We start from the raw sequence: 71449 nt of genomic DNA, 5'->3' as shown, positions 1-71449 counted from the left end.
CATGGAGTGTTCCCTCTCATGTGCAGCACACGTGCTGAATAATAGTTAGCCCATAGATAATTGATACATATATACAGGTTAAAATGTTAGAGGATTGTGACAGAGAGAGGGAAGCATTGCAGCAGAGCAGGTTGCATATATCCTAAAAACATCCAATTCAACCAATACAACATCGCATGACGTAATATTGCAGCCACATGCTGGCATTTTCAACATTTTATCATACTGTATTCTGCCGATAACTTGCCAGGTCACAAGAAAAGGGCTACATGATAGAAAATGGTTCATGTCAGTGATTGCCACAACGACAGATATCAATATGCACAATGTAACGATCCAGGATCTCATCCAACATGGCTAGTTGAAAGTTATTATTTGGGTTCCTTGATCCTGTATAAGTACCCAAGATCTACTCAGCGAATAACCGATGTGGGACTAAACACACGCTCGCACAGATCCTCACACATAATATACTCGTGAATTCATATGTACTCTCTCATTGTATCCGTCTGACATATTGCATACTATACAACACAATCAGTACATTCCATAACCTAAATCCTTGATTTAATTTTACATTGATCGACTAAAAGGGTAAACCATAATTTTCTAACCATGTTTTAGAAGGTTGGTTTTGGAAACATGTTTCAACATAATATAAGCCCTCCATTTCATTTTGTTTCATGTTTTTGACCAAAGCGAATAAAAAATTTATAGTACATAAGCAATCATTGAAAAGAAATTATAATCAGAAGAGATGTAAGGCACATGAAAAGCCATAGAACTTAATTTTGTATGTTCGAGACCTAAAAAAGCAGCGTCTTGTGAAACCATGACTTTCGAGAAAAAAAATATCCAACAAATTTCAGTGGTAGTATCCAGCCAGGCCACTTAAACGGTAGCTGGCAAGAGAGCACAACGATGAAACCTCAAGATTTCAGCATAAAATGTAAGTGTTGGGGGGAATAAGATTTTTTCCCAAAATGACATAAATACCCCTAAGAAGCCGTATAACTTCCGACCCCGGACGGCCGAAGTCGGCGTCCGACTTCGGAACGCCCGACCTCGAGACCTCCGACCTAAGAAAAACCCCGATGTTCGAGGTCTACTCTTGTCAGCCGCCTACTACGGCCGTGCGCCTCAGAGGTCCGGCCGAGGACCGTACCCTGACATTTATTGCGCATGGTCGCTGTAACCCTCCGACTTACTCCACAATAAATGCGGATCTCCGGCTTACTCCACAATAAATGCGGATCTCCGGCTTACTCCACAATAAATGCGGATCTCCGGCTTACTCCACAATAAATGCGGATCTCCGGCTTACTCCATAATAAATGCGGATCTCCGGCTTACTCCACCATAAATGCGCATGGCTCCTGTCATCTACGGACTCTCAGCTCTCCACGGCAAATCAGCCCAGCAGAGTCTAGTCAACTATGATAAGTCTCCGATCTCGGCCATACCTCCGACACCAATGCAATAATTCGTCTGACAGCGTGCTAGTTCTGGTTATACGACGCCCTCACCGCCGACATCAGAGCAATGATTCGCCTGACCATGCGCCGACCTGAACAACATGCCGAGCCGTACTACGGCCTCGCCCTGTTACATCGCAGGTAAACCGACCCCCGCCTATAAAAGGGAGCCGTGGCCTCTCAGGAGGGGGTTGGAAGATTGATACACTCTACAGACATTATTTATCTCCCTTTCTACACTATTTGCCCCCTCCCTGACTTGAGCGTCGGAGGGCCGGCGCCGGAAAACCCGGCCACCGGTTTGTGTGCAGGCACCCGGACGGAGGACGCCGCCAACTGACGGATCGCCGCTTCGCCAGGAGGACCTGCCGCCCCTTCTCTCCGACTGCTCCAGACGGAGGACGCCGCTCGCCGACGGACCGCCGCCCCACCGTGAGAACTCATCGCCGCTCCCTCTCCTCGACCGAAGACTGCCCCCGGGTCCAATTTCCAGCAACAGTTGGCGCTAGAGGAAGGGCCCGAGTAGCAGTCATGAAGTTGAGAAGTAAGGGAGCCTCTAACATCTCCCGGCGTCCCCCGCAAAGCCCTGGACACTCTGTCCAGAATTCTCCAACTCCGGCTGACCCAGTTCCTCTGGTCCAGCCGGAACAGTTCGACGCCTTGGTACAGCAAGTCCAGGCCCTGGCCGCCGCCGTTCAGAGTTTGCGGCGCGAGGAAGCTTTGCCTACGCTCCCCCCACGGGCTCAGGCCCCGCCGGAGTGTCTCCCCAACGGCCCGGTTTTCCCAAGCCAAAACTTGCATGGCTCTTCTAGAGCCAATAACGGAGAACGAGCTTCTCCCCAGAGGGAATTACCGGGAGAAGGTTTCGATCGGAGGCCCCAGCTTTCTGAGGCAGAGTCAGCCCCAGATCACCGTGAGCCGGCGCAAACCACAGCGACAATCCCACGGATGGGGGAGCTCGACCGGAAAGTTGAGCATCTGGAGCGTCAGATTGCAGCGCTCCACAGCAAGAAGGCAAGACAAGAGGGAGACTTTGAGTTCACCACCAAGTCCCCCTTCTCCCGCCAGATCGAGGATGGGCCAGTTCCCGCGAGGTTCAAAATGCCTCAGGTGGAACCCTACAACGGGACGACCGACCCACTCGACCACCTGGAGAGCTATCGGGCCCTCATGGCCCTACAAGGGTCCTCGGAGGCCATGCTCTGCAAGGCCTTCCCAGCGACCCTCCGAGGGACCGCTCGGCTTTGGTTTTCTGGGCTGAAGCCGAATACGGTGTCCTCTTTTGAGCAGCTCGGCAGGCAGTTCGCCACCAACTTTGCTGCCAGCAGGCGCCAGCGACGAACGTCAGACTCCCTCCTCGACATCAAACAGAAAGAGGGGAAGCCCCTCAAGGAGTACCTGGACCGCTTCACCGCCGCCACATGGGAGGTTCGCGAGCTGGACCAGTCGATGGCTATGTCGGCTCTGAAGACTGGGGTTCGCTCCTACCGATTCCTCTTCTCCATCGAGAAGAGCTTCCCGGCCGACTTCACTGAAATGTTGGCCCGAGCCCGGAAGTATGCCAAGGCCGAGGAGGCAGTTGCATCCAGGCGGGGGGCAATTGAGCCCGCCTCCAAGAAGCAGAAGAAACGCCGCGAGGAGCGCGGCCGACAAAGGAGCCGATCCCCCCGCCGAGAGAAGAACCTCCCCAGACTGAGAAGTCCGCCCTGACAGCAGAGGCGATCTCAGCAAAGGACCCCTCCTCGGCCGAGGTCCCCACCACGGCCTCGGACGTACCCGGGAAAGTACGAGAACTACACACCCGTCAACGCTCCCCGGGCCGAAATCCTGATGGAAATCGAGGGACGGGACTTCTTCCGACCCCCGCCCCCTATGCGAGACACGGGATTCCCCCGGAATCCCAGGAAGTATTGCCGCTTCCACCGAGATCGTGGGCACGACACGGAGGACTGCTACCAACTCCGGGATGAGATAGAAGCGCTCATCCGACGGGGAGTACTCAACCGGTTCGTGAGGAACCAACCTGAGGAAAGGAGGCCGGCGGAGAATGTCGCACCAACCGAAAATCCGCGCGACAACAGGCCCATCGCCGGCACCATCAACATGATCGGGCGGGCCTCGGCAGGGACGGCCGCCCTGGAAGCACCCCCGAAGCGCCCGCGTACTGGTGAAGTTATCTCGTTCTCGGATGAGGATTTAGAAGGGATTGAAACCCCCCATGATGACGCTGTGGTCATCTCTATGATTGTAAATAGGTTTGATGTAAAGCGTGTCCTAGTTGACAATGGAAGCTCAGCCAACATTTTGTATTATCATGCCTACCAAAAAATGGGATTGACAGAAGGGCATCTCCGAAGAGTCAATGCCCCGTTGGTTGGGTTTACCGGAGATGCAGTCCCGGTTGAAGGTGAGGCTAGCTTCCTTGTCACAGTCGGCCTCGCCCCCCGGGAGAGCACAGTGAGGATGGACCTCCTGGTGGTCCGTCTGCCCTCGGTCTACAACGCCATCCTTGGGCGCCCAGGGCTAAATGCCCTTCGAGCCGTGGTTTCAACTCGCCATTTGCTCATACGGTTCCCCACCGACCAAGGAGTAGGCGAGGTCCGCGGAGACCAGCTGGTCGCCAAGCAATGCTACATGGCGGCCCACACAGTAAAGCAACCAGCCGAGGCGCCGGACCACCCGATGGGCCCTTCGCTGCCCATAGAAACCCTCGATGCGAGGGACACCCTCTGGAAGAAGCAGGTAGAGCCCGGTGAGCTCCTTATTCAAATCCCACTACAAGAAAATTTTTTCGAGCTAACTGTGCAGGTCGGCTCCGGCCTCGGCGCCCGCGAAAGGGATCGCTTCGTCAGCTTCCTGCGGGACAATGCTGACGTCTTCGCCTGGTCGCCCGCGGACGTGCCAGGAATTGACCCTCAGGTCATGGTCCACCGACTCCAGGTGAGACCGACCAGCAGGCCTGTAAAGCAGAAGAAAAGAGGCTCCGCCCCGGAACGACAACGAGCTGCGGCTGAGGAGGTGGACAAACTCCTCGGGGCCGGCTTCATCCGAGAGGTCTCCTACCCGGACTGGCTCGCCAACGTAGTCCTCGTAAAGAAGGCCAATGGGAAGTGGCGTATGTGCGTGGACTATACCGACCTGAACAAGGCCTGCCCGAAAGACAGCTTCCCCCTCCCGAGCATCGACCAACTCGTCGACTCCACTTCAGGACACCAGCTGCTAACCTTTATGGACGCCTTTTCAGGGTACAATCAAATCCGAATGGCGCCAGAAGACGAGGAGAAGACGGCCTTCATCACCGACAAGGGCACCTACTGCTACAAGGTGATGCCCTTTGGCCTGAAAAACGCTGGGGCCACATATCAGAGACTGGTCAGCCAAATTTTTAAAGACCAGATCGGTCGGAACATGGAAGTCTATGTGGACGACATGCTGGTAAAGAGCCGAGCGGCGGAACACCACATAGCCGATCTCAACGAGACATTCGCCAAGCTCAGAAGATATCAAATGAAACTCAACCCGGCGAAGTGCGCGTTCGGGGTCACCTCGGGCAAGTTCCTGGGTTTCATAGTGACCCAGCGCGGAATTGAAGCCAACCCAGAGAAAATCCGGGCACTGCAAGAGATGTCGCCTCCAAAGACTGTTAAGGAGGTGCAACGGCTCGCGGGGCGGGTTGCCGCCCTGGGAAGGTTCGTCTCTCGGTCAGCCGAGCGATGCCTCCCCTTCTTCAAGAGCCTTAAACGGCCGAAAGACTTCCGGTGGACAGAAGAATGCCAGCAGGCCTTTGAAGAGCTTCGGAGCCTTCTGGCCTCTCCCCCGCTGCTCACCAAGCCCCAGAAAGGCGAGGTCCTTTACTTATATCTGGCTGTCTCCCCAGCTGCAGTAAGCTCAGTCCTCGTCCGGGAAGAGGACAAGCTCCAAAAGCCGGTCTATTACACCAGCCGGGTTCTCAGGGATCCTGAGACCCGATATTCTAAACTTGAGAAGACCATCTTCGCTCTCATCATCTCGGCTTGGAGACTCAGGCCTTACTTCCAAGCCCACACGATAGCTGTATTGACCGACCAGCCTATGAAGCAAATACTGCAGAGGTCGGATCGTGCGGGGAGGATCGCCAAATGGGCGGTCGAGCTCGAAGAATTCGACCTCGAATATCGGCCCAGGCCGGCTATCAAAGCTCAGATACTCGCCGACTTCATCGTGGAGTGCACCCTTCCGGACGACCCCAAGAGGCCACCCGAATTCTTAGAGGAGGCCCCGAGGCAGCCATGGGTCCTGCACTCGGACGGGTCTTCGACCTCGGAGGGTAGCGGGGCCGGACTCATCCTCGCCAGCCCAGACGGAGTGGTGGCAGAGCAAGCTTTGCGCCTCGAATTCTCGGCCTCGAACAATGAGGCCGAGTATGAGGCTCTCATCGCCGGGCTCAAGCTGGCAAAGGAACTAAAAGTGGAAGACCTGACGGCCTTCAGCGACTCCCAGCTGGTAGTGAACCAGGTCCAAGGAGACTTCGAAGCTAAAGAGCCATCCATGCAAAAGTATCTCCAAAAGGTGCGGAAACTCGTATCTGCCCTGAATTCTTTCAATATTCAATACATCCCAGAGCGGAAAACCTCAGAGCAGACCAGCTATCCAAATTGGCAACCTCCCGCATGAGCGAGCTTCCCAAGGGAACAGCGCTCGAGTATCTTCGGATCCCCAGCACGGAGGAACCCGAGCCCACCATGTGCATCGACTCCGAGCCAAGCTGGATCGATGGGCTCGTCTGCTACCTTCAGGACGGAACCCTACCTCACGACGAGACGGAAGCTCGCCGAATCAAGCGCCAGGCCCCCTGGTATGTCTTATACGAGAATAGACTCTACCGGCGATCATTTACTTCTCCCCTCCTCAGATGCCTCCGCCCCTCCGAGGCGGACTATGCCCTCCGAGAGGTCCATGAAGGGATCTGCGGAAATCACCTGGGGGGTCGGGCATTAGCCCATAAGGTCCTGCGACAAGGATATTATTGGCCCACACTCCAGAAGGATGCAGCGGATTTCGTCCGGAAGTGCGATCGGTGCCAGCGAAACGCCAATGTCCAGCGCCGACCTTCAGCTCTGCTGACCTCCATCATCGCCCCCTGGCCGTTTGCCCAATGGGGGATCGACATCCTGGGGCCCTTTCCCCTGGCCACCGGACAGAGAAAGTTCCTGGTCGTCTCCATCGACTACTTCACCAAATGGGTCGAGGCCGAACCCGTCGCCCGGATCACCGAGCAAAAGATGCGAGACTTCGTGTGGAAGTCCATAATCTGCAGATTCGGACTACCCCGTATCCTTATATCTGACAATGGTCGACAATTTGACAATGTTCATTTCAGGGAATTTTGCTCTGAGCTCGGCATTGATCACCGTTTCACCTCAGTCGCTCACCCCCAGACAAACGGGGAAACTGAGGTAACTAACCGCACTATTTTGCAGGGGCTCAAGGCTAGGCTTGATCGATCCAAAGGACAGTGGGTCGAGGACTTGTACAATGTCCTTTGGGCGTACCGGACCACGTTCCGACTGCCCACGGGAGAGACCCCCTTCAACCTAGCATACGGCACTGAGGCCGTCATCCCGTTGGAGATCGGCCTGCCTTCTTCAAGGGTGGAGCATTACGACCCCGACACCAATTCTTCCCAGCTCAGGAGCAACTTGGACCTCGTCGAAGAGACAAGAGAGGTTGCCCGGGTCCGCATGGCGAGATACCAATAGCGAACGGCCCAATACTACAACTCTAGAGTCAAGCCCAAGCTCTTCAAAGTGGGGGACCTCGTCCTCAGGAGAGCCGAGGCTTCTCAACCAACTGAGCAAGGAAAGCTCGCCCCAAATTGGGAGGGGCCGTATCAGATCGCCCGGGTACAACGACCAGGGGCGTATAAATTAAAGTTCCTAGAGGGGACCCTGATCCCGCGAAGCTGGAACTCCGAGAATTTGCGAATGTACTACCAGTAAAACCCCTAGGGGTTCAAGACAATCAGGACAATGGACTCAGCTTCCTTTTCGCAAACAATTCTCTTATCTTGATGGCTGTAATTCTCTTCTAATATTGGGTCGTCTGTGATCCTCAGATTCCCCGGCCAAAATCGGGATGCCTCGAGGCTCGACCGTAGAGTCCCAAACTCCCTCGACCTCGGAAAGAATCGCAGGACGACGAAATATCGACTTGGCGCGAAATTCCCTCGACTAAGGTCAGAATGCCCCGGTTCGTCGGGATGCCGCGGCTATAGGGATACTCGAGACGTCAAGATATGAGCACGGTCCTCTCTGACCAGACGAGCTCGGCTCGTTCTCCATCAACTTCCATCTATGAGTACGGTCCTCTCTGACCAGACGAGCTCGGCTCGTTCTCCATCAACTTCCATCTATGAGCACGGTCCTCTCTGACCAGACGAGCTCGGCTCGTTCTCCATCAACTTCCATCTATGAGCACGGTCCTCTCTGACCAGACGAGCTCGGCTCGTTCTCCATCAACTTCCATCTATGAGCACGGACCTCTCTGACCAGACGAGCTCGGCTCGTTCTCCATCAACTTCCATCTATGAGCACGGTCCTCTCTGACCAGACGAGCTCGGCTTGTTCTCCATCAACTTCCATCTATGAGCACGATCCTCTCTGACCAGACGAGCTCGGCTCGTTCTCCATCAACTTCCATCTATGAGCACGGTCCTCTCTGACCAGACGAGCTCGGCTCGTTCTCCTACCTCGACTAAGGTCGGGATGCCCCGAGGGTCGACCGTAGAGAACCAGACTCCCTCGACCTCGGGAAGGCGCCGTGAGGGGTGGAAAGGGTGGCTCCACCCGGGGCGCCACGAAGTGGACCCCCGAGAGCGGTCGACGATCCCCGATCCCCGAAGCGAGCGATCCCTCGACTAAGGTCGGGATGCCCCGAGGGTCGACCGTAGAGAACCAGACTCCCTCGACCTCGGGAAACGTCGCAGGTCGGTAGAGCGTGCCCAGACCCGCCGACTTGACGAACGATCCTTCGACTAAGGTCGGGATGCCCCGAGGGTCGACCGTAGAGAACCAGACTCCCTCGACCTCGGGAAGAAGCCGTAAGGGGTGGAAAGGGTGGCTCCACCCGGGGCGCCACGAAGTGGACCCCCGGGAGTGGTTGACGATCCCCGATCCCCGAAGTGAGCTATTCCCCGACTAAAGTCGGGATGCCCCGAGGGTCGACCGTAGAGAACCAGACTCCCTCGACCTCGGAAAGCGTCGCAGGTCGGTAGAGCATGCCCAGACCCGCCGGCCTGACGAACGATCCCTCGACTAAGGTCGGGATGCCCCGAGGATCGACCATAGAGTTCCAAACTCCCTCAATCACGGGAGGCACCACAGGTCAGCAAAGCGTCCACGGACTCGCCGACCCGACGCAAGATCCCTCGACCAAGGTTGAGGCGCCCGAGGTCCTACCATGGGGTCTGAAACTCCCTCGACCTCGCAGAGAGCTACAATTCAATAAAGCCTCGCCAAATTCTCTCAACCTCGGTGGGCGCTGTTGGGTCCGTAAGAAACCCGAGCCCCCCTTCAAGTCAAAATGACTCCGGAGGTCAACGAGGAAAGGAGGCAACCTGCTCCACCATGCGAAGCGTGACTCGGAGAATGCAAGAGGTACATCCGGCTAGACGCCCTCCTTGTTAAATTTTATCTACATATTGCTGAGCGGAATCCCAACGTTGGAGTCTTATCTCGCCCCAAAGTCGGGCCTCTCCAATGGGTCGGCTTAAGATCGACCCCCTAACTACATTATACAGGCTCCGTTCGTCAAGTCTCCGCAATCTGTACGAAGGCTTCATAAATTAGGGCCCAACTCGGCTCTTCTACGTAAACTCCGACATCTAGCTGAGAAAGTGGTCCCGACCACGAGTGTATCAGCCAAACATCGATACCAAGGCAATTTTTGGAAATCCCAGCCTTGTTCACCGAGACCTCGGCAGAGTCCGAGAACGATAACTACGAAAACCTTCGACGATGACTTACTTATTAGCCCGCGCTCCCTACGAGGGGTTCGGAGTTAAGTTCGGAAACCCGACTGAAATCTCCGAATAGCAGCAGGCATAGACCTAGTCCGGTCTTACTTGAAGGGCTAAGGCCCGACCTCGATGCCTTGGGATTTTCCTAAAGACTAAACGTGATGACTTCCACGATCCTTAGATCCGAGCTATGGGACTTGGAGGAATTTTCTAAAAAACCTAAGACTTGGAGCTCCTTTTGGTCGGAATGACTAGAACCCGAGAAGGCTAAGACATAGCCCGGGAAAAGGGAACAACTTCGTTAAGCAAACCGAAAACTAAGATGTGAAGTTAGAGGTCGTCGAGGCAGTTAGCTAAGGCTCTAGCCTCGTTCGCAACAAAAAAGAAAGGCAAACACATGATGATGAAAGTGTTTTCGATTAACAGAAGGCCGAAGGCCGATTACAAAATTGGAGGTCGACCATTTAAGAATTGACCTCGGATACAATGAAAAAGAAAGGAAAAATACGCTAAGTCCTAAGCGGCGGGAGCAACGTCCGGGGGGTCGTCCGGCACATTGATGATCTCGAGGTTTTCAGCCGGCACAGGCTCGGGGTCGGGGGCAGGGGCCTCGAGTACCGCCTCCGGGACGGCGTCCGTCTCGGCCGCCGGAGCCGCCTCTATGGTGCCAATCGCCTCGGCCGCCCCCGTCGAAGGCTCAGCGGGGTCTTCTTCGTATATCCTCGCCTTGAATGTCAAAATGGTGGGGAGGGCTTCCACGTCGGACCCCAGGCCCAGGTCCTCCCTCGGACGGACCGTCGAGAGGTCGTACTGAGGGCAGTACCGGCGCATCTGAGCCCGGAAGTTCTCGAAACCTCGGAGGAACCCGTCCACTGTCTCCTCCTCCAACATGTCGCGGAACTCTTGCGACTCCTTGAAGAGCTCCACGGCATGTTCGGCTCGCTCGAGTGCCCTCCTCTCCCGGGCCTCAAGTTGCTCGATTCGGAGGCGGGAGACCCCGTCCTCATGCCTGAGGGCCGCGACCTCGGCCTGGACCTCCCCTAAGCGTGCCTCCGTGCCGCGCAAGGCCGACCTGGTTAGGGCATGGGCGGCCTTCTCCTCACCGAGCCCCTCCGCCATGGCGAGGCGCTCAGCCTCGGTGGCCGCCCACCGAGCCTCGGCCGCGGCCAACGCCGCCTCCAGCTCGGCGACTCTTTTCTTGGCCGGCTCTAGCTGTCGGCCGAGCTGTCGGACCTCTTCCCGACACCCGTGTGCGATGAACGCCAAGGTGTCGAGCTCTAGAATATGCTGAAAAGGAAGAGACGAGGGTATTGTGAGTTGAAAAGCACACAAGTACACTAGTGACTCAAGAAAATTAATAAGAAAGCTTACCCGGGCAGTGTTGCAGTAAGCGCTGCCAACGACCTCCTCCAGCGAAACATTCCGGAACACGGCCCGGTCCGCTGGAAGTACCGCACGCCGCAACATGGAGCGCGCGACCTCGGCATCCTGAAAGGCCGAGCTCCCCTCGGGAATAGGGGAGTCCGGCTCAACCGACTCTTCTCGAAAAGCCCGGGAAGAGTTCGGCACGACCGGGCCCGAGGTCCCGGAGCCGCTCGCTTCGGGGCCTCGAGCAAGCCCGGGTTCTAGCCGCTGCGGGGCCATGGACGACTCCCCCCGCTGGGCAAGGGGGGCAGGGCAAGGAGGGGCCGACGGGCCCGCATCACTAACGACCCGCTCCCGCCTCGGGTCGGCTGCAGGGGCCCCCGCCTCGGGGCCACTCGTGCCGGCTGAACTGGAGGCGCCGTCCGACCTCGCCCTCTTTCGGGGCTGGGGCCTAGCTCCCCCGACCTCGGCCTCTCGCCTCCTCAGGCGAGAGAAAAGTGATGTGTTGCTGGTCGGCAGGCGGGAAATATCTGAAATCAAAATTTCGTTAAGTATCAGGCCAGTGACAGTAAAAGCAAAGAACGAAGAAAAAATAAAATAATGTAACCACCCTTACCCTCGGGGCGCGCCGAGCTCAGACCTACGCTCGCCAGGGCGTCCTCCCGCAGGAGCTCGGTCAGGTCGTTGCCCCTCCCGAGGGCTCGCACGGAATCCAGAGTCCTCAGCTCCCTCCTCGAGGGCTCGGAGAGCTTATTGAGGGTCTTCAACCGAGGGTTCCCCCACCTCGGGTCGAACCCCCAAGGCGCCTCGGACGCCAGGAAGAAAAACTTCCCCTTCCACTCATGAATCGAGGAAGGGGCACCCTGGAAGAGTGACATACCGCCCCGAAAGGCGAAGTATAGCCACCCTGCATCCGCCGGGTTCTTCTTTAACAGAAAACACCGGCGGAAGAGGCCTACCGAGATCGGGATCCCGTGCCCAAGGCACAGGGACAAGAATCCGATTATGGTCCTCCACGAGTTCGGAGCCAACTGCGCCGGGACGAGCTGGTACTCGGCCAACAGCTGGCTCACGAACTCGTGGGCGGGAAAACGCAGGCCAGCCCAAAGTGTCTCGCGGTAGACCGCGATCCGACCTGGGGGCGGCTGCGTCACCCTGTCCTCCGGCCCCGCAGTTTCAAGACGAAACCCGGGCTGGAAGAAGAACCGGGAGCGGATCAGCTCCAATTCCTCCCCCGACAGGCTCGATCCCACTTCCTCAGGACCCAAACCCATTCCCACAGAAGAGCGAAATAAAAGTTAAAAAAAGCGGAAAATGGAAGCTGGGGAGGAGAAAAAAAGAGGAAACCCTAGTGAAAACAGGGTGAAAACCTACTGGACATCGCCGGAAATCGCTCCGGGCACCGACGGCAAGGTTCGGTTAAGAAAGGAAGCAAGGGAGAAAGGCAACGAAAATAAGAAGCAGCCAAATAAGACCTTTAGGGCAACCTCAAGGGGTTTATATAGACCCCCCTGACGGCCCAGATCGATGGGGTCGGTTCCCATCCCCCGATCGGGTTGCGCCACGCGTCGACCTCGTAAGCCGAGGCACCGTATTCACTCCGGATTAATAAATTGGGTACGAAATCGAAGCGTTGTCCCGTCGGATCTCGGGGCCTCATCATGGGTCTGCAAAATCAAATCGTCTTGAGGAACGAACGGACGCCGCCCCGCTCCCCTCATTTAATAAGATCTGGGACACGTGGAGCCTCGATGTGGCCTCCACCTCTCCGGAATTATGATCCAGTAACACGAAATCGGAAGCGTCCGACCTTGGGTCACGCCGCGTGTCCGTTTTAAACCCCGTAACGGCACACTCATTAATGAGCGAGAAGCCTCGATTACAGGATTGAGGCACCGCCTCGACGAGCCCGAGGACCCCCATCATTAATCCGCCGTAAGGCGATCCTGGCGATTCAAGAGACGCCACCTCCGCTTCAAGAAGCATAATGATACGAGCTTCATCATAAGCTCACTGAATAAAGCAGCCTCGAGACGCCAAAGGGCGCAGGTTTCACCATGAAAGCTCCGAGAAGCGCAAGGGGGCGGACGAGACTCGCCCCCCAACCTCAGTGACAGACTTTACTTCCCTCGTCCGATCCCACAAGTCGCTCGAACTCGGAAGTCGGGGGGTAGTGTTGGGGGGAATAAGATTTTTTTCCAAAATGACATAAATACCCCTAAGAAGCCGTATAACTTCCGACCCCGGACGGCCGAAGTCGGCGTCCGACTTCGGAACGCCCGACCTCGAGACCTCCGACCTAAGAAAAACCCCGATGTTCGAGGTCTACTCTTGTCAGCCACCTACTACGGCCGTGCGCCTCAGAGGTCCGGCCGAGGACCGTACCCTGACATTTATTGCGCATGGTCGCTGTAACCCTCCGGCTTACTCCACAATAAATGCGGATCTCCGGCTTACTCCACAATAAATGCGGATCTCCGGCTTACTCCACAATAAATACGGATCTCCGGCTTACTCCATAATAAATGCGGATCTCCGGCTTACTCCACCATAAATGCGCATGGCTCCTGTCATCTACGGACTCTCAGCTCTCCACGGCAAATCAGCCCAGCAGAGTCTAGTCAACTATGATAAGTCTCCGATCTCGGCCATACCTCCGACACCAATGCAATAATTCGTCTGACAGCGTGCTAGTTCTGGTTATACGACGCCCTCACCGCCGACATCAGAGCAATGATTCACCTGACCATGCGCCGACCTGAACAACATGCCGAGCCGTACTACGGCCTCGCCCTGTTACATCGCAGGTAAACCGACCCCCGCCTATAAAAGGGAGCCGTGGCCTCTCAGGAGGGGGTTGGAAGATTGATACACTCTACAGACATTATTTATCTCCCTTTCTACACTATTTGCCCCCTCCCTGACTTGAGCGTCGGAGGGCCGGCGCCGGAAAACCCGGCCACCGGTTTGTGTGCAGGCACCCGGACGGAGGACGCCGCCAACTGACGAATCGCCGCTTCGCCAGGAGGACCTGCCGCCCCTTCTCTCCAACTGCTCCAGACGGAGGACGCCGCTCGCCGACGGACCGCCGCCCCACCGTGAGAACTCATCGCCGCTCCCTCTCCTCGACCGAAGACTGCCCCCGGGTCCAATTTCCAGCAACAGTAAGCAATCCAGATGGAAAGATGATAACTTTGGAGAAGATTACCTGTTTCTGAGGCTGAGCCAATTTCTTGCAAGCCTTCTGCCGAATCCCGGGCATATCCTTCAGTGCGCCCAAATTCATCTTCGGCAAGTCCCTGATTGATAATCCAACCGAAAGCCTCGCATAAACCCTTACTCACAGACCGGTCCGTGCCCTCGAAACTAGAAGAAGAACAAAAGGAGATAGAATCAAAATCTTTCGACTCACTTGCGTGATAGATAAGCGTTCACGAGAGAAGTGGCGTGTTGGATTTTCCCTTCGAGGCCGCGGAGACCCACCGATTTCTTGTGCTCAGTCCATGTACTTGGGAAGAGGGGAGCCTGGGCCGCTTCCATGGCCGAAGCCTCGTGCTCTCGCAAGCACAATGGCGGTAACGAGTAGAGGTGATCAAAATCCGGGTCGGGCCGGGCTCGGGCCGGGCTCCACAGCAGAAATTAGGCCCGATGGCTATGCCCAGACCCGGCCCGGCCCGACTGTCGGGCTTAAATTTTTGTCCAGGTCCGACCCGACCTTATAAATCTGGTCCCAGGCCCGACCCGACAGGCCCGATCTGATAGGCCCGACCCGACCTCCCTCCCTCTCTCCCGCTTCCCCCCCCTCCCCCCCACCTCTCCCTCTCCGAGTTCCGACTCGGAACTTCCGAGCTCTCCCGCTCCCCCCCCCCCCCACCTCTCCCTCTCCGAGTCGGGCTCTCGGCGAAGGAAGGGGGGGCGGCTCTCGGCGAGGGAAGGGGGGGCGCCGGCTCTCGGCGAAGGAAGGGGGGGTGCCGGCTCTCAGCGAAGTGAAGGGGGGGCGCCGGCTCTCGGCGAAGGGAAGGGGGGGCGGCGGCTCTCGGCGAAGGAAGGGGGGGCGCCGGCTCTCAGCGAAGGAAGGGGGGCGGCGGCTCTCAGCGAAGGGAAGGGGGGGGGGGCGCCGGCTCTCGGCGAAGGAAGGGGGGGCGCCGGCTCTCAGCGAAGGAAGGGGGCGCCGGCTCTCAGCGAGGGAAGGGGGGGCGGCGGCTCTCAGCGACGGGAAGGGGGGGCGGCGGCTCTCAGCGAAGGGAAGGGGGGGCGGCGGCTCTCGGCGAGGGAAGGGGGGCGGCGGCTCTCAGCGAAGGGAAGGGGGGGCGGCGGCTCTCGGCGAAGGAAGGGGGGGCGCCGGCTCTCAGCGAAGGAAGGGGGGGCGCCGGCTCTCAGCGAAGGAAGGGGGGCGGCGGCGGCTCTCAGCGACGGAAAGAAGGGGGGGGTTTGGGGGGGGGGGGGTGGTTGGGTGGGGGTTTGGTCGCGGCGGCTCTCAGCGAGGGGAGGGGAGGGTTTAGGATTTAGTTTTAGACTTTTAGTTTTAGGGTTTCTTTTTTTTTTAAATATTATCAGTATTTTATAGTCGGGCCGGGCCGAATCGGGCTTTTTTTTTTAGTGTCCAGGCCCGGCCCGATTTTTTTGGTCGGGCCGCTTTTTCTGCCCAGGCCCGACCAACGGGCCCTTTTTCAATGCCCAAGCCCGAAAAATTTCGGGCCGGGCCGGACGGGCTGGGCAGGCCAGAAGGCCCGTGATCACCTCTAGTAACGAGTTATACAGGCTTGACATAAAGTCGGCATCGTTTGCCGACTTCGCTCCACAGAAAAAAGGAGACCCGTCAATTGCTTGGGTTTTAACCCGACCCGGCCGACAACCCGAACTCAACCCGACCCGATGAACTGCCGTTTAATAGCCGGCCAGGCTTCGGTTCCATCACCATCCGATCCGATCCGATCCCCTTACGTTTCGACTTTAGGGTTTGAGAGGAGAATGCTCTTCTCGCCCGACCCCCCGCCCCGTACTCTCCTCCCCTACCCACGCCTCCGCCTACCACTCTTCCAGCTCTTCCGGCAACCTCCGTCCGTCGCCTTGTCCGGTGACCTTCTCCAGCGCCTTCACCAGTCCTGTCCGCGCCTCCGGCTACTATCGCCTCTGCGTCTCCGCCAACCATTCGAGCACCTCCTCCGGCTTAGTCGAGCAAGGGAATGATTTGAAGTAGCAGCAAGAGAAGGTACCGGACTCATTCTCTCTATTTCCTCTTCTTGCTTCTCACAGTGCCTTGTGATTATGTGATTAGAATGGTTATATGTCAAGGTTTAGTCAGGGTGGTGGTTTTATTAGTATGCTGTGAAAATGTTCGGAAGTTTATTTATTTTGTTGCTTAAGGATGCTGGAATTTTGCACAATGCTTTTTAATATAGGTCAAATTTGTGAAAGGAAATCTGTTCTTTGAATAAATTGAAAGCATTGCAATTTCTTACGATGGTGCCATTTATGAATGCATGCATTAGTAGCTTAATGAAGATTCAGCAGACTAAACTTATGCATGAAAAATGGACTGCTTGGATATTAATCGGATCCGGTAGTCTATGCAGAAAATCTATGTAGTGCCTCGACAATAACGAAAGAGAGCTAATTTATAATATTGATACACTTCTTAAAAAGCGATGGCAAATTATGTAAAGGAATTTTGAGTACACATACATGCCTTGCTCAAGAGTTGATTACAAGGATTTAGCAATCAAAGATTAGGCAAATATTTCATCATTAGACATAGGGAAATCAAGGGACTATAAGGTAAAACAAAAATTCCAGGTCTGCAAGCTAGGTAAAAGTTGAAGGTTAAGGGAATGAGTAGTCAGCTTTTATAAAGGATTCAAAACATCACAAAAGTGGTCTAGGTGAGCCCATAAGAGGGGAGCAGTTAGAAAAATTACATTCACAACAATACCAACTAATCTTCGGTTCAAAACATCTCATACTAAGTTCAGTCCTTGAGAAAAAAACATAACATGTATGGAAAAAAGAGCAGATCCAAGTAAATGTAGAAGGAAAATAACACACCTTTTGACTTACCTCTATTGCATGGTTGTGTTCAAAAGAAGAGCTATCTACATGAATCCGAGCTTTTAGACACATCAAGGGAAACTCAATCATTGAAAGATTTTGCCAAATCTTTAAGATAGCAAACACAGCATTGGAGCTGTTGCTTTCTGGTTCTAGGTCTCCTCAGAAAGGCTAATATATCCATCTCAATTTGAAGGGGACTTGGAGATTGATGGAGGGGATTTTAGTCATCAAAATTTTAGGGGAGCATTTTTAAATTTGCCACAACCGCAGGCAAACCCAATTCATTGTCATTGCCATGGTTGTCTTATATGTGGGTCACTTGTACCAAACCAGTCGGCAAAACATTGATATAATGCATTTGTGGAACATGCAGCTCGCTTCCTTCCTAAATCTGGGGATGGCAAAACCGGATAGGAATAGGATTGGGCAATCAATTTGATCAACAAAAGAGGAGTGGTGGAAGAAGAAGAAGAAATTGGATCCTCTCTCTATTTGTTATGAGACCGAGAACTTTAGTTTCTTCTGACCTATGTTACTTGGACCCTTGTGTCCAACCCTAAAAAATCCATGTTGGATATGTATCTAAGTCTGATATATATCAGATACTTGGATACTTATAAAGTTCCTTGGTTGCCACTTGTAAAGATTTGGAGCCAAGGAGGTAGTTGGACTGCTTCAACAACAAGTTTGACCCTTCATTTTGATATTAAGAGTGAATATTTGTTCTTTTTAGAGATTGGTTAAGGATGTAGGTATTGAAATAACTTTGCAAAATGTTGTTTTCTTATATTGGTTGAGAAGCTCGAACAGAAAATTTGTAAATTGAATGCCTTAAAAAACAATTTCTTTTTAATGTTTTAACAAACAATATGCAAAGGTGTAAATTTATAATTCAACTAAATTTATATTTCATCCTACATATCCCTGTATCTCTCTTTTTCTCTATTGCTGAGTCAAAACACTTGGATACATGTGCAAATCCGATTCTCATATTGTTGTCCATTCAACATTGCTTCTAACTTCTTTTCTCTTCTGTCTTGTATGCTTTTTTCTGAAAACTTGCAAATTTTTCTTGATTGAGTCTTTTTGATGCAGTTTCATTATTGAAAAGTGAAAGAAAAGAAGGCTTCTAAGGAAGAATATTCTTTTCCATTATTTGGAAATTAAAAAAAAAAAATCAGGAAGAGAAAATCAAAGAGAAAAATAGGACCAAATTTTTCTCTAAAAAGCTTAATTTTTTTCTGCTTTAAAAGTTAGTGATTTTGAGAGAAAATGCAACGTAGACAAGTGGTTTATGATAGTCATATTTAATCGCTTCCTCAACAACTTTATTTGCAGTTTTTGTAGGTTAGCTAAACATAAGAAAATATTCTGTTTTTTCCTTCTTGTTTCCTTTCTTTTCTTTTCTCCTACTGATTTATTGTTCTTTTCTTTCACTTTTGTTGGCAACCAAAATGCATCGTAATGTTGTTGATTTTGTAGGAATTCTTGTTGTTGATTTAACCACTTGAAAAATCAGACCAGTGGATCAATTTTTAAGAACTTTATATGGACTGCTTTTCAGATTTTGTTGACTGATTGAACTTGTATGGAGTGAGGTTCTGTGTATACTTAATGATTTATAATGTGTTTAGTTCTTGGATCTAAGCCTTATGGATCTAAGTTGTCATTAGTTAGCATGTTGTTAATATGTTTTTAACTATTCCAAGTTGCGAGGTAGGAGGTGGAATGTTGATGTTGGATCGAGCGCCAGTCATGAAAAAAACATGTCAGACTATGAAATGAATCATAATATTTTGGAAAATGAGGATTCGTGACGCCAACCTTGAATAGTTAGGGCAGGGATTGATGGCCAGGTTGATAGTTAAATAATAATAACTTCAAAAAAATCAACTACCTTGAATTTTAGCCTTTTAATCATAGCACTTGATATCATTTAAAAAAGAAAAAAAGAGAAAGGTATTACCATCTGCTTTCTCAACTCAGAACCACAATATATTATCATGGACAAGATTGAGTTGACTGACTCGGGAATTTCAAACATGAGTACATCAACATTTCTATGGAGACATATCTTTTAAAAACATAACAATATTTGCAAAATAACATAATAGTATTTGAGATAAATGCCAAAATTTTGTAAAGATTTTGCTTGATTGTTGTCGATTTTCTTTTATATTTAGCAATCTCAAAACTGCAAATAGAAGCAAAAAGAAACTACAAAAAGATAGCAAGAAGTATGTGGTTGATGAATGTCTTCTTTGGAAGTTGGCATCACTAAATGCATGGTCTGCAACAATTTAATTAGCTCCCTCACTATTGGTAGTTTTGCGGAATTAATGAGCTTTCAATATGAAAAGTCTACTGATTATTTGTTATTAATGTTATCCATCTTGAAATAATCTTTTACTTTTCTTTTTCTTTCTTTCTAACTGTTTTGATAGTCAGTTACAGTTTGGCAGTGTTAGTATAGTTTCATGAATTCAGAATAGTTTCCTAAATTCAAACTATTTTCAGCTGATAGTGATGACAACTGAAACGAAGATAAATTCAGCTCAGAAGATTGATCCGGGGGTTCCTTCATCTAAGATATTGCATAAAGCTGCTGAATTTAAACGATACAGCAGGAAATACCCCTTCCTTCGGTATGGCCTTCCGCTCATTTCTCTCACAGTATTAGGATCGGTTGGCCTTTCTCATCTCATTCAAGGAAGGCAAGTATAAAGCTTTTATCTTTTGCTTTTACTGCCATACATCTTTCAGTTTCTCTCTCTCCACATCTGTTATTGCTATTGTCAAGTACCTCCAAGTTATGTTTGGGGATCTCTAGAAAAGATAGTTGCCTGTTTAATATATAATTCTATCAAATGGATAGCATCTATTCTTCCAATACATTGTTGGCTTCATAATTCAGTAAAGAAGTGACAAAAGAAAAGGATGATCTAGAGTGGGAGATCATTGAAACAACAAAATCACTCACGAAAACTGGGCCCAAGGATGGCTATAAGCCAAAAAAGATTTCTCTAGAGGAGGAGTTGAAGGTAGTTCTCTCGGCCCGTAAACTATTTCATAACACAAAGATGCTTCTTCATCCCATTTACTCAGAATGGTCCTTCTTATGTTTGCAGGTTTTACAGCAGAAGGTTGACATCAACAAATATGAGTACAAGAGGATTCCCAGACCTAATGAAGGACAATCAAGCAAAAATTAACTAATACTTGTTCAAGCCTTTTTATTTTACAATGTAATGTTTAATATTATTTGAAGCATATTTTAAGTTCTTGCTGTAATATAATGTGATTATTTTTTTTTGTTCGACGTTGTTAATCGAATATGATCCAATAAATTGGAATATTCTCCCCGTTCAAAACTTCTTAAGAAGTTAATAACCACTTGGAATTTTGGAATGCTAAGACCAAGCAGGGCTGACATTATAGAAAACGCTAGAGATGTTAGAGAAAAACTCAGGATGGATAGAATTCTTTGTAATGTCTTCTTAGGTAGATTCTCTTTGTGCCTCTTGGTATTTTGCTGCTTTGGTTGATTTCCAATATATGAGTCTTATATTTGGCCAATACATTGACCCCATAATAAGTGCAGGAGGGACATCCAAGCATTATAGTTTAAAATGGATACATTTTATATACACCTGGTACAAGTAAACATGGGGGCAAATCAAATCGTGTTAAGATTCTCAAGGTTGGTAAAGATTGGCTTGACCTGAAAACCCAACACGTCCTAATCCAATTTAGGTCTGGTTGTGGGTCAAAATTAGTTCGAGGGAGATGTTAGTTAAATCTTTTGACCTAAACTTTAAACAAGTTGAATAAGTGTTGGAGCTTTTGACCAAACTAAGAGTAGAAAATTCTAGTTGGATCCTGCCAATATAAATCCAGTTGGATCATCACTCTGTGTAAGGATCTTATGATTAATTTTTGATACTAATTCTTTAATTCATTTTAAAAATGAGTTATTAAGAGTTAAAAAGATTGAATCAAAAAGAGTTGGGTTGGATTGGTTGGGTTTGCAAACTAGATTAGCTTAGGGGCAAACAGATCGAATTGGGCCATGATTATGCTTCAGAGAGTCTTGACGACCGGGTATGGTTGAAGCTTTTGTATATTGATGGCCTGACTTAACTAGATAGAAGCCATGCCAAACACAACTTAACGACTACGACCCCAAATAGTTCTCTATATTTAATCATAATAATTATAATGCACATGGAAATGCATGTGGTTACTATTAAAGATTTCAGGTATACGATAATTTTTGTAAACATATTTTGAGGATCCGTGCGGGCGTGTGTTTAGTCCCACATCGGTTATTCGCTGGGTAGACCTTGGGTACTTATATAGGATCAAGAAATCCAAATAACACTATCCGGTTAGCCATTTTGCGTGAGGTCATGAGTTTTTACAAATGGTACTTAACCTGACGAGGATGTCAGGGCTTGAACATAGAGAGTATGTGAGGATTCGTGCGGGTATGTGTTTAGTCCCACATCGGTATTCGCTGGATAGATCTTGGATACATATACAGGATCAAGAAATCCAAATAAAACCTTCTGCCTAGTCATTTTGGATGAGATCTTCGGTTGTTAAACATATAGCATGCATGTGTTAATATATATTCTTCATCAGTTTCTTTTATTCTACTTGATATGTTATATCCTTAATATAATTAAGTTCAAGATTTGATATGACCAAACATATAGTGATATATTCCAAATTTTGTGTAGAAAAATTGTTTCATTCATGCTCTTCCAGATCAACCATCTGGTGAAAGAAATGATATATCTTAATTGCTATAAGGTACCTGAACTCCAACTATGCTCCCAATGGACTCCCAAACCATGTGTGCAAATTGGCACCGAGCCATGACATGATCTAAATCTTCCTCGCAATCATAAATGTCACAGGTACCTTGTGTGGCTGGAGCAATACCTTTTAAACGAGAACAGACTTGCAGGGTAAACTTTCCATAGTTGCTTCGCACCAGCAGACTCGGAGGTGTAGTTGCAAGATTCCAAGGTAAACTTTCTTCATCTTTTCTAAACCCTAACCTTTCCTTCTAAAATTCTTCTTCCTCCTCCCTAAACCCTAAACCCTAAACCCTCAACCTTTCTTTTGAAATTGGAATAGAATTATCTTATCAACGAGTCTTGAGAGAAGATTCAACAGCATGGATTAGGTGTTAATATGCATTCACGTTGGAGACACCTAGTGTTGGGAGGAATAAGATTTTTTCCCCCCAAATGACGCAAATGCCCCTAAGAAGCCGCACAACCTCCGACCCTGGACGGCCGAAGTCGGCGTCCGACCTCGGAACGCCCGACCTCAAGACGACCGACCTCGAGACCTCCGATCTGAGAAAAACCCCGATGTTCGAGGTCTACTCTTGTCAACCACCTGCTACGGCCGTGCACCTCTGAGGTCCGGCCGAGGACCATATCCTGACGCCCCTCTGGCATTTATTGCGCATGGCCGCTGTAACCCTCCGGCTCACTCAACAATTAATGCGGATCTCCGGCTTACTCCACAATTAATGCGGATCTCCGGCTTACTCCACAATAAATGCGGATCTCCGGCTTACTCCACAATAAATGCGGATCTCCGGCTTACTCCACAATTAATGCGCATGGCTCCTGTCATCTACGGACTCTCAGCTCTCCACGGCAAATTAGCCCAGCAGAGTCTAGTCGACTATGATAAGTCTCTGATCTCGGCCATACCTCCGACACCAATGCAATGATTCGCCTGGTAGCGTGCTAGTTCGGGTTGTACGACGCCCTCACCGCCGACATCAGTGCAATGATTCGCCTGACCGTGCGCTGACCTGAACGACATGCCCAGCCGTACTGTGGCTTCGCCCTGTTACATCGCAGGTAAACCGACCCCCGCCTATAAAAGGGAGCCTTGGCCTCTCAGGAGGGGGTTGGAAGATTGATACACTCTACAGACACTGTTTATCTCTCTTTTCACACTATTTGCCCCCTCCCTGACTTGAGCGTCGGAGGGCCGGCGCCGGAAAACCCGGCCACCGGTTCGTGTGCAGGCACCCAGACGGAGGACGCCACCAGCTGACGGATCGCCGCCTCACCACGAGGACCAGCTGCTCCTTCTCTCCGACCACACCAGACGGAGGACGCCGCCCGCCGACCGGTCGCCACCCCGCCGTGGTGACTCGCCGCTCCCTCTCCCTCGACCGAAGATTGCCTCCGGGTCCAATTTCCAGCAACAGTTGGCGCTAGAGGAAGGGCCCGAGTAGCAGTCATGAAGTTGAGAAGTAAGGGAGCCTCTAACATCTCCCGGCGTCCCCCGCAAAGCCCTGGACACTCTGTCCAGAATTCTCCAACTCCGGCTGACCCAGCTCCTCAGGTCCAGCCGGAACAGTTCGACGCCCTGGTACAGCAAGTCCAGGCCCTGGCCGCCGCCGTTCAGGGTCTGCGGCGCGAGGAAGCCTTACCTACGCTCCCCCCACGGGCCCAGGCCCCGCCGGAGTGTCTCCCCAACGGCCCGGTTTTCCCAAGCCAAAACTTGCATGGCTCCTCCAGAGCCAACAATGGAGAACGAGCTTCTCCCTGGAGGGAGTTACCGGGAGAAGGTTTCGACCGGAGGCCCCAACTTTCTGAGGCAGAGTCAGCCCCAGACCACCGTGAGCCGGCGCAAACCACAGCGACAATCCCACGGATGGGGGAGCTCGACCGGAAAGTTGAGTATCTGGAGCGCCAGATTGCGGCGCTCCACAGCAAGAAGGCAAGACAAGAGGGAGACTTTGAGTTCACTACCAAGTCCCCCTTTTCCCGCTAGATCGAGGATGAGCCGGTTCCCGCGAGGTTCAAAATGCCTCAAGTGGAACCCTACAGCGGGACGACTGACCCTCTCGACCACCTGGAGAGCTATCGGGCCCTCATGGCCCTACAAGGGTCCTCGGAGGCCATACTCTGCAAGGCCTTCCCAGCAACCCTCCGAGGGACCGCTCGGCTTTGGTTTTCGGGACTGAAGCCGAATACGGTGTCCTCTTTTGAGCAACTCGGCAGGCAGTTCGCTACCAACTTCGCTGCCAGCCGGCGCCAGCGACGGACGTCAGACTTCCTCCTCGACATCAAACAGAAAGAGGGGGAGTCCCTCAAGGAGTACCTGGATCGCTTCACCGCCGCTACATGGGAGGTTCGCGAGCTAGACCAGTCGATAGCCATGTCGGCTCTGAAGACTGGGGTTCGCTCCTACCGATTCCTCTTCTCCATAGAGAAGAGCTTTCCGGCCGACTTCACCGAAATGTTGGCCCGAGCCCGGAAGTATGCCAAGGCCGAGGAGGCAGTCGCCTCCAGGCGGGGAGCAATCGAGCCCACCTCGAAGAAGCGGAAGAAGCGCCGCGAGGAGCGCGGCCGGCAAAGGAGCCGGTCTCCCCGCCGAGAGAAGAGTCTCCCCAGACTGAGAAGTCCGCCCCGACAGCAGAGGCGACCTCAGCAGAGGACCCCTCCTCGACCGAGGTCCCCACCACGGCCTCGGACGTACCCGGGGAAGTACGAGAACTATACACCCGTCAACGCTCCCCGGGCCGAAATCCTGATGGAAATCGAGGGTCGGGACTTCTTCCGACCCCCGCCCCCCATGCGAGACACGGGATTCCCCCGAAATCCCAGGAAGTATTGCCGCTTCCACCGAGATCGCGGGCACGACACGGAGGACTGCTTCCAACTCCGGGACGAGATAGAAGCGCTCATCCGACGGGGAGTACTCAACCGGTTCGTGAGGAACCGACATGAGGAAAGGAGGCTGGCGGAGAATGTCGCACCAACCGAAAATCCGGACGACAACAGGCCCATCGCCGGTACCATCAACATGATTGGGCGGGCCTCGGCAGGAACAGCCGCCCAGGGAGCACCCCCGAAGCGCCCACGTACTGATGAAGTCATCTCGTTCTCGGACGAGGACTTAGAAGGGGTCGAAACCCCTCATGATGACGCTGTGGTCATCTCTATGATTGTAAACAGGTTTGATGTAAAGCGTGTCCTAGTTGACAATGGAAGCTCAGCCAACATTTTGTATTATCATGCCTACCAAAAAATGGGAGTGACAGAAGGGTATCTCCGGAGAGTCAATGCCCCGTTGGTTGGGTTTACCGGAGATGCGGTCCCGGTTGAAGGTGAGGCTAGCTTCCTTGTCACAGTCGGCCTCGCCCCCCGGGAGAGCACCGTGAGGATGGACTTCATGGTGGTCCGTCTGCCCTCGGTCTATAATGCCATCCTTGGGCGCCCTGGGCTAAACGCCTTTCGAGCCGTGGTTTCAACTCGCCATTTGCTCGTGCAGTTCCCCACCGGCCAAGGAGTAGGCGAGGTCCGCAGAGACCAGCTGATCGCCAAGCAATGCTACATGGCAGCCCACACAGCAAAGCAACCGACCGAGGCGCCGGACCACCCGATGGGCCCTTCGCTGCCCATAGAAACCCTCGATGCGAGGGACACCCTCTAGAAGAAGCAAGTAGAGCCCGGTGAGCTCCTTATTCAAATCCCACTACAAGAAAATTTTTCCGAGCTAACCGTGCAGGTCGGCTCCGGCCTCGGTGCCCACGAGAGGGATCGCCTCGTCAGCTTCCTGCGGGAAAACGCTGACGTCTTCGCCTGGTCGCCCGCGGACGTGCCAGGAATTGACCCTGAGGTCATGGTCCACCGACTCCAGGTGAGGCCAACCAGCAGGCCTGTAAAGCAGAAGAAAAGAGGCTCCGCCCCGGAACGACAACGAGCTGCGGCTGAGGAGGTGGACAAACTCCTCGGGGCCGGCTTCATCCGGGAGGTCTCCTACCCGGATTGGCTCGCCAACGTAGTCCTCATAAAGAAGGCCAACGGGAAGTGGCGTATGTGCGTGGACTACACCGACCTAAACAAGGCCTGCCCGAAAGACAGCTTTTCCCTCCCGACCATCGACCAGCTCGTCGACTCCACTTCAGGACACCAGCTGCTAACTTTTATGGACGCCTTTTCAGGGTACAATCAAATTCGAATGGCGCCAGAAGACGAGGAAAAGACGGCCTTCATCACCGACAAGGGCACCTACTGCTACAAGGTGATGCCCTTTGGCCTGAAAAACGCTGGGGCCACCTATCAGAGACTGGTCAGCCAAATTTTTAAAGACCAGATCGGCCGGAACATGGAAGTCTATGTGGACGACATGCTGGTGAAGAGCCGAGCGGCGGAACACCACATAGCCGATCTCAACGAGACATTCGCCAAGCTCAGGAGATACCAAATGAAGCTTAACCCGGCGAAGTGCGCGTTCGGGGTCACCTCGGGCAAGTTCCTGGGTTTCATAGTGACCCAGCGCGGAATTGAAGCCAACCCGGAGAAAATCCAGGCACTGCAAGAGATGTCGCCTCCAAAGACAGTTAAGGAGGTGCAACGGCACGCGGGGCGGGTTGCCGCCCTGGGAAGGTTTGTCTCTCGGTCAGCCGAGCGCTGCCTCCCCTTCTTCAAGAGCCTCAAACGGCCGAAAGACTTCCGGTGGACAGAAGAATGCCTGCAGGCCTTTGAAGAGCTTCGGAGCCTTCTGGCCTCTCCCCCACTGCTCACCAAGCCCCAGAAAAGCGAGATCCTTTACTTATATTTGGCCGTCTCCCCAGCTGCAGTGAGCTCAGTCCTCGTCCGGGAAGAGGACAAGCTCCAAAAGCCGGTCTATTACACCAGCCGGGTTCTCAGGGATGCTGAGACCCGATATTCTAAACTTGAGAAGACCATCTTCGCTCTCATCATCTCGGCTCGGAGACTCAGGCCTTACTTCCAAGCCCACACGATAGCTATATTGACCGACCAGCCTATGAAGCAAATATTGCAGAGGTCGGATCGTGCGGGGAGGATCGCCAAATGGACGGTCGAGCTCGGGGAATTCGACCTCGAATATCGGCCCAGGCCGGCTATCAAAGCTCAGATACTCGCCGACTTCATCGTGGAGTGCACCCTTCCGGACGACCCCGAGCGGCCACCCGAATCCGTGGAGGAGGCCCCGAGGCAGCCATGGGTCCTGCACTCGGACGGGTCTTCGACCTCGGGGGGCAGCGGGGCCGGACTTATCCTCACCAGTCCAGACGGAGTGGTGGCCGAGCAAGCTTTGCGCCTCGAATTTCCGGCCTCGAACAATGAGGCCGAGTATGAGGCTCTCATCGCCGGGCTCAAGCTGGCAAAAGAACTAAAAGTGGAAGACCTGACGGCCTTCAGCGACTCCCAGCTGGTAGTAAACCAGATCCAAGGAGATTTCGAAGCTAAAGAGCCATCCATGCAAAAGTATCTCCAAAAGGTGCGGGAACTCATATCTGCCCTGAATTCTTTCAATATTCAGTACACTCCCAGAGCGGAGAACCTCAGGGCAGACCAGCTATCCAAATTGGCAACCTCCCGCATGAGCGAGCTTTCCAAGGGAACAGCGCTCGAGTATCTTCGGATCCCCAGCACGGAGAAACCCGAGCCCACCATGTGCATCGACTCCGAGCCAAGCTGGATCGATGGGCTCGTCTGCTACCTTCAGGACGGAACCCTACCTCACGACGAGACGGAGGCTCGCCGAATCAAGCGCCAGGCCCCCCGGTATGTCTTATACGAGAATAGACTCTATCGGCGATCATTTACTTCTCCCCTTCTCAGATGCCTCCGCCCCTCCGAGGCGGACTATGCCCTCCGAGAGGTCCATGAAGGGATCTGCGGAAATCACCTGGGGGGTCGGGCATTAGCCCATAAGGTCCTGCGACAAGGATATTATTGGCCCACACTCCAGAAGGATACAACGGATTTCGTCCGGAAGTGCGATCGGTGCCAACGAAACGCCAATATCCAGCGCCGTCCTTCAGCTTTGCTGACCTCCATCATCGCCCCCTGGCCGTTTGCCCAATGGGAGATCGACATCCTGGGGCCCTTTCCCCTGGCCACCGGACAGGGAAAGTTCCTGATCGTCTCCATCGACTACTTCACCAAATGGGTCGAGGCCGAATCCGTCGCGCGGATCACCGAGCAAAAGATGCGGGACTTCGTGTGGAAGTCCATAATCTGCAGATTCGGACTACCCCGTATCCTTATATCTGACAATGGTCGACAATTTGACAATGTTCATTTTAGGAAATTTTGCTCTGAGCTCGGCATTGATCACCGCTTCACCTCGGTCGCTCACCCCCAGACAAACGGAGAAACTGAGGTGACTAACCGCACTATTTTGCAGGGACTCAAGGCTAGGCTGGATCGGTCCAAAGGACAGTGGGTCGAGGACTTGTACAATGTCTTTTGGGCATATCGGACCACGTTCCGACTGCCCACGGGAGAGACCCCCTTCAACCTAGCATACGGCACTGAGGCCGTCATCCCGTTGGAGATCGGCCTGCCTTCTCCAAGGGTGGAGCATTACGACCCCGACACCAATTTTTCCCAGCTCAGGAGTAACTTGGACCTCGTCGAAGAGACAAGAGAGGTCGCCCGGGTCCGCATGGCGAGGTACCAACAGCGAACAGCCCAATACTACAACTCCAGAGTCAAGCCCAAGCTCTTCAAAGTGGGGGACCTCGTCCTCAGGAGAGCCGAGGCTTCTCGACCGACCGAGCAAAGAAAGCTCGCCCCAAATTGGGAAGGGCCGTATCAGATCGCCCGGGTGCAACGACCAGGGGCGTACAAATTGAAGTCCCTAGAGGGGACCCTGATCCCGCGAAGCTGGAACTCCGAGAATCTACGAATGTACTACCAGTGAAACCCCTAGGGGTTCAAAACAATCAGGACAATGGACTCAGTTCCTTTTTTGCAAATAATTCTCTCATCTTGATGGCTGTAACTCTCTTCTAACGTTGGGTCGTCTGTGATCCTCAGATTCCCCGGCCAAAATCGGGATGCCTCGAGGGTCGACCGTAGAGAACCAGACTCCCTCGACCTCGGGAAGAAGCCGCGAGGGGTGGAAAGGGTGGCTCCACCCGGGGCGCCACGAAGTGGACCCCCGGGAGCGGTCGACGATCCCCGATCCCCGAAGCGAGCGATCCCCCGACTAAGGTCGGGATGCCCCGAGGGTCGACCGTAGAGAACCAGACTCCCTCGACCTCGGGAAGAAGCCGTGAGGGGTGGAAAGGGTGGCTCCACCCGGGGCGCCACAAAGTGGACCCCCGGGAGCGGTCGACGATCCCCAATCCCCGAAGCGAGCGTTCCCTCGACTAAGGTCGGGATGCCCCGAGGGTCGACCGTAGAGAACCAGACTCCCTCGACCTCGGAAAGAAGCCGCGAGGGGTGGAAAGGGTGGCTCCACCCGGGGCGCCACAAAGTGGACCCCCGGGAGCGGTCGACGATCCCCGATCCCCGAAGCGAGCGTTCCCTCGACTAAGGTCGGGATGCCCCGAGGGTCGACCGTAGAGAACTAGACTCCCTCGACCTCGGAAAGAAGCCGCGAGGGGTGGAAAGGGTGGCTCCACCCGGGGCGCCACGAAGTGGACCCCCGGGAGCGGTCGACGATCCCCGATCCCCGAAGCGAGCGATCCCCCGACTAAGGTCGGGATGCCCCGAGGGTCGACCGTAGAGAACCAGACTCCCTCGACCTCGGAAAGAAGCCGTAAGGGGTGGAAAGGGTGGCTCCACCCGGGGCGCCACAAAGTGGACCCCCGGGAGCGGTCGACGATCCCCGAAGCGAGCGTTCCCTCGACTAAGGTCGGGATGCCCTGAGGGTCGACCGTAGAGAACCAGACTCCCTCGACCTCGGGAAGAAGCCGTGAGGGGTGGAAAGGGTGGCTCCACCCGGGGCGCCACAAAGTGGACCCCCGGGAGCGGTCGACGATCCCCGATCCCCGAAGCGAGCGATCCCTCAACTAAAGTCGGGAGGCCCCGAGGGTCGACCGTAGAGAACCAGACTCCCTCGACCTCGGGAAGCGTCGCAGGTCGGTAGAGCGTGCCCAGACCCGCCGACCTGACGAAAGATCCCTCGACTAAGGTCGGGATGCCCCGAGGGTCGACCGTAGAGTCCCAAACTCCCTCGACCTCGGGAGGCACGACGGGTCAGCAAAGTGTCCACAGACCCGCTGACCTGACGCAAGATCTCTCGACCAAGGTTGGGACGCCCCGAGGTCCGATCATAGGGTCTCAAGCTCCCTTGACCTCGCAAAGAGCTGCAAACCAATAAAGCCTCCCCAAATCCTCTCAGCCTCGGCGGGCGCCGTTGGGTCCGTGAGAAGCCCGAGCCCCCCCTAAAGTCAAAAATGACTCCGGAGGTCGACGAGGAAGGGACGCAACCTACTCCACCATGCGAAGCATAACTCCGAGAATGCAAGAGGTACATCTAACTAGACGCCCTCCTTGTCAAATTTTATCTACGTACTGCTGATCGGAATCTCATCCAATGTTGGAGTCTTATCTCGCCCCAAAGCCGGGCTTCTCCGATAGGTCGGCTTAAGGCCGACCTCCTAACTACATTATGCGTGCTCCGTCCGCCAAGTCTCCACAATTTGTACAAAGTCTCCACAGATTAGGGTCCAACTCGGTTCCCCTACGTAAACTCCGATGTTTAGCTGAGAAAGTGGTCCCGGCTGCGAGTATACCAGCCAAACACAAATACCAAGGCAACCTTTGGAAATCCCAGCCTTGCTTACCGAAATCTCGGCAGAGTCCGAGAACGATAACTATGAAAACATTCGGCAATAACTTGTTTATTAGCCCGCGCTCCCTACGAGGGGTTCGGAGTTGAGTTCGGAAACCCGACCAAACTTCCCGAATAGCAGCATGCATAGACCTAGTCCGGTCTTACTTGAAGGGCTAAGGCCCGACCTCAATGCCTTGGTATTTCTCCGAAGGCCGAACGCGACGACTTTCGCGATTCAAAGATCCGAGTTATGAGACTTAGAGAAATTTGCTAGAAACCCAAGCTCGGGGCCCCCTCTGGTCGGAATGACTGAAATCCGAGAAGGCCAAGGCACAACTCAGAAAAAAGGGGCACCTTCGTTAAACAGCCCGAAAATCAAAATACGGAGTCAGAGGTCGTCGAGGCGATTAGCTAAGGCTCTAGCCACATTCACGACAAGAAAGGGTGGAACGAGCACAGAATGACAAAAGTATTTTTTCATTGACAAAAGGCCGGAAGGCCGATTACAAAATTGGAGGTCGACCATTTAAGAGCCGACCCCGGATACAATGAAAAAAGGAAAAAATACGCTAAGTCCTAAGCAGCGGGAGCAACGTCCGGGGGGTCGTCTGGCACGTTGATGATCTCGGGATCTTCAGCCGGCACAAGCTCGGGGTCGGGGGCAGGGGCCTCAGGTACCGCCTCCGGGACGGCGTTCGTCCCGGCCGCCGGAGCCGCCTCCATGACGCCGTCCGCCTCGGCCACCCCCGTCGAAGGCTCGGCGGGGTCTTGTTCGTATATTCCCGCCTCGGATGTCAAAATGGCAGGAAGGCCTTCCGTGTCGGACCCCCAGCCCAGGTCCTCCCTCGGACGGACCGTCGAAAGGTCGTACTGAGGGCAGTACCGGCGCATCTGCAGCCGGAAGTTCTCGAAGCCCCGGAGGAACCCGTCCACCGTCTCCTCCTCCAACATGTCGCGGAACTCTTGCGACTCCTTGAAGAGTTCCACGGCATGTTCAGCTCGCTCGAGTGCCCTCCTCTCTCGGGCCTCAAGCTGCTCGATTCGGAGGCGGAAAACCCCGACCTCATATTTGAGGGCCGCGACCTCGGCCTGGACCTCCCCCAAGCGCGCCTCTGTACCGCGCATGGCCGACCTGGTCAGGGCGTGAGCAGCCCTTTCCTCTTCAAGCGCCCCCGCCATAGCAAGACGCTCGGCCTCGGTGGCCGCCCTTTGAGCCTCGACCCCGGCCAACGCCGCCTCCAGCTCGGCGACTCTTTTCTTGGCCGGCTCCAGCTGCTGGCCGAGCTGTCGGACTTCTTCCCGACACCCATGGGCGATGAACGCCAAGGTGTCGAGCTCGTGAATATGCTGAAAAGAAAGAAACGAAGGTATCGTGAGTTGAAAAGCACATAAGTTCGCTAGTAACTCAAGGAAATTAAGAAGGAAGCTTACCCGGGCGGTGTTGCAGTAAGCACTGTCAACGACCTCCTCCAGCGAAATGTTCCGGAACTCGGCCCGGTCCGCTGGAAGCATCGCGCGCCGCAACACGGAGCGTGCGACCTCGGCATCATAGATGGCCGAGCTCCCCTCGGGAATAGGGGAGCCCAGCTCGGCTGACTCCTCCCGGAAGACCCGAGAAGGGCCCGGCATGCCCGAGCCCGAGGTCCCGGAGCCGCTCGCTTCGGGGCCCCGAGTCGGCTCGGGCCCTGGGCGCTGCAACCGAATCGTAGACGGCCCCTCCTGCTGGGCAATAGGGGCGGGACAAGGAGGGGCCGATGGACCCGCCACAATGGCGACCCGTGCCCGCCTCGGGTCAGCTGTGGAGGCCCCCGCCTCGGGGCCACTCGTCCCGGCCGACGAAGAAGCGCCGTCCGTCCTCGCCCTCTTCCGAGGCTGGGGCACGGCTCCCCCGGCCTCGGCCTCTCGCCTTCTCAGGCGAGAAAAAAGTGATGTGTTGCTGGTCGGCATATGGGGAATATCTGAAATCAAAAATTTCGTTAAGTGTTAGGCCAGTGGCAGTAAAGGCAAAGAACGAGGAAAGAAAGTAACGTAACCACCCTTACCCTCGGGACGCGCCGAGCTCAGACCCACGCTTGCCAGGGCGTCCTCCCGCAGGAGCTCGGTCAGGTCGTTGCCCCTCCCGAGGGCTCGCAAAGAGTCCAGGGTCCTCAGCTCCCTCCTCGAGGGCTCGGAGAGCTTGTTGAGGGCCTTCAACCGAGGGTCCCCTCACCTCGGGTCGAACCCCCAAGGCGCCTCGGACGCCAGGAAGAAAAATTTCCCCTTCCACTCATGAATCGAGGAAGGGGCGCCCTGGAAGAGTGACATACCGCCTCGAAAGGCGAAGTACAGCCACCCTGCGTCCGCCGGGTTCTTCTTTAACAGAAAACACCGGCGGAAAAGGCCTACCGAGATCGGGATCCCATGCCCGAGGCACAGGGACAAGAACCCGATTATGGTCCTCCACGAGTTCGGAGCCAACTGCGCCGGGACGAGCTGGTACTCGGCCAGCAGGTTGCTCACAAACTCGTGAACAGGAAAACGCAGGCCAGCCCAGAGCGTCTCGCGGTAGACCACGATCCGACCTGGGGGCGGCTGCGTCACCCTGTCCCCCGGCCCCGCAGTTTCAAGGCGAAACCCGGGCTGGAAGAAGAACCGGGAGCGGATCAACTCCAACTCCTCCCCCGACAGGCTCGACCCTACTTCCTCGGGACCCAAACCCATTCCCACAGAAGAGCGAAATAAAAATTAAAAGCAGAGGATGAAAACTGGGGAGAAGAAGGAAAGAGGAACCCTAGCAATCACAGAGTAGGGACCTACTGGACATCGCCGGAAATCGCTCCGGGCACCAACGACGAAGTTCGGTTGAGGAAGAAAGCAAGGGAGGAAGACAACGAAAATGAGAGGCAGCCAAATAAGACCTTTAGGGCAGATGCATGGGGTTTATATAGACCCTCCTGACGGCCCAGATCAACAGGGTCGGTTCCCATCCCCCGACCGGGTTGCGCCACGTGTCGACCTCGGAAGCCGAGGCACCGTATTCACTCCGAATTAATAAATCGGGTACGAAATCGAAGTGTTGTCCCATCGGATCTCGGGGCCTCATCATGGGTCCGCAGAATCAAATCGTCTTGAGGAACGAGCGGGCGCTGCCCCCGCTCCCCTCATTTAATAAGGTTTGGGACACGTGGAGCTCCGATGTGGCCTCCACCTTCCCGGAATTATGATCCAGTAACACGAAATCGGAAGCGTCTGACCTTAGGTCGTGCCGCGTGTCCGATTTAGACCCTGTAACGGCACACTCATTGATGAGCAAGGGGTCTCGATTACGGGATCGAGACACTGCCTCGACGAGCTCGAGGACCCCCATCATTAATCCGCCGCAAAGCAATCTTGGCGATTCAAGAGACGCCACCCCCGCTTCAAGAAGCGTAACGATACGAGCTTCATCATAAGCTCGCTGAATAAAACAACCTCAGGGCGCCAAAGGGCGCAGGTTTCGCCATAAAAACTCCGAGAAGCGCAAGGGCGCGGACGAGATTCGCCCCCCTAACTTTAATAATGGACTTTACTTCCTACGTCCGAGCCCACAAGCCGCTCGAACTCGGAAGTCGGGGGGTAGTGTTGGGGGGAATAAGATTTTTTCCCCCCAAATGACGCAAATGCCCCTAAGAAGCCGCACAACCTCCGACCCTGGACGGCCGAAGTCGGCGTTCGACCTCAGAACGCCCGACCTCAAGACGACCGACCTCGAGACCTCCGATCTGAGAAAAACCCCGATGTTCGAGGTCTACTCTTGTCAACCACCTGCTACGGCCGTGCACCTCTGAGGTCCGGCCGAGGACCATATCCTGACGCCCCTCTGGCATTTATTGCGCATGGCCGCTGTAACCCTCCGGCTCACTCAACAATTAATGCGGATCTCCGGCTTACTCCACAATTAATGCGGATCTCCGGCTTACTCCACAATAAATGCGGATCTCCGGCTTACTCCACAATTAATGCGCATGGCTCCTGTCATCTACGGACTCTCAGCTCTCCACGGCAAATTAGCCCAGCAGAGTCTAGTCGACTATGATAAGTCTCTGATCTCGGCCATACCTCCGACACCAATGCAATGATTCGCCTGGTAGCGTGCTAGTTCGGGTTGTACGACGCCCTCACCGCCGACATCAGTGCAATGATTCGCCTGACCGTGCGCCGACCTGAACGACATGCCCAGCCGTACTGCGGCTTCGCCCTGTTACATCGCTGGTAAACCGACCCCCGCCTATAAAAGGGAGCCTTGGCCTCTCAGGAGGGGGTTGAAAGATTGATACACTCTACAGACACTGTTTATCTCTCTTTTCACACTATTTGCCCCCTCCCTGACTTGAGCGTCGGAGGGCCGGCGCCGGAAAATCCGGCCACCGGTTCGTGTGCAGGCACCCAGACGGAGGACGCCACCAGCTGACGGATCGCCGCCTCACCACGAGGACCAGCTGCTCCTTCTCTCCGACCACACCAGACGGAGGACGCCGCCCGCCGACCGGTCGCCACCCCGCCGTGGTGACTCGCCGCTCCCTCTCCCTCTCCCTCGACCGAAGATTGCCCCCGGGTCCAATTTCCAGCAACACCTAGTATGAATTGTCCTTAGGAGTCTAGCATGGTTTAAACCTTTAGAAAGCAATCTAGAGTTATCATGGAAATTGAAAAGGTCGGAAATATAGCCACTTCATATAATCTTAGGATTAATACCAGGATCAGGGTATAATGTTAGGAAGAGGATATGTGCATATGTATCTCTGATCATGTCCCTGGTATCCCTGATCATACCCGTTTAATAAAAACATATTTAATCCCAACATTCTCCTCAAACTTGATAGCTGTGTTCCTACTTTTTTTTTTTTCTTTTTCTTAAAAAAAACCACATTCATACTTTCCCGCACCAACATGGGGCCATGCAAAACATCGTGAGATAACCAAATACTTGTGAATGGTAGCAACTACTTGCGCCACATCAATTCAAGGAACCGAGCAATGATATGAGTGGGTACCATTTCAGAACTCATTTTGAAATCTTCTCCGGTTTGGCTGAAACTAGCTAGCCGAAAGACCGGATCCTGGTTAAGCACTTTCCAACCCAACTGCTCGTCTCGTCCGCATTGCGATGTTTGTTTCTGGGGTCGGGGGTTACGGCGAGAATCATGTTGAAATCTGACGTGGATGATACTTTTTTTAAATTTTATCTGAATTGTATTAAAACTGAGCAGATTGGATTTAGACATTTGGTTCTTAGTATAATTTTAGATATCACGTAACAATTTGTATCAACCCATAATATTTTTCTTTATTAACTCCTGTATCAGCTAGTATTATTTTTCTTCGTTTGCACGATTTTATTAGAGCGATTTTAGGAATCATATAATAACTTTTATCAGTGAAAAATATATTTTTTTGGTTAGCATGATCCTATATTAGCTCATATTATTTTTCTTGCATAAACTCCGTATATAAGTATATATAACCCCTGAGATGTACTGAATATAATAGAATAAAAAAATAAAATCAATTCTTTTTCTTTTTCTCATATTTTCTTCTTCTTTTGCAAATAGTTTAACATTGTATCGGAGCCACCACCGATCACCTAATTGCTGTTACCATCTCTTCTGCCTTTGTTGTGGCCATTGTTGCCATGTCTAGAAGTTTTGAAAACCCCCATCCCGATCTATCGATCTCTGTTCTCAGGTGTATCAACATCCGAAGATCCTCTTTTTTTTAGTAGATCCGCAGACCTCTGTTTCTTAGTAAATTATCTATTTTTTAGTGGATCATCATTTAAAGATTTAATATTTCTTAATAGATTTACATATTCTCTATTGTCGGTGAATTAATACTTGAAGATCTTTTATTTTCTAATAAATCCCAAGCTTCTCTCTACTGCTTTTCTCCTCATCTTCAGATCTTCAGTCGCCTCTCCTCACCATCACTTAGCCCCTTTCTTTCCATCTTCCGGTTATTTGCTGCCTCAGATCCTTCACCATCCAATTCAATGTCTCTTGCTCTTTCATTGTGCCTCCATCGACAAGGATCGTTGCCCTTCGGTTGCCTTCTCTCTAAGCTCTATCCTTGCTGCAACTATTATCTTCTATATATCTTTTCGCTGTCACCTCATTAAACAAGTCAATCTACCAATTGCTCCTCTTGTATGGTGCCTCCATCTATGAGAATCGTCGACTTTCGGTTATTTTTCCTCTGAGCTTTATTCTCGCTGCAACTGTTATCTTCTATGTATCTTCTCGCTACCACATCATCGCACAAGTCAATCAACCAAATTGGTGGACACAAACCACTTTGCTATATTAATCAGTCATATCGGTGGATGCATTAGTCTACCGCATCAGTTAGCTACATCTGCATTACAAAACAAATCAATTTGCTACATTAGGTTCCTGATCTTGAGCATCAATTTTTAAGTTACTATGTTAGCTTCTATTTTGTAATATCAGCTTGACATATCAGTTTGTCATATTGGCTTCGGAGTTATTATATCAACTTTTAATCTGCTACATCAGCTTCTTAGGTGCTATAACTGCAAATATTCTACTACATCAGGCTCTATATTGCATTAGGTCTTAATCTACCATCACGGCAGCCTTCCAATTACTATATCAGCTCCTAGTCTATCAAGACAGCTTCTGAGCTGCTACTTCAGCTCTTGATCTAGTACGCCAGTTTTTTGGTACATTTATGATTTAGTTTACAAACTCAATTTAACACCTATAATACCATCTTGAGTTTGAGAAAGATATTAGCATAATTTTAGAAAATACATAACAATCTGTATAAGCCAATAATATTTTTCTTTATTAGTGTAACCATACATCGATTGATTTTTTTTTTATTAGTACGATCTTTTTAGAGTGATTTTAGGAATCATATAACTTGTATCAGCAAATAATTTTGGTCTTTATTAGCATGATACTATATCAGACTATATTATTTTTTTATATAAAGTCTATACATGAGTACATATAACACTGAAATGTACCAAATGTAATAAAATAGAAAAATAAAATTATTATTTTTTCTTTTTTATATATATTTTAATACTTGTCACTCCTATACGATAACCCCAACAACTGAGAGAGGGGGTTATCATGGAGAAAAAAAAAGGTAAAGATTCTTATTTCTTTTGCTATGCAAAAGCACATGGAGAATATAATAATTTCACTTGATTATATCATAATATAATTCATCAAATGCAAACAGAAACATAGGTATGGCATCAATATTGTAAAAATATTTTTCACTGTTGAAGCATTAAGATTTCATGTTTCGTCCTAGCTCGTAAAAAAATGAAGGTGAAAAACAATTGTTAAATTAAACTTGTTCGTGAACCAATCGTTAAGTTTTATCTTTCCTGTTCATCTTTCAACCGGCCATCGAACAATCTTCAATGTCAGAGTTTAAAGCCCCTGGAACCGCTGAAGTGCCATTATTAGCCCTCTTCACTTTTTCGCAAATCATTTTGATATTCAATTTCTTCTGAACTCCTTAACAAGATTGCATCAGCTCCTTCATACTTCATCAATCTTGTCAATCAGCATCCAACCAATTCCCATTTCTCTTTTGGATCTCAACCAATGCCCATAATGATGAACACGAGAAAAAGTTTTAAGATACAGTTTATTGCAATCGTAATATCTTGGGAAAATGATGGATGAGGGGGCTGTCTGAATTCAGCAACCCCAAGAGTGCATCAATGTACGAAAGTAATTCCAGGGATTGGCGCAAGAAATTGCGGGCATCCATCCGAAACCGACCCCCCTCATCCACTATAAAGCAACGTATTGCGAACTCAAACCGATTGCTGTAATAACCCAGGACCTCACCCAAAATGACTAACCGGAAGTTATTATTTAGGTTCTTTGATCCTGTATAAGTACCCAAGATCTACCTAACAAATAACCGATGTGGAACTAAACATACGCCCGCATGGATCCTTACATACTCCCTCCGTTTAAGCTCTGACGTCCTCGTCAGGCTAAAGGTTCAAATTCATTCAAATCTAATCACAAACACCATGATCAGCCGGTGGTCAGCCTCAATGGATCCGTGCTGCAGTGTCACCTAGTCCACATAGATTATAAGATGGGTCGGCTCTGATACCATTTGTAACAACTCAGGACCTCATCCAAAATGACTAGCCGGAAGTTATTATTTGGGTTCCTTGATCCTGTATAAGTACCCAAGATCTACCTAGCAAATAACCGATATGGAACTAAACATACGCCCGCATGGGTCCTTACAGTTGCCATCTACACTTGTGATGATAATAATCAACCACAAAAAACCCAAGATACTGTATAGCTCAAGATTATATGTAGGCCAGAAGGCCAGCAGAACAGAACAAGCTTTTATACCAAAGTAACATAAAATAAAATAAAAAAAGATCAAAAAAATAAAAAAAACCAGCCCCCCTCCATTATAAAGCAACACATTGCGATCTCAATTACTTCCCATCCACGCTTGTTCTAGGTGATAATAATAATCAACCACAAAACAACCAAGATAAGGTATAGGTCAAGGTTATATGTAGGCTAAAAGATCAGCAGAATAGAATAAGCTCCGGTACTAAATAAACACAAAATAAAATCAAAAAAATAATCAAACAAATATAAAAAATTGGCCCCCCTCACTCGTTATAAAGCAACAAATTGCCAGCTCAATCCGTTGCCATCTACACTAGTTCTAGGTGATGATAATAATCAACCACAAAAAAACCTAAATACGATATAGATCAAGGTTATATGTAGGCTAAAAGATCAACATGATAGAAAAAGCTCTGATACCAAATTAACACAAAATAAAATAAAAAAATAATCAAAAAAATATAAAAATCCGGCATTCCTCATTCACTATAAAGCACATATTGCGATCTCAATCAGTTGCCATCTACACTTGTTCTAAATGATGATGATAATCAACCACAAAAAACCAAGATACTGTATAGATCAAGATTATAAGTAGGCTAAAAAGGCAAGCAGAACAAAAAAACTTTGATACTAAATTAACATAAAATAAAATAAAAAAAGATCAAAAAAATAAAAAAACCAGCCCCCCCTCCATCATAAAGCAACACATTGCGATCTCAACCATTTCGCATCTACGCTTGTTCTAGGTGATAATAATAACCAATCACAAAACAACCAAGATAAAGTATAGATCAAGGTTATATGTAGGCTAAAAGACCAGCAGAATAGAATCGGCTCTGGTACCAAATTAACACAAAATAAAATCAAAAAAAATAATCAAACAAATATAAAAAATTGGCTCATTCATTATAAAGCAACACATTGCAATCTCAATCGGTTGCCATCTACACTTATTCTAGGTGATGATAATAATCAACCACCAAAAAACCTAAATACAATATAGATCAGGGTTATATGTAGGCTAAAAGACCAACATAATAGAACAAGCTCTAGATACCAAATTAACACAAAATAAAATAAAAAAATAATCAAAAAATTATAAAAACCCGGCCTTCCTCATCCGCTATAAAGCACACATTGCAATCTCAATCAGTTGCCATCTTCACTTGTCCTAGATGATGATAACAATTAACCACAAAATACCAAGATACTGTATAGATTAAGGTTATATGTAGACTAAAAGACCAGCAGAACAGAAAGCTTTGATACCAAATTAACACAAAATAAAATAAAAAATAATCAAAAAATAAAAAATCAGCTCCCCTCTTCTACTATGAAGCAACACAGATCTCAACCGATTGCCATCTACACTTGTTCTAGATGATGATAATAATTGACCACAAAAAACCAAGATATTAGGGTTATACGTAGACTAAAAAACGAACGGGCAGAACAAAATAAGCCCTGCTACCAAATTAACACAAAATAAAAAAAACAAAAAAAATAAAAAAAAAACTTTCAATATTATGTATTCTTAAATTTTAATAATAATAATCATCTAAACTAACTTACTAATAGATTTGTAGAGAGAATCCAAAATTTTAATCAAAATTCATATTAAAGAAATACTAAAAACCTTATAAAAAATCTAATCTTAGAATCCATAAATTCTAATCCCAAAATCCATATAAAAATAATATTTTTTTCACTTCCCAGATAAAATAAAAATTCTTAATTTTCTATATTTGCATCAATAAGTGCCTCTAGATATCTTTCATAATACCTCACCAGAAAACTAAGAGTGGGTGGTGCCAATCGCAACAGCAGTTGCATCTTTCCACTTGGCATTCGACTCTTCCACCCCAAGGAGCTGAGAGGCAACCTTACGAGACTGACCGTTCCACTCCAAATCTTCAACCCACTTTTTTCTAGCATAGAGATGGAACTTTCCACCAGATGCTCTGGGACCTCTATTTCAGGTCCAATAGACAGGAATGCTAGATTTAAGAACCACTCTAACATCAACGAAATGTTGGGCAAACATCTCGCTACAAGCAACCACAAGACACTGGCAATTTTAGACAAGGTAAAACCAAGATAACATTGAAGCACCGAAAACAACATGAGTTCATTGTCTGCAACTTTTAACAGCGAAACCAAAACCATAAGACCCAAAAAGGACAACATTACAACAACCAACCAGCATTTCTTCGTTCTTTTTTCCGTTTCAGACATTTCATTCCTTGGGAGATGATCAGAGAGCGATCGCTGGCAGAACCTGAGTCAATACCCGAACCACCACCATTGCTCTGTGTTAAGGATTATAGTACCGTGCCCATCTCCTTTCTTTTCCCTCCTATAATCAGCAGCAGCGAGAGAGAAAGCACAAAGGATGCGCTTAAACACACTATCTCCTCTAACTTCCCATATCTCCTTACCACTTAGCAAAGGTTCTTTACTGCGCGGTTCGTTCTTGACTCGATCCATAGCCATCACCCATCACCTCTCTCTCTCTCTCTCTCTCTCATAAATTAACAAAAAAATAAGAAGGCAAAGAGGGAAGCAAAGAGGGAGTTGGTGCAATTACTAAGGGTCGCAGTGGAGGGCGGCTTTAATCTTCTGGACGGTGCAGGAGATGAGATTGTTGACCGTCTCCACCGACTCGACTGAGAGCTTGGCTGTAGGCTGGCTGTTGACCAGGATTTGGAATGCCACCGTCAGAAGCGAACCCCCAACCTTATGAGCTCCTCCACCGCCGCCACCGCCGCCGTCCGGCAGGATGGCGAAGCCCGACGGAAGGAGGGCCACATAGGCGGAGTCACCGCCGTTCATGACCACGTGCATGGCAGGTATGTCCACCGGCGCGTACACCACCATCGACCCCGACGCGTCCGTGCACGTCTCCTGCAGTATCAGCATGCTGCTCTGGTTTGCGCTCACCGCCTGGTGGACATTGAGTTAATTGCATCCCAACCAATAAAATCCGTCAAAAGATAACCAAATGAAAACCAAAAAAATATTTAATCTTTATTGCTACCTCAATGATCTACTAAAATGAACATGATATGATGCATTAAGTTAATTTTTATTTAAATTACACAGTTATGGCATTCGGAGTGCATTCAAAAAAATAATTAAGATACATTAGCTTAAATTTTTAAAAATAGCGCAATGATGGACTACGTAACAAATTTACGTAAATGCCACCAAGCCAGTCCCGAGTTACATGTTGCCCTAAGAGAGCTGAAACTAAGATAAAAGGTTAAAAAACACAAAACATTAACATGTTCATGTCAAAATTGCATAAAGGACACTCTTATGAATATTTAGAGGAAAAGGGGAGAGAGAGAGAGAGAGAGAGAGAGAGATTGCAGGGGATCAACTTGACGTCAGAAGTGGGAAAGAGCAGCTGCCAGCCGGTCATGTCAACTCCTGTTCTGCCTTTCTGCTGACCTTACCCAACCCTCCTCTCTCTCTCTCTCTCTCTCTCTCCCCCGTACTGAGTTCCCATGCCCAGAGTCTGCTTTACTACAAACATACAACTTTTTATTTTTCACGAAATTTTTCTAGAAAACTTTTGAACTCACGAAAAGACGGAAAAGAAAGAAAAAGTAAAAAGAAAGGCAGGAAGAGTAAACAGAGAAATAGAGAGAAGGAAAGATGAAGTTGATGGTGGGAAGCAAAGCAATAATGATACTGACGCTGGCACGGAGGAGGGAGACGGCGTTGCCGTGGTCCTGGCCCTTCGCAATGTGCGCCATCTCCTGCATGGGCCCCCCGTTCGACAGTATGTCCCACTCGCTACGGAGCCGCTCATCCCGGAGGAAATCAAACAGCCGCAGCGGCGAAACCGGCAGCCACACCGACGTAGCCGCGCTCAGCACCACCCCCGGCGGCTCCCCGGGATCATCCACGCTCTGCCTCGTCATCACTCTCACGTCCTCTCCAATATTCCCCAGGCTGAGCTTGCTCCACTTGTGCGCCGACGACGCGCACACCCCGGCACAGAAATTATCCGTCATCCTCTGCGCCAGCTTCAGCATGCTCCTCCTCCCACTCGCTGTTATAGCTGCTCCATGCCATCAAAACGAAATACAACACCACATTAGCATCGACGACGACGACGACGGCCATCAGAACAATATCATTTGGAACATATACGTTGTTGCCGGACTTACGGGTGTGGTCTCGGGTTGGGAGGGAGGAGGACATCAGAATGGCGAGGCACTCGCACTGGCGCTGGAGAGTGGCAACCCAACGGCGTGCCCCGAGGCCGAGGCCGGAGCGGAGGAGGGGGCGGTACAGCGGGTGCACGGCGGCCTCGTCGTACTCGGCGTGCTCCACCCATGTGACCTGCGCGCCATAGCGTCGTTAGCTCATTAATGCCCTGGTCTGCCACCACCTCCGCAATTACACCGCCGGACCTTGATAGGGCGTCCCGCCTGACGCGAGACACTCTACCACACACACACAGGGCGGGGCAGCACAACAAGACAAAACACCATACCCGCTTCCGAGCTGCCTACACATGGCGCTGACGGTTGAGGATTAAAAACGCCAGCCCCCACCAAGCTTTTGACTATTGGCCTAGCATCGAGATGCGGACCGGATGGAAGAAAAAACGATAGCTAGAAGTAGAGTTAGGACCTCTACCTCTGCATTGGATGCGTAGTAAGTAGTAGGTTTCCTCGGGCAACGCAATGGCCCTGAATCCTGATGCCTAGGGAGGAAGATATGAACAAGAAATGGGAATAGAAACTATACATATGGAATTGATTAGGTAAACTAGGATTATCTTATTCTTAATGCAAGAAGGAGCTCCGTTTCACGAGGGCTTTGCGCGAAAGTCAAAGAGCCAGACAGCTTAATCAGCTTAAGATCCGGGAAGCGAGGGGGGTAAGAGAAGGAGAGGCTTCCATGGATTATTATAGAATAGAACTTGGAGGAAAGGGAAATGAAACCGAAAAGGAGGACGAGGACGGGGGCGGAGGCGACGGCCGAGTCTCGATTAGCGGATTTCAAAATGCGCGGCGAGCGTGGAGAAGCGTGATCGATGGCGAAAACAAAACATAACAAAACGCATGGATTGAATATGGACAGCAAGCAACCCAGCGGTGATGCATCATCCGAGGATTAGAAGAAGCATCTAAATTCCAAACCCTTCCCAAAAAAAAAAAAAAAAAAAGGAGATACACGCCTGGGGAGTGCGGTGAATCGAAGCTTGAAGGTATAGAAAATTCATGGTAATCCGCAGCCCCCGCTGACTGAGATAATTGAAAGAATCGAAGGACACGACCCGATCATATTTTATGCAAGCCCGAGATTAGGCCTTGACTAATGTACACGGAAGCATCGGGGATCCAAAACAAATGACACTGACTTACAAATCAACAAATCCACCGTGCGTCACAGCTCAAGCCATATATTGGTACTCCAATCAATGCAAAGATAGCAAGGGGCATAAAAAATTAGGAAAATCTCGTGACTTCGCTAAATGGGATGAGCAGCGCAGTGAAGAGAAGTGTGAGAGTATTCACCTTCGAATAGCCGTTAGGCATGTCCTGAACCACGCAACCAGAAGGCAGCCTGCGGCACTTCATATTGGCCGTAGGGACAGAAGGGTTCTCTCTAATTCCATCGATGGAGACATCGACCACAGCCCAGGCACCCTCGGCGATCTGCTTGCAGAATCTGAGGAAATTTACCTCGCGAACCGGAACTAATGGGGAAAGAACCTGGAGCTCCGCATACATCTGGAATCACAGACACAATGGTTGTAAGAATTGAATCATATGTGATGGATGCAATTGAACAAAACGTTTTCAAAAAGAAGCACCATCAGAAGGCCATGAACTCACAAGCTGGAGGGTGGCATTTCTAGTACCACCCATGCCACTGGAAATTACTTCAGTGGTGGTGGATCTCGCAATCACACAAGGGAACATATCTGCCCATCGGGTCTGCAGGATTGAAAAATTTTCCCAAGCATTAGCAACATATGAATCATGGAAAAACTAAGAAATTATCAGGTCTGCCTTGACTGTAAATATGCTGAAGCATGGATGATATGATGCTAGCTAGTTACGAACCTAAAACAAAAAAAAATAAAATAATTCATACTAAAATAGGCCAAGCGCGACAGAACTTCGATAGCTCAGATCGACGAGAGGAAGTGCATGCAGAAGAAGATGATAATATGAAACTAAGCAACTGCTACAACAATATCCTCATATTCGGAGAGAGAGTAGAGGCGGTGTCTTGGTTACCGCATCCATGAGAGTCTCGACGAGGGCCGAGCTGTTGATGATCACCAAACCAGTCTCCCTGGTGGCCTCCGACACGAATCCAACAGGCTTCATCCCGATGCACCGAGGGAACACCCGCTCGTACTCCTCATCGTCCAGCGTCTCTTGAACCCCTTCTAAGCTTGGAACCCAGAGGGGCTCATCCATCTGGGCCATCTTCACCAGCTCATCCATCGCAGCCAGCGCAAGCTCCAACAGCATGGTCCTCTCCCTCTCGACCCCACCCATGGTGCCGATAGGCCTGACAGGAGTAATAACACTTCCCAGCGGGCTCGACGCCCCGGTGGGGAAATCAGTGACCACGGGCAAGTTCATAGGCACCGAGCCCAACCCAGCAAACGCAGTCGTGCCGACCGCAAGCTCCAAGCTTGAGTTCAGAAAGGGGAGAGGAAGTGGACTGGCCAAGGCTGAAATAGGCTTGCCTAAGAATTTCCCGGCGAGGGCACAGACTCGATCGAGCTCGTCTTTGAGACGGGCATTCTCAATCCTCAGGTGCTGTTCTTCTAGAGAGATCTCCCCGAGGACCGCCGGCCCGCCGCAGTTGCTGCAGATGGGGTTCCTCATCGCCTCCCTGATCGACATGTTCTCGGCCCGGAGCTTGTCGTTCTCCTGCTTGAGGATCGCGTTCTCGTGACGTTCCATTTGGGTCTGATTTCAATAATTTTGGGAATTAATTAGAAGATGCACTACAAGGACATGAGAACCTAAAAATGATGGAGAAATCAAAACCAGGTTTTGAAGGCTTCCGGGTTGTAGAGTACTAAGACCTTCATCTGGGTACGGCGGTTCTGGAACCAGAACTTGACCTGGCGACCCTCCAAGTTGAGCCTTCTGCTGAGCTCCTGCCTTTGTTTCTCGTCCGGGTGAGGGCACTCCTTGAAGAGACTGTAACGAGGAAATAAACGTTCGGAACCAAAGAAGCGAGAGAATGGTACGTAATGGAAGAAGAGAATTATGGAAATGGATGCCTTACGCTTCGAGCTCCTGGATCTGCTGAGGGGTGTGGCGGTGGTATCTCTTCTTCTTCCGAGGGTTCTCCTGGTCTATATCGTCGCCGGAACCGCCTTCAAGGTTGTCGCTCCCCGATTTGCTCTCGTTCTCATCCTCCTTGTGAGTACCCACCGCATCCAAATCCCGCCCTCCTTCTCCTCCTCCTCCGTAGCCGCCGCCGCCGGCTGCACCACCGACGATAGATGCCAGACTCCTGTCTCCTTGCCCTTCCATGTTTGTTTGCTGGCGGAGAAGAAGACCCCAAGCCAAATCAACTAAAAGGACTATCAAAGATTTTTTTTTTTGTTGTTTTTAGAAAATAAGAGAGAGAGAGAGGGAGAGAGAGAGAGGGAGGGAGAGCGTGGGGAAGGAGTTCATTGAGATAGGGTTACCAGGGCGAGGGAGAGGCCAGGAGAGCTGAGCAAGGGCTTGGAGAGGGAGGAGGAGACGAGACGCGGCTGGGAGATGGCGCCCGCGGGCATGGCGGAGCTGCCGTACGGGAAGTCAGCCGCGACCCGAGCGCCACCGGAACCACCGTTGAACAAGCCACCAAAACTCATCAATGAACCCCTCTTATTATTCTCTCTTCTCAACTCCTCTTCTTCCCCAGCTTGCTTTTATTTTTTCGCTTACAGCACTAGTAATACCGGCGGTAGTACTACTAGATCTACCAGAAGCCGTCTCTCTTTTCCAACACAAATTTTCTCAATTTCCCAGAGACACGATCACAGGACAGGAGACCAAGAAATAAAAGATGATAGAAACAAAAGAAGAAATAGATAACAAAAGATCGAAAGGAACGGAGAGATCAGAGGAGGCAAAAGCATACACGGGTTATGAACAAATGCCTCCAGCTCCCTCTCCCTCTGTCACAGTAGGGCAGAAAGAAAGAGAAAGAAGCCAAGCGAACCCGCTAGCACCTCGTTCTCTTTCCGTCTCCCTCTACCTCCCCTGCCCCCTCAAAACCCTAAACCAACCCAATCCCACCGCAAGAAGAATAACAAAAAATATATATATAAAATCCACAGAACAAACGACTCAGCCCTCAAGCCTTTTCTCTAATGCATGACTCTCGGAGCAAGAAGAGGAGGCTGCCAAGATAGAGACGCTTCAGAAGCATAGAAATGGCAGGAGCTGGAGCGAAGACGGAAAAGGTAGAAAAATAAAACCCCACACATGTGGACTCGTGGCCTCGGAAAACAAAGAGAGAAAATCCCAGAAGAGAGAGAAATGCGCAGTGACCACCAGAGGTGAAAGGATGGGGGGTCGGTTGACCGTCCCCACCGTTTTTCTCGTAAGAGATAAAAAAAAAAAAGTCAAGCCTCCGGATAAAAAACTGGACTCTAGATAGGAACGGAAGTTCCCCTCGCCCTTTCCACAGTCCCCACTCAGAGGTCCCACTCCCAGTAAAAAGCCAAAGCTGGCAGCAGCAGAGGTGAAATTGGGAAGCCAATAGTGTTTTTAGACCCCTCTCTTGTCCCCTCCTCACCCCAGACCACCACCACCCCCCGCTTCCTTTCTCTATCTGTAGCTATAGCTAGCCAACAGGCGTCGTCGAACCGAAAAAGAAGCGATAAAAGTGGAGTGAAAAAAAAAAAAGAAATATTAAGAGAGAGAAACAAAAAAATCTATGAAAAAAAGATGGGAGCGAAGGCTGACTTGCGGGTTGGAAGGGCTCGAGAAAGCAGGGCACCAGTCAAAGGCCGCCCCCAGAGAAAAGTTGCTGAGTTAAAAGGTCTGACCCCGCCCTCGGCCTCGTAGCCGGACCGGCTTCCATGGCTTCTCTCCCTCCCTGGGCCTTCTTCTAGCTTTTGCCTTTACAAACAAATAGAAATGCTCTGCTTTGCCCTGCTTCTCAGATGAAAAAATAGAGTCTAAAAAGGCTTGGCTCTTGAAGAAGGGCTGAGGTTTTAAAAAACGGAAATGCCCGCACGGTGTTAGGTGCGAAGACTAGGGAGTTCTTTTATAATTATTCTACGCTTCCTCGGCCGTCTGATCTAAACACGGCAAGGATCGCCCTTATGACCTGGAAATCTAACGCATCGGATTAGAGCGTTGCCGGATTTAGGAAAGAAATCGGGGACGGGTGGTAAAAAAACGTGGTGGAGGAGCGGATCAGGACGCCATAAATGAGCGGAGCTGAGGCTCGGGCGTGGGGCGTGGGGCCCGGAGATATTGCTGGGTGCTCGAATCGTGGGTGTGGATTCCCGTGCATGTGTGCGTGCTACCCACCAGCGTGTCTTAATTTATTAGTCTCTCCCCACAGGCTCCATGGCCATGAAAATGCTGATATTTTTCTTCTCCTCTAAAAGGGATTTGATATTGGAAGAACTTTGTGAGAATTTTAATGAGGATTCGATCGAGTGCTCACTGGTCAAGAATCCAGCACGCTTGGCTTTCCATTGCCACTCTTTTGAGTATTTTATGTCCTTAGAAGTTCATGGATAATAATCTCCTCTATTTCAATTTCTACGCATATTGTTAATTTCATTTCTTTTTAATTGCGACAGAAGTCTAAATTAGTAAATGCAACTTTATGGGAAAATGACTAGTATCTTGTAGCAATGAAGCATTGATGTGAGAAAAAACAAATATTCAAAAAAATATATAGTAAATGAGAGAAATTTTTTGAAAAAGATAAATTATGATATCATCAATGATTTTGTGTCTGTCATATGGGGACCTTTGTTGATATTAGAAATAATTTGGGCATCCTCCTAAAATCTCCAAGAAATGCATCCAACTTGCCTCAAAGTAAGCTTGCTAAGGTGTGATGTCGCTTTTCCCAGCTATGATTTGCATCTTTATTTGGGATTGTTTTGTTGGTATCTAAGGTAATCTTGTTGATTTAGATGTATACAAAAAGGTGACAATATCATTTATGTTACTCTTTAAATTCACTCTCTTGAGTTAGAAGAAATTCAGTGCTCCGGCTTGTTGTATATTCATCTATTTCGCAAATTTAGAAATATTGAAAGGCAAGGAGTTATTGACATATGGTCCTAACTATGCATGAATGGAAAAATTATCTAAAATCAATTTGGTAAGCGTTTACGAGGAGTTAAAATTTAAGAAAGTACAGATTCCACATTTCCAAGGGTCTAATTTGTTGTGCTTATTACTATGATCACACAAGATTGATTTTGACTATAAAAAAAAACAATCCACTCTACCTTATTGCTTTGCCTGGTTTTTATAATTGCCTTTCCTAAAATAATTGCCTATTATATTTCACTTGAAATTGTAAAGCTCCTTCATACACTCAACAATTCACTTAATTAGTGATAATATATTAATATGTGCTGTTTATATTGTTTACATGTTTATAAGTAAGCAATAGGAAGACAGGTAAAAATGTTTGGCACAAAATTTATACCTTGTGAACTCACAAAGTTGCGTGAATAATTCTGTTGACTTAAATCGACTTCTTTGTCAAACATATCAAACTTTAACCATGCGAAAGATAGTGAATAGAAAAATAATGATCTACATCTATTGTAATAGACCAGGAGCACATGCAAGGTATTTTAATCTTTTGAAGATTGAATCTTCAAAACAATCCTTGAAATAGGATTTATTTGCCAAATTTTACGCAAAATAGCTCATAAATGAGGAAACTCTTAATTGGCAAATACTTTACAATTTAAAAGATTTTTGCTCTAAACTTTCGACAAATTTAATCATCTCTATCGTACACCAAATAGAAGAGAGAGACTAAGAAAGGCAATCATAAAGCTAAACATTGATAACTATGCCCTAAATTAGCAATTAATATGAGCAAATGCCAAGTAAAACCATTAATGCAATGAATTATTTTTTCTCTATATTTGTTACATGTTATGTGATCGATAAAATCCATCGACTATTCATTTGAGTTGTAAGATGGTTAGTAAAGAACATTTTTTGTTCTATCCTTATCATGCTAATAAACATTTTTTGGTTAATTGTGCCAATAAGCTTCTACTAAACAATTAGTAACCTCGCTAGCACTTGTATTGGAGAGAGGTGCTGAATGGCATTTTTGTTGTTACACAAAAAATTATAAAATAATCTAGAATATTTGATAGTTTAATACTTTAATAAGATGACTCTTCTTCAAAAAGCTATATAATAGTATAAGTTGCCAATTAGTATCGTTAAATGGGTATTAAATACAGAACTATGAAATTTTGTCAACAATTGTTCGAGGCAGTATGTTAGTCCCAAAAAAGTCATAATTTTAAAATCGTTAAATAGTACAAGTCCATCGGCCTTGTAGGTAATTTTAGTATTTCCAAGTGACCAAATTAATTCACGATATGATATATTGCAATGCTACTTGATTTTACCACATTTAATCGGTATCCTTACAGAAATGTAGGTTCCTTTGCCAAACCTCAAAAACGTGAAAGCAAAATGGTCAAAAAATATTCCTAGAGATGTATAGCTATATTAAAAGGTATGGATAATTATTGAAAGGTGTATAGCTAGACTCATTTGATAGAATAAGTCATCCTTATGATTTTCAATTATAGGAGCATATTTATGATGATCGTTAGTTTCATTTAGACAATGCACAATAATGTTAGATAACTAATTCATGCATTTATGTTTTATAGTTATTAAGCAAAAGCAGTTGGTGATTTCTATATCATAGATTTCATTTATGATACAAATTCATATTCTATGAGAACAAACAAAAGTAGACAAATTATTAAACAATAAGGACTTATGTCTGCATACAGACCTTCTCCCTCAGCATAAAAGCTTCACTTTCCTCTAGTAATGTTTTGACACATGCAATAATGCAAGGATTTTCTGCTTCTTGTGTCAAATAGTCATTGGTTTTCATAAAGATTTGTCAGTTTGATGTCCATCTGAATACAGAGGTTTATTTATGAAATAGAACTTTTGTTATCGAAAAATAATTATAAATATTAGTCTTTGTGCCATTGGAAGAAGAGCAAAGCTTTGGTGGATTACATAAGGAAGCTTCAAATTAACACATTTAACCTATAATGCACCATTACTTTAATATATACAAGTACCTGTAGGGCAATGATAGCAATGGATTTTGACACAGAAATGCGCATGAAAGTCAACTTGAAAAGGCTTGATATGCATGCGTAGTAGTGTTATAATGGAAGTAAAATAACTCGGAAATTAGCTCTCATTTCGAGAGTGTCAGGTCAAATATATGGAAGACTAAATTGGATTCATCATTCATGTATGAAGTTTCTTTATGAAACTGAGATTTTTTTTTGAGTTGAGTGGGAAACTGGAACTGGAACTGGAACATTCATCAATAAAATTCTGGACAAGTTATAGCTAGTGTTGGTGGAAAAATGGACCACCCCACAAATGTAATTATAGCACCTAAATCCATTAGCAAGCTCGAGCCCATCCTAAGTGATCGGGCTCTTCCGCTCTCGAGCTCATCCTAAGTGATCGGACTCTTCCGCTCTCGAGCTCATCCTAAGTGATCGGGCTCTTCCGCTCTCAAGCTCATCCTAAGTGATCGGGCTCTTCCGCTCTCGAGCTCATAGACCAGAGAACCGAGACCAGAGAGCCGAGACCAGAAGGCCGAGACCAGAGAGCCGAGACCAGAAGGCCGAGACCAGAGAGCCGAGACCAGAAGGCCGAGACCAGAAGGCCGAGCACAGCAGGCCGAGCCCATGCCTTAGCCAAATATCCAATTTCCACCTAACCCTCTAAGGGACCTGACAACTCCACTATAACCTGCCACTATCTCCAAGCCATCAAGGCATAAGATCTTCGCAGGTATTCGGCACGACCTGCCATTAATGCACGAGACTCTCTCAAGTCTCCGATGCACTCAGTCATTTAATGAACACGGCCCAAGACGATCTCCGGATCACTGAACCATCAGAACGTATGGCTCTCCCTGACCGCCGGTTCATTCGGTAATAAATGCACTTACCATCCACGGACCCCAGGCCCACCACAGCCGGCGGTTCAACCACTCCAACAGGTCCGATCGACCGTGACAACTCCCTGATTCCGGTCTGATCCGGTCCCGTTCTCCATTACGCCATTAATGGGCCAAATCGTGCCCAATTATTACAAAACAGGACAAACCTCCTGTCACCTCCCAGGTAACAAAAATCCTCCTATAAAAGGAAACCTGGGGGAAAAGGGAGAGAGGACAAAAAACAAGAGAAAAAACCCGGAGCTGGAGAGAACCCTCCTAGACTTGGGGGAAAAAGGAAGAAAACAGCACAGACACAATTGAACACAAGATTCTCTTTGTCTTCTCCACATACTCTCTTCCCTGCTCTCTCCACATACTTGTCCCCTCTGACTTAGGCATCGGAGGGCCGGCGCCGGGAGCCCGGCCACCGGCTTTTTTGCAGGACTGGACGCACCACCCCTCTTCTCCGCTCTCTCATCCCCACGGAGGACGCAGTCGGCCGGCGCACCGCCGTCCGCCCTCCCGGCAGCGGAGCCCCTCCTTCCCCGGCTTCGCGGCGGCCCCCGGGTGCAATTTCCAGCAACAGTTGGCGCTAGAGGAAGGGCCCGAGTTCGCTGCCATGAAGCTAAGAAGCAAAGGGGCTTCCAACGCCTCTCGACGTCCTCCACCCAGTCCTGAGCATTCCGTCCGGAACTCACCACCTCCGGCTGAGTCAACCCCTCAAGTTCGGCCGGAGCAGTTTGATGCCCTGGTGCAACAAGTGCAAGCCTTGGCTACCGCTGTCCAAAGCTTGCAACCCAGGGGCATCCCAACGGCACCGCCTCCTCCGGCTCCAGCTCAACCGGAGCCTCCTACAAGCGGACTTCCCCTTCGAGGTCAGGACTCCCAAGTCCAGGCCTCCCTCTAGAGAGAGCACCCAACCAGAGGCTACGGAGGCTGGCCACAGCCTTCAGAAGCTGAGTCAGTTCCAGGGCAACCTGCGCTCGAACGAACCGCTGCAGCGATCCTCCAGAATGATGAACTCGACAAGAAGGTCGAGAAGCTGGAGCGCCAAATTCAGGCACTCCACGGGAGAAAATCAGGACGTGATAACGACTTCGAGTTCACTACAAAGTCTCCCTTCTCCCCGGAGATCGAAGATGAACCAGTCCCACTACGGTTCAAGATGCCCCAGGTGGAGCCCTACAACGGCAAGGCTGATCCCCTTGACCACCTGGAGAGTTACCGGGTCTTAATGGCCCTACAAGGAGCCTCGGAGGCCATGATGTGCAAAGCTTTTCCGGCGACACTCCGAGGGCCAGCCCGGCTTTGGTTCACCGGGCTGAAGCCGAGTACTGTCTCCTCCTTTGAGCAGCTCGGCAGGCAGTTTGCCAGTAATTTTGCCGCTAGCCAGCCCCAGCGGCGGACGTCGGACTCCCTCCTTGACATCAAACAAAAGGAGGGAGAGTCCTTCAAGGAGTACTTGGATCGGTTTACTGCCGCAACATGGGAAGTCCGGGAGCTGGACCAGTCAATCGCCATGTCGGCACTAAAGACTGGAGCCCGGTCTTACAGGTTCCTCTTCTCTATCGAGAAGAACTTTCCTGCGGACCTCACCGAAATGTTGGCCCGAGCTCGCAAGTACGCCAAGGCTGAGGAAGCCATGGCCTCTCGGCGGGAGGAAGCCGAACAACCTGCCAAGATGCAGAAGAAGCACCAGGAGCACTCCCAACCAAGTAGCAGATTCCCCTGGCGTGAGAAAGAGCCTCCTTGGCCCAAGAGCCTAGCTCGCCCGGGGTCTCCCCTCCAAAAATTTCAGACGTACACTCCTCTCACATCCACCCGAGCAGAAATCCTCATGGAGATTGAGGGTCGGGGCTACCTCCGACCTCCATTGAGAATGCGTCCGACAGAGTCGCGGAAGCACTCGAAAAAGTACTGCCGCTTCCACCGAGATCGCGGCCATGATACGGAGGATTGCTACGAGCTTCGTGATGAGATCGAGGCACTTGTCCGCCGAGGTCGGTTGAGTTATTTTGTCCGTGATCATGCCTACAGGAGAGAGCCCGAGGAACAAAATCCAGTGCCGCATAAGGAGCAGAATGACAACTGACCTCTCACGGGCATCATCAATACCATCAGAGGGCGGGCAACTAGAGGCACCAGAAGCTCCGAGCTCGGAAAAAAGAGCTTCCTCAAAGCATCCGTGCACTGTGAAAGTCACATCTCCTTTTCTGATGAAGACCAAAAGGGTGTTGAGCCCTCTTTATGACGACGCTGTAGCTATTTCCCTCATCATTGCAAGGCTTTAAAAAAAAGGATTTTAGTACATAATGAAAGCTCGGCTGATGCCTTATTTTGTATGCCTTCCAAAGGATGAGCGCTCCTCTGGCTAGATTCATAGGAGATTCTACCCCAAGAAAGTACTATGAAGCTAAATCCTTTCATGGTCCAGAAGGCTGCCGAGCTCAGAAGAATGCCGAGCTCAGAAGGCCGAGCTCCGAAGGCCGCCGAGCTCAGAAGGCCGAGCACCAAAGGCCGCCGAGCTCAGAAGGCTGCCAAGCTCCGAAGCCCGAGCTCAGAAGCCCGAATGCAGAACACCTCCCCCAGAATCGAGCCAAAGAAAGCTAGTGCCAAGCTAAGTCCTAAGGGACTTCGAAGCTCGGAAGCCATCAAAATATCTCCAAAAGGGACAAGACACCACTTTGGCTTCAAATAATTTCAATATTTTATCTATTTCCAGGTCGGAGAATCCAAAAAACGACCAACGTCGCCCCGAATAGGGCGCACGATCGCTAACGGACGAAGTCCGTCTCCTGTATGCGTCTCCAATGATGCTCTGGCTAAGCTCGGGATGCCGACTCGACGACACTCGACTCCATTCGACGCCATTCGACGACACTTCGACGCCATTCGACGCCATTCGACGACACTTCGATGCCATTCGACGACACTTCGACGCCATTCGACGCCATTCGACGACACTTCGACGCCATTCGACGCCATTCGACGACACTTCGACGCCATTCGACGCCATTTGACGACACTTCGACGCCATTCGACGCCTCCTACGACAACACGCCCCGATCTGAGTGGGGGCACCCTGCTGAGTCGACCACAACCCAAAGAAGGCCGCTGAGTCGACCTGAAGCACTTAACTCCAACTGCATGAGAGGTACCCATTTACTTAATGTTTCTACATTAATGTCTCTACATTGTCTATCCTATTCTTGGATTTCTCTGCCGACGTCCCCAAAGAACGGAGTCCGAGCAGAGAAGCGTCTTCAGTCGCCTCGGCGCAAGGACGCACACGGTACAAGGTACCCATTCATTTAATGTCTTTACATTCTCATTTATCTTTACTTGGATTCTTCTCTGCCGACGTCCCCAAAGAACGGACTCCGAGCAGAAAAAGCGTCTTCAGTCGCCTTGGTGTAAGAACGCTCACAGCACCAGGACGATCGATGACTGAACTACTTCCTTTGCCCGAGCCAAAAAGCAGCTCGGACTCGGAAGTCGGGGGGTAGTGTTGGTGGAAAAATGGACCACCCCACAAATGTAATTATAGCACCTAAATCCATTAGCAAGCTCGAGCTCATCCTAAGTGATCGGGCTCTTCCGCTCTCGAGCTCATCCTAAGTGATCGGACTCTTCCGCTCTCGAGCTCATCCTAAGTGATCGGGCTCTTCCGCTCTCAAGCTCATCCTAAGTGATCGGGCTCTTCCGCTCTCGAGCTCATAGACCAGAGAGCCGAGACCAGAGAGCCGAGACCAGAAGGCCGAGACCAGAAGGCCGAGACCAGAGAGCCGAGACCAGAAGGCCGAGCACAGCAGGCCGAGCCCATGCCTTAGCCAAATATCCAATTTCCACCTAACCCTCTAAGGGACCTGACAACTCCACTATAACCTGCCACTATCTCCAAGCCATCAAGGCATAAGATCTTCGCAGGTATTCGGCACGACCTGCCATTAATGCACGAGACTCTCTCAAGTCTCCGATGCACTCAGTCATTTAATGAACACGGCCCAAGACGATCTCCGGATCACTGAACCATCAGAACGTATGGCTCTCCCTGACCGCCGGTTCATTCGGTAATAAATGCACTTACCATCCACGGACCCCAGGCCCACCACAGCCGGCGGTTCAACCACTCCAACAGGTCCGATCGACCGTGACAACTCCCTGATTTCGGTCTGATCCGGTCCCGTTTTCCATTACGCCATTAATGGGCCAAATCGTGCCCAATTATTACAAAACAGGACAAACCTCCTGTCACCTTCCAGGTAACAAAAATCCTCCTATAAAAGGAAACCTGGGGGGAAAAGGGAGAGAGGACCAAAAACAAGAGAAAAAACCCGGAGCTGGAGAGAACCCTCCTAAACTGGGGGGAAAAAGGAAGAAAACAGCACAGACACAATTGAACACAAGATTCTCTTTGTCTTCTCCACATACTCTCTTCTCTGCTCTCTCCACATACTTGTCCCCTCTGACTTAGGCATCGGAGGGCCGGCGCCGGGAGCCCGGCCACCGGCTTTTTTGCAGGACAGGACAGGACTGGACGTACCACCCCTCTTCTCCGCTCTCTCATCCCCACGGAGGACGCAGTCGGCCGGCGCACCGCCATCCGCCCTCCCGACAGCGGAGCCCCTCCTTCCCCGACTTCGCGGCGGCCCCCGGGTCCAATTTCCAGCAACAGCTAGAAAATGATGTCACGATGTATTACTTAAAGCCTAGCTTAAGCAATACAACATAAACCCCCCCCCCCCCCCCCCCCCCCCGACCCATACTAGAGAGAGAGGGACCCCTGCCATATGTAAATTTTCGACCGTTTGATTCTCGTTGTCTTCCCAAGCTAACAAAAAGCAAGCACCTTCAACCTTTTTAGAACATGAAAGAGGAAGCTGACTCTTGCTTGAATGGAAATTGATTAATTTGCATGGCTTAGTGATTATTATCTGTAATGGATAAAAATGGGTGAGCAAAACACATTTTATCCTTGCCCTTGTACTATGCGTACTAACCTAACGTATTAGAGACCTGCTCAAGGAAAGATGTCTTAAGACCTTTTCTGGTCTAGACTTTGGAGTATGGAAAGTTTCACTTTCAGAGATCAAAGTCTTGTAGACTTGTTCAACACTATCTTGGAAGTAAGTAGGCATGTGCAAACACTAAAATTCCCCACCTAAAAGGGCTAACATAGTAGAATCTTAATCACTTCGATGAAGTCAGTCATCCATGACTTCCTCTGATGGCGGGTAAACTTATGAGCTGGATATATACTTGGTCCATAATATTTATAATTAGGCTTTCCCGGCATTTAAAACCTATATGTGGCTTATGCGGCGCAAGTTATCGAATCATGCGCTCAGTGATAAAATTTTAATATTCACAAAAGCTTGTTTAATCGAATTTCAGAAATCCTACGTGTCTGTCAACTAAAAATATCACGTCGTCGCTCGCGTCTCTGGGCTATGTGATTGAAGTTTTATTTTCTTAAAGGATGGGTTCTCATAAATAACGAATTCATGGTACATCAACGGATCTTTGTAAAGAAAAGCATCATAGTTTTTTTTTTGGTAGGTCACGAGAGGTCACAAAGGGTCAGTATTCCGTGAGATTCTTGTGAACCCAGATTGTATAACAGTTCTGGTTCATGATGTCATGCGAAGGAATACGCGTATTTTAGCCCATTAATTAATCCTAGAATGGTTTCAGCTCGAGTTGACCCTCATATTGGTTCGTTGTAGAATAAAAGACCATATTTAATTTGTAAGTCAAGGTAACTCCTTCAGGTGGACAAGATTGGCTCTCAGTGGCGTGAAATGCTCTCTCGATGAAGACGATTTGGATGCAGGTTGGCTTCGCGTGCTAGCCGGAACGGTAGTTTAATTCCCACCAGCTGCCAACCTTTCTCCAGATGTGTAGTTGGCCACCATGGCACTGATGAGGGATCGAGACATTGCTCAAAAGCTGCAAATATTCTTTGCCGATCGTTGTTTAGAATTTAACGCCTTGGTTGGTTAGGTGGAATTGGCTCTAAAATTGGAATAAAAATGGAAGACTTTTCACTCCAGTAGTTTAGTTGAGAGGATATCTATTTCTATCCCCACTCAATAAGGAAATAGGAATGGTGCGATTCACAGTCCGACTCTCGTCTTACTATTCAAATCTCGTTCTATCAAATTTATTTTTTCTTAAAAATGACAGGCTTTTCTTTCCAGTAGTTTGGTTGAGAGGATATCTATTTCTATCCCCACTCAATAAGGAAATAGGAATGCTGCGATCCACAATCCAACTCTCCTCTTAATATTCAAATCTCATTCTATCAAATTTAATTTTTCTTAAATATTTATCAATTTAATTAATTGTTCAAAAAAATTATTTAAAAATATTTTAAATTTAATTTTGGCTATAAATCAAATGTATTGAAAAATATGAACATTCTAATTTTTATTTCAATCTATTCCAATTCCAGCACTTTAAGGAGAAAATTTCCAATAAGAAAAGCCAACATATTTGTCTACATCTTTCGAGCATGTGTATCAGAAGGTCAACACAGCTGTTGACTACTCGTTTAGTCAACTCTTGCTTTCTGATTTTTTTTGGCTACACTTATCTACATTTGGTGTGGGAGGCCAGTGTACCAAAAAAAAAAAAAAAACCTTCGAGCAACACATCAAAATGGCTCATATTATTTCACTAGTTGAACGTGCTGCCACTCGGAGCTGCTGGTTTAAGTCCGTACTCGTCTGGAAAAGTACACGTAGACAACATGGGCGACTGGATATGCGATCATTTGCTGGTTGGATCTGGCGTAAGTTTGAAATGCTACGGCTAGCAAGTGATTTCATCAGCTGCATGGGTTGGAATTGAGTTAATGCTAGTTACGATGTATTATTAGCATCGTAATTGGTGATTTTTCTTGGTATCACTGTCCAAACTCTTTTGGCGAGCCAATTTTTTTTGGCAAGCTGGTGGAGCCACCCTACTATGGAATGGTTTCATATGTTCATGTTCCTAAGATGGCGGTAGATATTTTCTTTTTGGTAGGTAATGCCTGCAGTGAACTTTGGGTTACACAATGGTGGTTAGATATTTTCTGTGACCCGCTTATGGCTCTCTAATTGCAAAGGAAGAATTTTTCCTGCATCACTAGCATAACACCATTAAAAGAGACAGTCCGACCCACATGTGAGGAAGAGTATAAAAAAATATAAAATATATAAATAAACAATCTCATCCTATCATCTTAAGCTTTTGGGACAAGTGGCGATTTCAATAGCTTTCTAAAGTCAAAAAGTGTTTAGAAAAAGTGCTCTAGTTTATATTCTTATAAGCTTGCTTCTTGTTTTTGAAGTATGTTTAGCCTATCAATTTACAGTCACTCATTTTGTTTGATATGAAAAAAATATTAATTAGGTTATGACTATGAACATAATACTTTTCTTTTATTTTATTACTCTATAGATAATTTTTTTAGGAAAAGCTAAAATCCATGCCAAAAATGCTAAAACAATTAGGTGCTGCTGCTAATTTAGCTCATATATAAGTACCTATTCAACCACATAATGGGAATTCCTTTTAACACATTCATGCACGAGGGGTATCTCATTGACCATATTTTCCACCTCACGTTTCTCCGCCTCATGTTTTTTTTCTTTTCTCCCATCCAGTCAAAGCTGGATATAGATAACTAAGCATTTATCAACCACAAGATCAAAGGTTCAAATTTTTATATTTTATGGTGGCTACGATAAAATTAAATTTTATTAGTTTCCGTAATTGACTCTGGTACTAATGTGTAAACCACGCTACAAAAGGATACTCTACAGACCTAGTCTCCAACTCATTTGGGAGTACTTATGAGTTCCTTTTTGTAGAAAATACCTGAAGTTGGGCTTGAAAAATCAAGATTCTACTTGTGGGCGGCGAGGAGCACATCCTAATTTTCTTCTTATGATTGCAGTTAGACTGATTTCAGAGTCGCAACGGCATGAATGGGTTCATCTTCATATAAGTTTTAAGAAAAATGTTCGGTAATGGCGGCCTATCCTCGGCAAAAAGAAACCTGACTCAAGCCCACACCCGCGGGGGGGTCCCCCTGCGCGTGATAATCGCAACGCGCCCGGTTAAACGTTTCCGGATCGGATTCGCCAATTTTGGTTTGGACCTCCATTGGGCTCATGCGCGCGTGGGCTACTTTCTTTCTTTGCTTCACCAAGTTAAAAGGTTGAATACTATATAAAGATCTTTTGAGTTTTGTTCCTTTCAAATGTGGGACTAAAAGAAAGGACACTAGACAAAAAGACAAAAGACAAAGAAGGGCAGACTCGGAATTTTGAAATATTCCAACAAAATATTAGTCATCAAGATTGAAGCCTTGTTTGTCAAATATTATCCCATGACAATGGACAACAGATCTCTACCTATCATTGTGGTAAATATTAGACCTTGCCTCAAGTGCAATAATTTACGGTGCAGCTTCCAAAATCGGAGCTAGACGTTACCTGTTCAAACTCAGATTTGGTCACGATGCTTCCCTACCAACTGTCCATATACCGAGTTGAAAAAACAAAAAAAATCTCCTTTGTTGGTGCTTTATGCTTCATCCTGTTGAAAGATTGATAGGATCTCTCCTTTAAATATTGTCATCATATAGCTACTCTTGCGAACATCTTCACTACCCCAAATCCTGGATAAATCCGGGCTAAAGTACTACTTAGTACAAAAATGAGGCTGAGGTTTCCCGTCCTTTTTCTTCCTCTTGACAAGGAAAAAAGTGGGAAAAAAAAAACACTAGTTACATCGATCCATTCGTGTGATCCACGTATTGGGCTGGCTTGAGTTTATGGTCATGTGAACTTGGCTCCATTAAAAGAGGCTAAACTACTGACCTTATCCAAATGCTCGTGGTATTGGTGTTAGTAATCTAGGAGCTCGTATAAAATTATACACTATTTTTATAAATTACATTAAGATATTCGTATAAGATATATCAACATGTTTATTCATCTACGATGAAGTACATATACTACTACTATTTTAAAGATATTTTCTATTTTAGTGGGCCCCTAGCTATTAGATTTCGTATAGAAAGATATTTGACTTTAGGCTGTCACGAGAAGACTATAAAATTGACATTTGTTTCCTCATTTACAAGCTCCATGCGGGACCACATTGGAAAAACCAATGCAACCGTAGAAAATCTTGTTCAGTCTTCGAACTTGCATAAGACTTGGACTCATTACAAGAAATGCTCAATACCAAACCAGATTTGTGTAATATAAAAGATTAATGCACTCATTATTAGCTCATCGATCAGTTCCTGTAAATTACTCCCTTATCCTGCAAACCTTGGAATAAGAAGTTTCCTCGAAACCAGATTACAACAGACGTATAGGGGGCGTTTGGTACAGGTGATTCTCAGAAACAAGGGTGATGTAGGTGGAGATGATGAGATCATCGCATTTGGTTGCATCACGGTGATCCTACGTGGCGGTAATCTTAAATTACCTCCATTTTTCAAATCACCACCTAACCCGATGATGGAATATCCATCCTTGAGGTCGAGAATCTAAGATCATCCCAGGGCAGTGATCCTGGGTTGAAAATTAAAGACAAAAATACCCCTCAATTTAGCAAAAAAATGATATATCAATATACCATTAATATATTATGTCAATGTTATATATATATATATATATTATATTACTAATCATATTATTATTGAAGGATAATTTTAAATTATAGTAGAAATATATTATTATATTTTATATTTGTATAATGAAAATATTTAATATATTACTGCAATTTATCTTATTTTTTAATCAAATAATTATTAGTATTAAAAAATCTATTATAAGTATATTAATTCTATAATAAAAAATAATATATTTTTTATAAGATTAAGAATTTATAAGAGTAATAAATATATTTTTTATAGAATATTTTAATAATTAATATATTGATAAATATATTAATATTTTATTATAAATATATTTTATATGATTAATAAATATATGATAAGGGCTACTAAAAGTAGAATATGTGACAAAATTATGGAGCTATTATAAGAATTAGCATGTTGGCATACATTTTTGATTTATGAGAATTAAAAACACATAAAAAATCCATTTAAGATATATCAGGGATATTTGTGGTATTATGTGGTCGGTAATCTTGGATCCCCGTACCGTTCCAAACAAGTTACTCATGGATACTCGGAGATTTTTAATCACTGGACCATGGCCTACTAAACACATTAATCTTAGATCACTGGGGATCAAATCATCTCAGCATTCGGATCACTGAAAATCTTAGATCACCGTGGTGATCCTGTTGGGATTACCAAACGCCCCATAGATCCGGAGGCAAAGCCTTTTAACTAGGAGAATGCATCAAGAAGAGGTCTCCATCAAGAGCAAAACAACCTGCCAGCAAGGAAGTTGACTTTTTCGTAAATATACACTTGGAGCTAGTAAGATGGCCCTTTAAGAAGAGAATTTGGAAATAAGGAAAGTTTAGTACCAAATGCGATGAAGAATATATTGCTAAGTAGACTTGCAGCGCGTTTATTTGAAGTTGCTAGCCAATTGATTGTTAAATTTCATGGTAGTTTGACCCATTTGGAGAGAGAATATTTTTCTTAACTCACACAATTTGAACCTGTCAAAAAAGATAGAAAAAGATGGCTCTTTTTTTTTTTTATTGATGATAAAAAAAATTGAGGTACATAGCCTCTATTTATAATGAAGATATTTGTTCTTGCACAATTTGGATCAGATTCTTTTTCATAATTCTAATAAGACCTTTTTTTTCTCTAAAATAGGTATCATTAGTAGAAATAAACTCGAAAAAGCTAAAATTGTTCTTTAGATAGTTCTCGACATCAACTCTGTCTCCTATTGTTGCTCCGCTCAATTCTTCTCGGATGGAGATATACGCGCTCGTTTTTTCCTCTTTTCACTCTTTTCCGCTTTAGCTGGAGTTTGACTAACCTGGATTTTAGGAATAAATAACCTGACTGTCTCGAGAGGCCCAACCAAAGTCATTCCCCAAAAAAAAATAGGGTTTTTGCATGGATACCCTTCTAAATATCGGATTTTGCATGAATACCCTTCCAAAATTGATATTTGCATGTATACCCTTGTAAAACTCTGTTATTGTACAAATGCCTCTAATATAACGGTTATTTTTACGGTGTTAAGAAAAATAAAATTTATATTAATTAAAAATAAAAAATTTAAAATTACACTATTGTCTTTATCTTCTTTCCTGCTATCGGGATCGTGATTTATTTGCATGTCTACCCATTAAGGGTATACATGCAAATATTAATTTTGAAAAGGTATTCATGCAAAAAACCTCCAAAAAAATAATTTGACCAACCCATTTCATGGTTCGAACAATAGAATTTGATCTCCACCATCAGGGGCACCATCCCCTAAAGGATGCAGCGTCGCGTCATAGATCTTACAAAATTATTTTTTTTAAAAAAAAAATCATCAGAGTCAGTAAGGTGGTACGACCAAATTATAGCCTCCAAAATTTTAATCTGCAACTCGACTTTCCGATGTGATGGATTTCACTCTTGGATTTTGTTCAGCCCTATTCATAGCGGCCAAAGTGATTCACATCAATTATGAGTCGTCCTATATTATTCTTGGCTCGAGGCCCTATAAATTATACTTTATTTTTTAAAAGTAAACTATTATAGAAAAAAAAAAGCCTCTTTTTTTTTGGGGGGGGGGGGGGGGGGGGGGGGGGGGAGGTCCTTCTAGAAGAATTAAATAAATAAAATTGAACCTAGCGAGGACTGATCACATGGTTCAAATAATCTGGCCATTTTGTCTTCTCGGCCAGCGACGGGGAGCAAAATACGCTAAGTAGCAGTTAGCATTTTTTGGCCAAGGAGGGAGATGACCGCGTTGGGCGCTGCTGACCCCCTCTTATGGACCCATCGCACACATATGGAGAGATAAGATGCAGCAGTTAGCCGGTCCCTTATCTGGAGGATTGCTCCCATCCACATCTATTGACCAAAATGTGCACCGAATTATTTCTCTGGAGGATTTCCGGACTCTTCCTGGGGTCCATTTTTGCCATGGGCTGTCCTCCAAAGGTGTGAACCAAGAATAGACTTTGAAACTTTCAAGCGAGCCCACCTCCAAACAAAACAGTGGCAGCCGTGCTGTCACCCTATCAGACCCCAAGACAAGGCGCGAGGTCATGCCCATGCTCTCTGGTAAGCAAGGAGGAAAAGGAGGAAGACTCGAGACAAGGGGACGTTGGGTGAAAAGGTGGCCCAAAGGCCATCCTTGTCTTGTTGCCTGTAAGTGATAGCGTTTCCCCATGGTGCTGTGTCGCCCTTGGTGCAGCGTAAACAGTGGACCGGCCCCGCTGCTGCCTCGCGGAAAGGTCAGCGCCCAAAACGAAGTAGATTGGAAAGCGTTTTGGGATCTCAAGTCGTATGGGAATGGGATACGAGGCAGCGTGTGTACGTCTGAATACCTTCGGCTTTCTTGACGGGACGCGGCCATCGTGAATCCATGATGACCTTCGCTCAACCTTGCATGGTATTCTGAATGCGACATGCCACTGTATTTGCTGTCCGTGGTGCTTGGCGTGTTATCAAATACAATATACCCTGTACTTTTTTCTGATGAATCATGAGAGAAGAATATGTATCCGAAGGACCCATCAAGCTTTCATGCCTCATCTCTTCTCTCCTCCCAAAGTTTGTATCATGTTTTACTTAGGATCTCAAGATAGGCCTTGATGAAATGGGAACTGCAGCTGGTAGACTGGTAGTGATTCTCTAACTTCTTCTAAATGATAGGCAAATCTTAACTTAAATACAAAGTATGTAGTGTGGGGAGTAGAAACATATGGAGTAAACAATGAACCATTTCAAAGTTGTTCCGTAAGTTGCTTGAGAGGACTCTAGTTTTGACTTTTGATCTGGAGTCTTAACATGGCAGCAAAAGCTTTTGTCCAGGAAGAAAAGGGTTATATTGCCCAGCTCCCCACCAGGTTGAGTAGTTTGCCTTCGAAATGGTGTGACGTGCTCATGCATATGGGCTCGTGCCGGAGCCCAAAGAGATAATCAAGCTGGGCCTATGGGTGGGAAGGATATGAGTAAAATCGGCCGGGATGCCCAATACACCGTTATTTTTATCCGCATCGAACATTTTTCTGACGGGATAGGGGCCCAGTGAGAACTGCTATATGAGGGTGGGCTTGTTCTTTTCTTCCGCTTTTCTATTTTAAATTAAAATAATAATAATAATAATAATAATAATAATAAATGGCATTAGAATAGCACTTGGAGGAAGGGGGAAGGAAAAAGGGAAAAAAAAAAAGAAAAGCAAGAAAAACGAGTACACTCCCCAACGTGGAGCACCCCACTCTTGGGAATTGCGCCGGTCCTATCATGACGCTGAAATGGGAATAGGCAGAAAACTCTATTAGGTGGAATATGAATAGTCGTTTTCATACGTAAGGCCGTAAATTTAGGGCTACAGTGTCATGGGACAAATTTTGTTTTTGACTTTGTCCGTCATATTCTATTGAAAAGCTAAATTAGTATGGCCTCATGTGTTTTGGTCCAACTTTCAAGCCAAGACATAAATTTAAGGGCTCGTTTGGTTCGCGGGAAGCATTTTCCTTCCTAGGAATATGATTCCTGGAAAACAAATTCCTAGAAAGAGGATGCCTAGGAAAGTACTTTTGGCATGTTTGGTTGACCATGGGAAAGTGACAAATTTCCAAGGTGCTTATGTTTGGTTGGCCATCCACTTTCTTAGAAAAGTTATATATAATTCTTATTATGCCCTTAATAAAAATTAGGTTTTTAATGCTTCTTTAATGCTGAAGGGACTTTTTGGAAAAAAGTAAAAATGGAGTAATTCCCACCTCATGGGAAAGTAACTTTCCCATGTTTCTCATGGGAAAGACTTTCCCATAAAATGTGGGAATCACATTCCCATGGGAATACAACTTTTCCTTCTCTCTCCTTTGAAAACTCCAACCAAACAAGAGGCATCTCATTACTTTTCCGTTGACCACACTTTCCCCCCTTCTTTTCCCGCGAACCAAACGAGCCCTAAGTCTACAGAACCATTAGACAAATTTATGAATTTGTTCTTCTTGTTCCCTCGATGTAGTATGGTCCTAGGTATTTTAGTCTAACTTTTCGGCTATTTAGCTTATGAAAAAAATATGGAGTTGGATTTTTTTTTAATTTGTTTTATGAACAGAAGAGAAGGCAAATCGAGAAGGAAAAAATGTGTCCATTTAGTTATTTAATAGATGCATTTTCCAGTCGACCTTAATAGGCAAGCTAATTGTTCATGTTATCAAAGTGGGAAACACTAACAATGATATAAGAATCCTAAGAATAATGCTAGGAGACTTAGAAAAAAAAAAGGTTGACACTCTTTTGTTTTCACATAGTATAGGAAGTTATCTATGTATTGCAAATGCTTGGAAGTAATGTTATATTTTCAAATAAAGATTATCCATCCATTTTGGTGCTTTAAGTTTGATTCACTAGAAGAATCTACCTTTTGACTAATTAATTAGCCCAGGAGTTAGCCTCTCACTAAGTATTTAAATTATGAAAATTCATGAAAATATGAAGTATCCTTCCAGTCATGGTAGAATTAATGTGAAAGATATGAGAGGGATTTCTGATCATAGTGACATTCGCAGTATGCATATTCTAACAAAGCATGATTTGGACATCTCGTAGCAAGAAAATTGGAGAAATATGTTAAAATTATGCAACAACTTGAATTTAATTGGCATGCATTAAATTAGTTGTATAATCCTTGCAGTGGTATTAATTCTTAATGTTCCATTTATACTAATTGGCAAATATGCTAACAGCACTAGATGCCTTCTTCGCACATACAAAATCTATTTTCGATGGCCCTCTCAAATCCACCTACTTGCTTAAATTATTTGATCAAATGTTTTTTTTATTTTTTTATGGAGATCATAGTGTTCATTAGTGTAGAACAACTATTATTCTTGCAAAATTGGTGACTAAGCATAGTGTGGGAAACAAAATGTTCTAAGTATTTGCCATTTCCAATACTATTGCAATCATTTGTGCAAAACGAGATAGGGTTGATTAGTTTGCTTAAATATGAAGAGTAGTAGCAACCCAAGGTTGAATATATGGCACTTACAGACCATTTCTTCCAAATATATTAATTGCTCAAGGATTCTAGGAGCTTGTATTCCTAATACACCTTTTTTTTTTGCCACCTATGTTGGAAAGTGGTTGGACACTTTAACACCCATACATCAGCTGTCTAGAATGGAAAATTTTGTTGGCACATACCACTGTTGGTGGATCAACATAGATATCAAAAGCCTATGCAGTCCTCCATAGTAGATTTGATCTAACTCAAAGTAGGCCAAAAAGGTACTGGTTGGACCTATTTATCATCATTTATGCTGAGAATTGTACATGTAACCACGGGAGATATGTGCCATTGAACCTTGGTTCGATTTCGAAGGGCGTTGCCCTTGCTTCGAACCCCACATATAAAATTTCCTTGTTTTGAGAGCAGTAGCTCGGCCTGCATGGAAGGTGGAGATAGGGTGGATGTAGGATAGAGGGTGGGGAATAGCCCTTCACATTACTTAAAAAGGGAGATATGCAGCTTGGTAAACCCTAGGGGGCCAACCTTGGTTCGATTTCGAAGGGCGTCGCCCTTGCTTCGAACCCCACATATAAAATTTCCTTGTTTTGAGAGCAGTAGCTTGGCCTGCATGGAAGGTGGAGATAGGGTGGATGTAGAATAGAGGGTGGGGAATAGCCCTTCACATTACTTAAAAAGGGAGATATGCAGCTTGGTAAACCCTAGGGGGCCAGAAATTGAGTTCATACAAACATGACCTTACGGGCCCAACTTTGTACTCGGACTGCGTCTGTGGGATCCGGCCCAACGAGTAATGTGGATGGGCTCAGGACATCACGGAGAGAAAGCAAGGACGAAAGCATCAAAATTCAAGCAGCATATCCTTGATACGATTGGCAGGTTCACGTAAGGTTGGTGATTTAGTGTTTACCCTGATATCTGATGGGAAGGGAGAAAAGAGTAAGATAATAAGGGGCAGTAAAAGAGTTTGGTAGAGTTTTGCTTGCTTCTTTCTTGATCCTCTCTATAGAGACCTACTTGATTTTTCTTTTTTTTTGGCAGTAACAGAGTTTGGTAGAGTTTTGCTTGCTTCTTTCTTGATCCTCTCTTTAGAGACCTACTTGATTTTTTGTTTTTTTTTTTTAAAAAAAAAATAAAACACCCACACAAGTAACACAATGGCTCAAATGTGATGTTAAAATCTTGTGCATTGTTCAAATAAGATGTCGAAGCCTTGCGTATTATCTTTTATTCACATTAATTGAATTTTAATCTTGAAAGCATTATATATATAAAATTTATTGTATGGCTAGCATATAGAGATAGTCGTTGCTCCGTCTGATGGATTGCTACTCCTACTTAGACTTCTGATGGATTGCTACGCCGGACAAACTTCTAGGCAGTACCTGCTTATGTCATGATCCCCTTATTTCAGCCATTTCTTGGCCTTGAACCTTCATTAAGCCAGACTTTATCAAGGCTGGTTTCAGATGGTTCAAACATGGTCCTTTATGTGCATCGATAAATGGGTTTGTAGGCTCTCAGATTTCTTTAAATTTATATTTTGCATTTTAGTTCCAGGGCATGATTGTACTTTTTCATATCAATTTGAGGTCCGGAGGACATCTTCTGCAGTGAAACTAAACAGAGAATTTAGAAGACCGAGGATGGAAAGAAAGAAAAGAAGCAGGGTTGATGGCCAAGACAAAGAAGACTCAAACTAAGAGCATGCCAAAGAGGCCAGCATCAAAAGGCCCTGAGCTTGGTGATGGTGGAGGAAATAGCTGATCTTTCTGTTTTAGCACCTATGACTCTTCAAATTATAGAGTGAGAAGACAATGCGAAAGAATTTTAGCCATCTTTTTGTTGTTTTAAGAGGCATACTCCTAACAATCCCTGATGTTCTATGATATGCTTCGGGTTCCCTATGTAATTGGCATTTTCTTTTTTAAGATGATACCCATCAAGATCCATTTTTTTTTTTTCAAATGCATTGGTCTGCAAATCTTATATTGATATCTATATATTGTTCTTTGAATTAGTGTCTTTTACAAATTGTTTTAACTAGAAATTTAAATTTTAAAAGTTAAAAGTCGCACCATTTGATGCAGTGATGCATAGGCTTAGAAATTACCTTCCTGTACAACGCATCGAAGGTGCCAGCTTACAAAGCTAGTAAAGTATCGAGGTAAGATCCACTCTACTTGGGGGCTAAGCTAGAGAGATCCGGCCTCCTAGTTATAGTCATCCATGTCTTATATGCAGTATACCGACTGCACATCATTGGACACTAAATGTGTCTATTGGTTTTTGGTTATTGTGTAATATATGGATGGCCATGATTTAAAGACCGGATATTTCTAGTTCAACCTTAAACCCAAGAGGATCTTGATTTTAAAATTTTTCGTGGCACCAAAGATATAGGCTTAAATCCCTCATTTAACCAGGTTTAGCATATAGGATAATCTATTGCCTGTGGATCTCAAATGATCGCGATAGAAGTGAAAAAAGAAATCACCCAACTGACAATGAGTTAGGCCAACCAACACTTTCCTGCCAAATAGAACAAGAACTCTCGGGTGATTACTCATAAAATTGTATCTTTATCCTCTCTCTTTCCTAGATTATTGTCATGCTGAATTGCCGAGGAAAGAATGGTGGTGGGCTGCTGGCAGTCTAATTCCTCAGAAACTAGTGTGCGTGTGTGTGTATATATATCACTTGCAGAAGAAACCATCCTAGAAAGCTTCTTGTCAAAGAAAGTAGATCGTACTTTTCGTCCTTTTCAATCACTTCTTGTTTCCAAGCAATGCAAGGGTGAAAAAAAAAAAAGGGAATGGAAACAATGATACGTCATGCTCAACTATAAACAGATTTCATTCGAGTTTTTGTGAAATTTTGTACTGGTAATATTGCAGTTTTATTTATTTTTTTCGTTGTCTTTTGTACTGCGATTTGTAAGCTTTCAGTGTACTACGTGTAATCAAATGCAAAGAAAAGTTGGCCCAGCTAACAGGAAACCAATATACTATTAATTCTGCTTCGATGATGTAGCAGGTAGACATGAATGTAATCAGACAATCTACGCCCGCTGCAACGATGGAAGCAGCCGCACTTCAAATGATTGGTGGATGGTCGCCTCAATAAGAAGACGAGATCCATTGACGCAGTTTCCGGTACCTCATCCAACTATACGTTCGTGAAGTTTCTGATATCTAAAGAGATCACTCCTTGATCCGCGATATTGTGGCGATGATGAGAGATGGAATGGCCATCCAGATCAAGCATGTATTTAGGGAGGCCAACGGGGCAGCCGATTGGGTAGCTGCCTTCGTGGCCTACTATTCAGGATATGCTCTTTAGTCAGGAAAGGGGGAGTTGCCATCGGCACTCTGTGAGTTACTGTATTTTGACCTTATTAAGTGTATTCATATACGTACTGTATGAAGCACCTGTTTTAAGAAAAAAAAAAGGAAAAGAAAAAGAGGCCACACTTTGCCCTTCATTTGCACACCTAAGGATCAATTTTTTTACATACAACTGTTGTCAGTTTGTCGCCATTTGTCTTGTCCTAAAATGGAGTAGCATGGAAAAACTAGAAGTTGGGAGTCCTCTCATGACTCACTGTCGCAGCTCTGTAATTCAAATAGATATTTAAAGATGAAATTCAAAAGTTAATATTTTTTTCATTGATTTTTTCAAGTCTAAGATTGATCCCTCCGTTATCCTTATGCTATGTTTTAAGAGAAAATGAGAGAGACCTACACTATGATTATTTAGGATTATACTTTAAAATGCACCATTGAAGAATTAAATTAAGAATTTAATCACTAAACAAAGAAGTGTGACCAATGGGGCAAAGGCTTTATTCGTTGTCCCCATGATGTATGAACAGTCTGGTTTGCTTGGTTGCCTGTTTTTTACTTCTTCTCTATTACATGATACCATATATTTGTCACGCTCCGAATCCAATATTCGGTCCGGACACGTGACACGGCCGCACATGCCCTAGAATAAAGCCCAAGAGACTATGCCAAGCCTAAAATATGAGCAAAATTAACGCAATACTAATAATTAAACTAATCCATTTGCATTAATTCTTCAATAGCTCAATTACAAATTTTCTGGCATCCATTGGTTTCAGCGAATTAAAATAAATAATTAACTAACTTACTAGTGACTAGCTGCATGAACTCCATGTCCCTTCCATTTGAGTCTATGCCTCTTGGGTCTGCCCTAGGGAGC

General features: G+C 47.6%; 3 protein-coding genes across 4 annotated transcripts in view; 1 reads left to right on the top strand and 2 right to left on the bottom strand.

The window, feature by feature from the left end:
• The window catches only part of LOC148703223 (uncharacterized), a 16327-nt gene extending 1753 nt beyond the window's left edge, over positions 1-14574 (bottom strand). For both annotated transcript variants that reach the window (XR_015988109.2, XM_089924032.1), the window contains exons 1-2: positions 14249-14574; positions 14045-14135 (exon numbers count right to left, since the gene is read on the bottom strand). Coding sequence is in view for 1 of the 2 variants with exons in the window: in XM_089924032.1 (XP_089780158.1) it covers positions 14045-14135; positions 14249-14376 (219 nt within the window). In the remaining variant the exon portion in view is untranslated. The remainder of the gene's footprint in view (positions 1-14044; positions 14136-14248) is intronic.
• A 1167-nt stretch (positions 14575-15741) lies between these two features.
• LOC103711151 (cytochrome C oxidase assembly protein) lies at positions 15742-20249 on the top strand. Its single transcript, XM_008797181.4, has 4 exons — positions 15742-16048; positions 19405-19601; positions 19802-19928; positions 20016-20249. The coding sequence occupies exons 2-4, from the start codon at positions 19414-19416 to the stop codon at positions 20097-20099; spliced, it is 399 nt and encodes a 132-aa protein (XP_008795403.1). The 5' UTR covers positions 15742-16048; positions 19405-19413; the 3' UTR covers positions 20100-20249.
• A 20693-nt stretch (positions 20250-40942) lies between these two features.
• LOC103711149 (homeobox-leucine zipper protein ROC5) lies at positions 40943-48098 on the bottom strand. Its single transcript, XM_008797180.5, has 9 exons — positions 46555-48098; positions 46146-46405; positions 45940-46057; positions 45134-45820; positions 44726-44827; positions 44405-44620; positions 43046-43220; positions 42569-42936; positions 40943-41810 (listed from the first exon to the last, which is right to left on the bottom strand). The coding sequence occupies exons 1-9, from the start codon at positions 46720-46722 to the stop codon at positions 41454-41456; spliced, it is 2451 nt and encodes an 816-aa protein (XP_008795402.3). The 5' UTR covers positions 46723-48098; the 3' UTR covers positions 40943-41453.
• Between the last annotated feature and the right edge of the window lie 23351 nt (positions 48099-71449).

The sequence above is a fragment of the Phoenix dactylifera genome, chromosome 6 (genome assembly GCF_051530095.1).
Source record: "Phoenix dactylifera cultivar Ajwa chromosome 6, Ajwa_hap1_PhDact_Kaust_v1.1, whole genome shotgun sequence".
NCBI lineage: Eukaryota > Viridiplantae > Streptophyta > Magnoliopsida > Arecales > Arecaceae > Phoenix > Phoenix dactylifera.
Note: the sequence above shows the minus strand (reverse complement) of the source record. Positions and strands in the feature narration are given on the sequence as shown.

Coding starts and splice junctions, on each gene's coding strand:
- LOC103711151 (XM_008797181.4), top strand. CDS start 19,414: ATGACAACTGAAACGAAGATAAATTCAGCTCAGAAGATTGATCCGGGG. Junction 19,602..19,801: donor TCTCATCTCATTCAAGGAAG/GCAAGTATAAAG, acceptor TTCATAATTCAG/TAAAGAAGTGACAAAAGAAA. Junction 19,929..20,015: donor CTCTAGAGGAGGAGTTGAAG/GTAGTTCTCTCG, acceptor TTATGTTTGCAG/GTTTTACAGCAGAAGGTTGA.
- LOC103711149 (XM_008797180.5), bottom strand. CDS start 46,722: ATGAGTTTTGGTGGCTTGTTCAACGGTGGTTCCGGTGGCGCTCGGGTC. Junction 46,406..46,554: donor CTGGCCTCTCCCTCGCCCTG/GTAACCCTATCT, acceptor CTTCTCCGCCAG/CAAACAAACATGGAAGGGCA. Junction 43,221..44,404: donor TGCCTAACGGCTATTCGAAG/GTGAATACTCTC, acceptor TATGGCGCGCAG/GTCACATGGGTGGAGCACGC.